The sequence below is a fragment of the Ascaphus truei genome, chromosome 1 (assembly GCF_040206685.1).
Source record: "Ascaphus truei isolate aAscTru1 chromosome 1, aAscTru1.hap1, whole genome shotgun sequence".
In the NCBI taxonomy this organism is placed as follows: Eukaryota; Metazoa; Chordata; class Amphibia; order Anura; family Ascaphidae; genus Ascaphus; species Ascaphus truei.
This window is the reverse complement of record NC_134483.1, coordinates 104,227,296-104,299,384: the sequence shown is the minus strand read 5'-3', so window position 1 is coordinate 104,299,384 and position 72,089 is coordinate 104,227,296. Positions and strand designations below refer to the sequence as shown.

General features: G+C 43.1%; 1 protein-coding gene across 1 annotated transcript; it reads right to left on the bottom strand.

The window, feature by feature from the left end:
• Positions 1-49,357: 49,357 nt before the first annotated feature.
• On the bottom strand, positions 49,358-67,924 carry LOC142482220 (uncharacterized). Its single transcript, XM_075583052.1, has 5 exons — positions 67,722-67,924; positions 66,100-66,160; positions 62,778-62,796; positions 51,042-51,119; positions 49,358-50,676 (listed from the first exon to the last, which is right to left on the bottom strand). Exons 1-5 carry the CDS (start codon positions 67,922-67,924, stop codon positions 49,577-49,579), a joined length of 1,461 nt encoding a protein of 486 aa, XP_075439167.1. The 3' UTR covers positions 49,358-49,576.
• Positions 67,925-72,089: the final 4,165 nt, after the last annotated feature.

The window sequence follows — 72,089 nt, the reverse complement described above, 5'->3', positions numbered from 1 at the left end:
GCGGTAGTCCACACAAAACCGGGTGGCCTTGTCCTTCTTAGGAACTAGAACTACCGGGCTTGCCCAAGGACTTTGGGATGGAGTAATTACCCCTAGGGTCAGCATCTCATCTATCTCCCATTCCATACTGGTCTTGACCTCTGCTGACACTCTATAAGCGTGCTTATGCAGAAGCTGCAGATCCCCTGTGTGCACTGGGTGTTTTGTGAGATGTGTGGTCCCTGGCATGTCAGTGAAGAGGGCCCTATACTTAGCTAGCATGTCCCTGGCTTCTACCTGCTGACTAGCACTCAACTGTGCCCCTATCTCTACCTGCTCCACAGTGTTTCCCTGCCTAGCCTCCCCTAGGATATCAGGCAGAGCATTGCTCGCCGGATCCTCCAGCAGTGGGCTACAAATGGCCATTACTGCTCCCATACTCGGTGCTCTGTATTCTTTCAGCATATTGACGTGATATGTCTTATGCCTCTCAGGCTCTACCAGTACAACGTAGTTGTACTCATTCACCTTTCGGATAACCGGGTACGGTCCCGACCAGGCAGCCACCAACTTGTTCCTCCGAGTGGGTTTGAGAACAAGCACCTGCTGTCCTGGGATGAATTCCCTGCTACGGGCATTCCGGTCATACCATTGCTTTTGCTTGGTCTGAGCGGTCCTGAGGTGGTCCTGGGCCACCCCCATGAGCATCTCTAACCGGTCTCGGAGATCTACTACATACTGGATCACTGAAGCATCAGTAGCAGTAGCATCCCCTTCCCATCCCTCACGGAATAGGTCCAGAGGTCCACGTACCCTGCGGCCATATAGTAGCTCGAAGGGGGAGAAGCCTGTAGATTCCTGCAGTACCTCTCGGTAGGCAACCAGCAAGTGCTGTAAACGAATCTCCCAGTCTCTCCCCTCCGCCTCCATAAAGGTCCGAAGCATCTGCTTCAGGGTACCGTTAAACCTCTCACATAATCCGTTTGTCTGGGGATGGTAAGGGGTAGTGTGCCGATGCTGTACACCGCATGCATCCCAGAGACAATGTAACAGTTCACTCATGAACTGCGACCCCTGATCGATTAGGACCTCACTAGGGAAACCTATGCTAGAAAAAATGTTCAGCAAAGCTGCTGCCACTGTCTTGGCATCTATGGTGTCAAGCGCTACTGCCTCAGGGTACCGGGTGGCACAATCCACCACCGTGAGGATGTAGCGCTTCCCTGACCTGCTAGGAATCCTAAGGGGTCCTACAAGATCCATCGCTACTTTCTGGAAGGGTTCCCCTATTATCGGTAGGGGTTTCAGGGGTGCATTCACACGGTCTCTCGCCTTACCCACTCGCTGGCAGGCATCACAAGAGCGGCAGAAAGTGTCCACATCTCGAGATGCCCCCGGCCAGTAGTAACGCTGTAATAACCGGGCTCGCGTTCTGTTGACCCCCTGATGTCCCGCTAACGGAATAGAGTGAGCTACCCGTAACAGTTGCTGTCGGTACCCCTGGGGCACTACTAGCTGTCGCTTACCGGTCAATCCCTCCTCTATCCCTGGGTTCCCTTCTTCTCTATACAGGAGTCCCTTATCCCATAGGCAGTGCTCAGTGCCTTCCCCTGCCTGACATTCGGACGCCCGAAGTCTCACGCCGGCCAGGGTAGGGTCTGTCTTCATTGCCTCCCTAAACTGGGCTCCTAATTCTGGCCACCCCCCAGTCATGTCATTGTCTGGAGAATGGGGAAGGGTGAGGGGGAACAGTAAGTCAGTCTGTAGTTGCAACTGATCCTGGCTTACCTCCCCGGGCTCCTCTGCGCCCTCCGCTAACATTGGTCCCAAAGGCTGGGGGACTGGCGCCGTCGCCATTGCCGCTGTCTGGCTCTGGGTAACCGCCGCCATGGCAGCGGGCTTGGGCACTCTGTCATAGGTGCAGGTCATCGGTCCCAGATCATTGCCAAGAAGAACATCGGCATCCAAACCGGTTGAAACCCCCACCTCCCGCACACCCTGGCCCTCCACCAATCCAAAAAGATTCCGGCCACTTGCAAGAAACGTGGCTCTCCGTTGGCCACAGTGATCTGTATCCCAGGGCCTGGGATCAATTCCTCTGGCCGGACCATATCAGGTCGGACCAGGGTCACTGCAGCTCCTGAATCCAGCAAGCCGACTACTTGCTGGTCAGCGACTGTGACCGGGGTGAGATGTCTGCTCCGGCCGTCCGTCTGCTGCAGGTCCGTGCTGAGATGTCCTCCGCTCCTGGCTGTAGGTACCGATGAAACCGGGACAGGCGTTGCATAGGACTTCTCGCTGGGAGTTGGTTCCATGACCGGTCCGGAGTCTGTGGTGGAAGCCACCCGCACGCGGTCTACCAATTCGCAGCTGGGGTGCGTTGCCCCTGATGGGGTCCGCTGGAACGCAGGGTTTCCGGGCAATCTGGTTTGATGTGACATGGGCGGTTGCAGTTGTAGCACCGGCGCTCGTGCCGGAGCTTCCCGTCTTCGGTGGACTGCTGCCCGCAGGCGGCCTCTGAGTCCATTGGGGGGTATTGGCTGTTTTTCTGGCCGGTGCCGCCGCCACCGACGCCTTGGCTACTGCTTTGGCGGTCATCAGGGCTCGGCTGGCCACATAGTCGTCTGCAAGCCTCGCGCCTCCTGGTAAGTCTTGGGCTTCTTGTCGTACACCCAAGCCCTCACCGCCGGCGGGCACTGCTGCATGAGCTGCTCCTGAAAGATGAGGTCCAGCAGGCGTTGGTAAGTCCACGCCTCATAGCCCTCCACCCAGCGTATCCCGTACAAAGCCATGCGGGTCACGTAGGTAACATAGGACTCCTGGGGCTGCCTCTCTTCCTGCCTGAATTTACCCCGGTAGGCTTCAGGGGTAAAACCGTACTGAAACAAAAACAGTTCTTTCAGGTGGTCATAGTCATCAGCATACTCATCTGGAAGCTCCAACATCGTCTGCTTAGCCAAGCCGAACAGTAAGGGGTCCAAACGTGCAACCCTATGCTGGGGAAGCACTTTGTACCGCCGGCATGTGTCTCAAAGTTCTTTAGAAAACTGTCTATCTGATCAGTAAAAATAGGTGATAGTGCGCAGCTAATATCTAGTAAACAACAAATAGTGAACAGTACACCGTGATGATAGAAACAATATTGTAAACCTTATATGTGATTCTGACAATAAACGTGGGTCTGCAGCCTTTCTTGGGGGTGGCTCGACACCCCAGGAACTATACAAAAAACAAAAGAACAGGGCGCACAACGCACATAGTGTAGTATAGTTAAAAATGTGACTTTATGATTAAAAGTAAATAGTTCTGCGTACATCAAGATAAATTTCACAAGCAGTTGGTATATAGGTTTACCACACCAGGAGATGACAATGAGCGACACCCTCGGATGGATCTCAGCATGGGATGGATCTGCAGTCGTCTCGTCTGCTCTTTACAGCATTCTCCGTCTTGGGGTGGTGGATGGGTAAGTCCCTGGTAGAGAAACCCCAAAGCACACAGCTCACAGGCGGGTAGGGAAGCCGCAAGAGCCAACGTCCATAGGGTTAGCACGCTGTTTGCCGCCACTCCTCGTCGGGCGCTCGGCGGTGATGTCACGAGTCGCTCCTCGACTTCCGCAGTGCTTCTCCTGGAACGCACAGCGTGCGTGTCATTCAGGTTGTTCTCAGCAGCGGGGAGGGATGTAACGCTATGAAGGCAGCTTACTAAAAGTGCTCTAAACCACACATGAAAGGGGGGAAACGAGCATAGACACCTCTCTCTTCCAACGCATTTCGTAACACTAGGTTACTTCTTCAGGGAATGTATGCACGTTGAAGGGGCATGTACATATATATATACTCAACTTCACCCAATCACAAATGCGGTGTCTAATTGCTACATCATTAGTTACAGGTGTAGCAAAATGCTCATGATTTGTAATGCATATTACCTTGTCTAACAGAACTTGTTGACAATCAGTAATATAAAAAGCATAAAAAACATTAAATCTAAGACAAATATTTATCAAAAATAGTTATTAATAATCGGCGCATGAAGAATAGAACTTCTGGAAAAGAAAAGCCAATATTAGATGCAAAGCAATGAGAATACATAGATCTGAGAATGAGTGTCAATATAAACACACATATTTTACAGAGACTGAGAACTAGTATAATGACCAAATATCAATGTCTTCATTTAACCCCTTAGGGCTCAATGAATTCATTTGATAGATCCAAAAGGTTTCTTGCTGTGAAAGACTTTTAATCCTGTCACCTCCCCTTCTTTCTTTAGGGACCACTTTTATACCCTTAAATTGTAAATTAGAGGGATCTTTATTGTGATAAAGTGCGAAGTGACGGGAGAGACTATGTTTCTCATAACCTATTTTAATATTTCTAATGTGTTCCTGGATCCTAGTTTTCAGGCATCATTTTGTGCGGCCAATTATTAGAAATATTTCTAATATATAATATCTAATATAGGGTTGCTCCTAATGTGGGGGATGGCAGTGGGGGGCTCCGTGGGACCCGGCGGACCCGGAGAGGGGAGGGGGAAGCCCCGATCGGAGGACCGATCCTCCGAGGCTCCGGCGCGGGCGCGGGAGAATGCGGCGCGCGCCCGGTTTCTGTCGCGGCCGAGACCGGGTAAATGTTAGAATAAACTCGGCCGCGACAGTAGGCTTTTATAGGCCTATTATGTCACATTGTCGTCATATGGTTCCCATGGCCCTGATTGGGCCGTGAAAACCATGTGATTTGGGGTCAAAAAATTAATTTTAATGACGTCATTTAATAGCAATGATGCCAGCCAATCAGAATGGCTGTGCTTCAATTGCCTTTAAGATGACATCATGAAAAGAAAGATGGCCGGCCTCACATGGTACGGTAGCCAATCAGAGCGTGGGAACTACATCCCTACTCTGATTGGCTCTAGTAGACCATGTGACAGACGCTTTGGGGAGAACAGATGTGACGTAATTTAAAGGCTGTCACATGGTACTAGAGCCAATCAGAGTTGGGATGTATTTCCCACGCTCTGATTGGCTACCGTACCATGTGAGGCCGGCCATCTTTCTTTTCATGACGTCATCATAAAGGCAATTGAAGCACAGCCATTCTGATTGGCTGGCATCATTGCCTTTAAATGACGTCATCAAAATTAATTTTTTGCTCCCAAATCACATGGTTTTCACAGCCCAATCAGGGCCGTGGGAACCATATGATGACAATGTGACGTCATAGGCCTATAAAAGCCTATGTCGTCTCATTTTGAAGGCAGACGCCGAGGAGAAAGGACCTCCTACAGAAGAAAGAATGCCAGGGCTTGACCGAAGAAGACAAGAAGACCCAGGAAGAGAGCGGAAGATACAAGAAAGAAGAATACAGATGAAGATGGATTACAAATAGAAGACCCCTGGATTGTTATGGTTTATTTTTTTATGCTTTATTATTTTATGGTTTATTATTTTATGGGTTCCTGTGCGTGGATTGGTTCGAGAGTAAGCTGTTCAATGGGAGTCGGTGAGTGGGTCAAGTAATGGTAAGTGAACAAAAGAAATGTATTTTTTTTAACTTGTACATGTTTTTTTTTTGTTTTACTTGTGATTTTTTTTTTTTTTAAGATCATTTCTTGCCACTGTATGTATGTATATATGTCTAGATCGATATATACATACAGGGTAAGAAATGATGTTGTTGGAGAAGCTTGTTTTGCTGTCTTTAAAATGATTTTGGCTATGCTGCTATGCATAAATGTGTGTGTAATGTATTGTGGAATTAGATAGATGTAATTTTTGGTGTTGTATGCTGTACTTTAGGTCAGGGGTGAGGCTTTCTTTTGTATATTGTATTATTTTTTGTACTTATATTTTGTATGATGGTAACTTGTTCTGTTTAACAATTGAAATAGTTAATTGTGTAATTGGTATGGATGGTATTTTAATTGTTTTGGGATGTGATTAATCAATGCTAATTGATTTATGGTGACTTGCTTGGTTTAAATAGTATACTTGTTTGGATTTAATGGTATTTTGTTTGGAATATTTTATTGTTAACATTGATTTGCAGAGTGTACATGGTGCATAGATTGTATGCATCATGTATACAATGAAAATTCAATGTTTTGATTGGCATTTGATGCTTTAGATTGGAAGATGACATTTGATTTGTTTCGGAAATAGGATTTTATTTGACTGTGGATGATATGGAGAAGTGGTATTTTTAATAGAGCATGTTTTTGTTAACCCTTAAACATTTCTTTGTATATTGGTTCATCATGTGTATATATATATATTTTTTTTTTGCATGATGAAGCCACTGTACAAATGAATGGCTGAAGGGTGGGAATCGGGCTAGGGTGGCTTAACCCCTTAATTACCTTTGCGGTTATTATTCGATAAGGTGATTAAGGGGTTAATTTATCTGCGAATGTAATTACAATGTATTTGCTATGTATTTTGTTGGCAACGCACGACACGGATTTTGCTGGCGAGGGGGCTTCTTATTGATGAGGTCATATTTTATTATGCTAGTTAATGTGTTTAATAATGGGCAGATAATCTATTATCCCTATCTGGATAATAGTTATTTGGCACATTATTGTACTTACACTGGCGACACACTTTATTCGAGCTCGGCTAGTCCCACGAATTCGGGTATACCCGGGTGTATTGAGGTTTGTGACTGTTTTCTGCCCGAGTGCATTGAGTTATTTTCCAGGCAGGGATTGTAGCATTTTATTCCCGCTGGCTGCAATGCTGCACAGTATATATATATATATATATATACTGCATTACAATTCATGAATTTATGCCATCTGGTAGACACGCGAAGCATTGCAGCCTATTAAATCCTAATCATTATCATTTAACAGATCAGCCGTCCATCAGCCAGGCATGAACCCAGGCTGGGAAGGCAAATGCAACGGGGCTTGTCAGAGGTGAGGAGCGGCGCATTCCAGGTATCTGCCAGGTACATACTGGGTATTTGCTCGAATAAAGTGTGTCGCAGCAGTATGTGTTGTGGGGGGGGAATTGATGTATTTAATGTCTAGGGCATGTTTTTTTTTTAACATGCAGGGTTGGTTCCTTTTGGTTTGCGGGAGACCTCTGGAGACCACCTGCGGTATTCTCGGGCTTCTCACGGGTACCAGGCTGCCGGGTCCATGGGGGACACCTGCAGGGAAGAACCGGTGGCCCCACATCTGTGGGGGCACCGCGGACCCGTAGTAACCACCCGTGGGTCCCCAGACCCCCGTGAGAACCAAGGCCCCTCAGACACCTGTGGGTCTGACCCGGGGCCCCCCAGACATCCATGTGCCTACCGTGAGACCCCATTGTGGCCCACGGTGACCCACCGAGACCACCTGGTGAACATGTTGCCTGGCGGGAACCACCAATAGGCCTTCAGTCCCTGTGTGAAACATGATGCTGGACTGTGTGGTCCAGATGTAGGTCTGTGAGGTGACCCATCAGGCCCTCTGGGGACTCCCGTGGGCCTGGGGTATTAACCCTGTATGTCAAATAATAAATCATGTATTTATGGGGGGGCACAGGGGTGGGTTATGTATTTAATAAATATAATGATGTTTATTGTGGGGCTGTGTATTGTTTTTATTGTGGGTACTGTGGGTGGGGGAAGGGGATATTGGCCCCAAGGGTATGTGGGTAGGCCTCCCGGCTGGATATTGGGTGAGAGAGAGTGGTTAGGCCTCACGGGGTGGGGGGTTAGTGGGGGAGGGCATGTAGGCCTCCCGAGTGGTGGGTGAGGGTGGGTTAACCCCTTAATGACTGTAGCAGTTAATAACCGCTATGGTGATTAAGGGGTTAGGGGAGATTACATTGGCTGTTTTTATTCTTGTTTATGTTTTGCAGCATCTGAGGGGGCATGGACGGTGATGAAGATGAGGATGGCCTTCATCGTGGCAGCCGGACATGGGTGAGTGCTATATGTATTTATTGTATTTATTGTTCTTTATGTATTTTAAATGGGCAAATTAACTATTATCCATATGTGGATAATAGTAAATTTGCAAATTACTATACTGTATGTCTTAAGGGTGGTGTATTATGTGTTGTAATTTTTTTGGGGTGCACTGAATTGGTACTTCAGGTCTGCGGGGAACACCCGAGGGCCCCCGCCGTCTAGTATAATTGCTGTGCATCCCAAAAATGTGATATATATAATGAGGGAATAGGGGTTGTTGGGGTCACAGGGGGTGTATGTTGTTTATTGCAATGTTTATTGGGGGCAATTGTCCCCAATAAACATGCTATTATGCCTTAACCCCTTCATTGCCTTAGCGGCTATCCGATATGGTAATGAAGCAGCAATAATGTATTTTAATAATATTGTACAGGAGCATGGGGTCCCTTGAGCTGAACCACATTGATTTCTGACTCAGGGACCCCCTGCTTCCCGAGTTACAGGCCCCGGTTTGGGGCATCGGCTCCAGTGTCGCCGCCATATTTATAGCGGGCACGTCGCGTATGGGACGCTATAAAGATGGCGGTGACACTTGCACCCGATGACACATACCGGCGCTTGTAACTTGGGAAGCAGGGGGTCCCTTGTCCACAAATCAATGCGGTTCAGCTCAGGGGACCCCCTGCTCACGTACACTATTATTAAAAATATATTCATGCTGCTTCGTTACCATAGCAGATTGCCGCTAAGGTAAGGAATGAGTGTTTCTTGATATATGTGTTTTATTCATACTGTACATGTGCAGAGGGTCTCCGGAGCTGAACCGCTTTGGTTTTAGGTCCAGGGACCCCCTGCTTCCCGAGATACAGGCCCCTTTATGGGATGCTGGTATCCCTCTGCTTTGTTTACATTCCGCGGTCATGTGATCAGGACATTTAAATGCTGAGGGATACCAGCACCTCATAAAGGGGCCTGTAACTAGGGATACAGGGGGTCTCCGGACCTGAAACCAATACGGCTCAGCTCCGGAGACCCCCTGCACATGTACACTATGAATAAAATTGTTTTTAAAAGACTTTTTACTGTGCCGATGTTTGCGCAGAGAGAGCGGAGGATCTCTCTTTGCTGCAGACACATCTCGGCAGGGGACGGCATCTCGGCAGCTTGTCGTCAGGCAGCCTGTCTTGCCACCGGTTACTCGCCATTATTTCAAATGGTGGTGCCGCATTCATTCGCCAGGGATTCGGCCCTTCCTGCATACAGCGAGGGCAACACGCCAAAAATATGGCGAATTCGAACCCCTGGCGAATGCAATTTTCCGCTGCTTAGTGCATAGACCCCTTTATCATTAAACATGCATGACATCCATGTATATGTCCACATTCTCCAAAGACAACTCGTCACTGGCATCCTGCCTCCATGAAGCCTCGACTTCTGCAGACCAACTGGCAACTATTTTCCCAGAAGTGGAAGTGACGTCCATGGACTTGGTGGAGTATTCTCGTGGGAGGGATGAAATCTCTCATCGATGTCTCTCATGCTCTGAACCACAGCTTGGCACAATCCACACTGTACAGCAAAAAGTCCTACGCGTTTTGTGATGCTTTCCACTTTGTCATCCTCTCACGTCTGTATTATTGTAACATACTGCTAAACAGGCCTCCCTGCCACACAACATTCTCCTTTGCAATCTATTCAAACTTCTGCTGCTAGAATAATTTCACTTTCTCCCAAAACACTCTTCTTATTTCCTCCTGAAATCCCTCTCCTGGTTTTCCATCAAATAACGGATCACCTACAAAGTTTTCTTCTTTACCTTCAAGCTCTACACTCATTTGCTGGTACCTACATAAGAGCTTTGATCTCTCAGTATGCCCCTGCTCATCTCCTACACGCTATCCATAACTGTCTCCTTTCCACGCCTTTCACCTCGACGGCTCTCTCTAGCCTTACACCATTTTCCCTCACTGCTCCTTACCTGGGTAACACCGCCACACTCAGTATATGCCAAGCACCTTCTCGCCCCACCTTTAATTCAAACCTTAAATTAAATGAAGCACTGCAATAACCTAGACTCATGGTTAATGCCCCACACCGACTGTCACCCCTGCCAACATTGTGACCAAGCACTGCCTTCAAGTGCACTTTCTCCTCACCTGCTGTCTGTAAATATACCAATCTACAATTTATATTGTAAACTCTCCGGGACAGGGGTTGCTTTTCCCATTGTCTGATTTTATTTTTTGCTCTTATTGTATCATAATTCCCTGTACTGTATTTTCTCATTTGTAAAGCACTCTGGGCGTTATATAAATAAGGATATATATATATATATATATATATCAAAAAAGGAAAGTATATAAAAAGATGAAAATCAGTTTGGTAATTTTCATCCATGAATATTTATTTCCATTTCACTTTTAGCACTGTATTACAATGATAGGATATTTGAAATGAGCACCATGCTGTTCATACATTTTTTCCCGAAAGTTAAATTCAACATCTGAACTTAGTATAATGTTATTCTTTTATCAACAATTTTATGGTATTCTTTTTAATTTTTTTTGTTAAATTTGAAGCACGTACGAAGTATTATCTCATAAAAAAGCAAAAACTTTCAGACATTTGAAATAAACTTTGAATCAAAGTAAACATTTTGCATCAAACTTAAGTAGGCTTACTTGAAAAATATAAAATTTATATTTTTTTAAAATATTTTTTACCTACCTCATTACACTTGTCTTATTCAGTACAACTTGTCTTTTAGAATTCAATTTTTCTTTCTTGCAGTTTGATTTTGCTCCTACAGTACATTCATCATTTCACATGTCACATAACAATTATCTTCTTTAGATTAAGTTTTTTTTCTCTTTCATGTCTCAGATGCTTCATGTTTTCTTTTGTTCCATAACCCAGTCCTAAGTCACAGCCCCTGCTTCTTTGTCATTACAGAACATCGCAAATTACATGAGGAAATATAACTTTTTTTTTCATCCGCACAGCAATGCTCCGTTGTGTGTTGTTAAAAGGTTATTAAAAGGGAAACTTCCTCAATGGTTCTTTTTTTCTCTCAATCTATTTGTATGAGCCTCTTTGAACCCATTTTTTTTTTAGTATATCTACCAATTCTGTGGTCAAAGGCAGTCCTCCAACAATGTTTTTTTGGTAATATCTTCAATAAAAAACTGTTTATGCAAGCATGGCAGCTATGTGTTTATATTTATTTTTAATGCCAATCATCAAATAGCACACTGTTATTTTTAACATCATTACAATGTTTTCATGTACAATAAGGAAATATTTGTGTAAGAATAATATGTAATGAAATGCCTAAATATCAAGAACATAAGGCTGCGCTTATAGTGCCGGCAACAAATGCATTGGCACCATCACGTGCGCATATAGTAAGCGTGATGCGACAGCGCGATGGAGCGATGGATTGGTCGTGACTGCTGGAAGTCATCTCTATTTGATTTTCCAGCGAACGTCGCCTGACCGCCGCGTCGCCGGCACTATAAGCGTAGCCTAATCAATCAAATTAAACCAAGTAATTGATTTCATGGTCATTTCTGTGTATTTATTTGATACTGGAAAATGTGACACTACAACATACACAGTCTTAGAAAGCTCAAAACCCAAACCCACTACTATATATATTTAAAAATACAATCATAGAAACCAGTCCCAAAACACAGTCCTCAGAGTCTTTGCAGCCCGAATTCAGGGATCACCAATCCCTCATAGATATAATCGCAGTGATTGTTCATATGAACATAGTATACAGGTACTCAACCTGATGATTTAGAGGTAAGTCAGTGTAGGTCTTGTCTGCAGGGTGAGTGTTCCCCTTCCACAGGGGGTGTTCTCGGTGTGTCAGTGTCGCCGAATGTCAGTCCTCTGGTATCCGAGTCGGTGGATGATGACATCGCCTCCTCAGCCCTGCTATCGGCCGTGTCTTCACTATGCAGGTCTGCACAGAACAGCTCGGCGAAGTCTCTGCTGAGTCTGCCTGCTTTCTCCTGCTCACGCTCAATGTGTTTCGTGGGTGCTCCTCCCATTTCATCAGGAGTCATGGATGTGGATCTATTCCACCCTCTCATGGGGGGTAATAGGTTCAAAAGGATGTGCAACAGGAAGACCTATTGGATGTATGTCCTGGGGACATTACATCCAAGTGGTCTCAATGATTGCATTAATCTAAGTACTGTAGTGTAAGTCATCTATCCTGGTTCTTCTATTAATATCTGGAGCTCTGGTTCGAACACGGTTTACCGTGTTTCCTTTAGAGTTAGTGCTAAATATCTTTATGACAACTTTTGTTGTCATGATATTCTCAATGTTATGAGTAAAGTGGGGTTCCCCAGGTACAATATATAAAATAATATATATGTAAAACCTCCGGAAGAAGAGATCAGTGAATCTCGAAAGCTCGCACAAATAAAAGCATTTCGTTAGCCACAGAACGGTATCGTCTATTCGTTTTTGATTATTGAAGCTCGGCTAACACGGTACTGATACCTCTATAAATATATATATATATGAAGGGTCTAATTAGCAATAAGGAAAAGAAACTGCTCATACTGAGGCTAAGAATGAGATACTCTGCAGCAGCCAGCACAACAACTAATAATACAAACATTGACAGTCACCAAGAGCAGGACTGCACTGTTAACCTTTTGATTATTGAAGCTCGGCTAACACAGTACTGATACCTCTACATGTATATATATATACAAAACATTTAAAACATCTATAATCAATAACATTATTGTAATTGTATGGTGCAACTGATAAAATGAATTTGTTGAACAACAGTAAGGGACTTAATATAATACCTTGTCCTTCATAGTCTATGCAAAATGTGTGTTACAAATTACTTAAAAATAGATTTTAGTTTAATTTTCATTTATTATTTTTAATATATATATTTTTTATTTTACTGTTTATAAATAAGATACCATTTTCCTTGTACTAAGTTCATATCATGGTCACTGTCACTCCACTGTCATGGTCACTGTTCATTGTCTTTCTCTATCTTTGATACTTGCTAAGTAATCTGGCACTGTTGGTTTAGTTACAAACATCATATATGCAATTATAAAGTATAATTAAAGTACTTATCAATGGTACAATTAGGTAATTCAATCATCAGTAACTGTTGGTAGTGTAAATAGGTGAGGTTTCTGTCCCTCAAACTATCTCTCTCCATTTCACAACCATCCCTCTATATGTCATAGGTCTCTTTGTCGCTAGGGAATTAGAATATACCTATTATAAAATAATTTGATAACTATGGATTTGTCTATTGATCCATATAGTTGTATAATGTCAATTAGGGAATTAACATACTTAAACTCATGTTTTCCTCTCATAACTGTTCTCAATAATGGGAAGATTATTATTCCTCTGTGTAATAGCAAAATAAAAAGAAAATTATTCCGTTAAGTTCTATGTCATTCTCCAATAGTGAATGGGGTTAGTATTCTGCTATACCCATAATGATAACATTAAATATCAAATAAATTGAATTATTAGGTGCAACTAGTTGGTAACCTATAAGGGCTGTGCAGTTACTAGTGATGTTAACCCCAGACGAAGTCATCACTAACGAAACGTGTAGGATGGTAGTGGAGCAAGTGCCCTGCAGATTTTATAGAGCAGACGCTTTTGTTCATACATTTTGAACCTCAAAAGCATAGTAGCAGTTAAAGGATCCATGTCACAGGACTCAACAGCCATTAAGCAAGAGCCGGAGGGTACAGTGGAGCAGTGCATGTACCAGGGAGAGCTGATTTCTGAGGTATACGACGCGTGGACTTCACATCCGGTTGCGGAGAGAGTGTGCAGCTGATTACAGCAGAAGCCTTTTGGATCCTACTGAAGTGCTGGGGTTTGGGAATTTTTTCTCATAAATGCTCAAATTCAAGATGCGTTTGTGAGTGTGCATTTTACAATTATCCAGTCCCATAAAATTGTGAAAACTTTAATACACTAGGAGTGCGCCTGTTTTTTTATTTTTTGGTCTACAGATATATATATGTATATATATATACAGTGCTTGACAAACCCGGTCGCCCACTCGCCAGGCGAGAACGGAAATTGGCAGTTGGCCAGCTACTTTTTTCCCCTGCTCTGCGCAAATTTAAAAAATAAAATAAAATAAATAAATAACAACAAAAAAAGATCCTCCTGGCTGATTGGCCAATTGGTCGTGACGCGGAATGGAGCCCTTCCCTGCAGGGGTAAGTAATGGCTGCTCCTGCTCCTCACACGCTAGGTCCCTGTCTCCTGCCCGCACTTCCCCACTCATCCCTTCCAGTCTCCGCTTCTGTCCCGTGGCTGCTCGCGTGGGGTAGGAGATACCAGTGGGCGATCCCCCCCCCCCGTTTCCTCCCCCCCGTCCTGGTTGCCCTCCGGTTCTGCTCTTGTCCCCGTGGTTTCTCTCGCGGGGCAGGAGATGACAGCAGGGGATTTCCCCCTCCCCTGTCCCGCTTGCCCTCCGGTTCCGTTCTTGTCCCTGTGGCTGCACGCTCGGGGCAGGAGGTAACAGCGGGGGATGTCCCCCCCCCCCTGACCAACTTCCCCTCAGTCTCCGCTCCTATCCCCGTGGCTGCAAGCGCGGGGCAGGAGATGTCCCCCCCGGTCTCGCTTGCCCCCGGTGCCCGTGGCTGCTCACGCGTGGCGGGAGATGCCAGCAGGTGTGTTCCCCTCAGTCACCGTGGCTGTCTCCGCTCCCCCCCCTCTCCGCTCCCCCCCACAGAGTGTGTGTGTATGCGAGAGTGTGTTTGTGTGTGTGTGTGTGTGTGTGTGTGTACAGTATGTGTGTGTGTATGTGTGAGAGAGTGTGTGTGTATGTGTGAGAGAGAGAGTGTGTGTGTGTGTGTGTGTGTGTGTGTGTGTGTGTGTGTGTGTGTGTGTGTGTGTGTGTGTGTGTGTGTGTGTGTGTGTGTGTGTGTGTGTGTGTGTGTGTGTGTGTATGAGAGAGTGAGAGAGTGAGAGAGAGAGAGAGAGAGAGAGAGAACATGTAGGACACCATAGTCAGTCATACCAACCCCCGCCCCCTGCCCAGTTGCCCAGTCACCCCACCCAGTCAGACAGTCAGTAATCCCCACCCAGTCAGACACCCCATCACCCCACCCCCAATCACCCAGTCAGTCACCCCACCCCCCAATCACCCAGTCAGTCACCCCACCCCCCAATCACCCCACCCCCCAATCACCCCACCCAGTCACCCCATCCCCCCACAGTCACCCTCTCTCTGTCTCCCACCCTCTCTCTGTCTCTCACCCTCTCTCTGTCTCTCACCCTCTCTATCACCCTCTCTCTCTCCGTCTCTCACCCTCTCTCCGTCTCTCACCCTCTCTCCATCTCTCACCCTCTCTCCGTCTCTCACCCTCTCACCGTCTCTCTCACCGTCTCTCTCACCCTCTCTCACCCTCTCTCTCACCCTCTCTCTCACCCTCTCTCTCACCCTCTCTCTCACCCTGTCTCTCACCCTATCTCTCACCCTGTCTCTCACCCTGTCTCACCCTCTCTCTGTCTCACACCCTCTCTCTCACCCTCTCTCTCACCCTCTCTCTCACCCTGTCTCTCACCCTGTCTCACCCTCTCTCTGTCTCACCCTCTCTCTGTCTCACCCTCTCTCTGTCTCACCCTCTCTCTGTCTCACCCTCTCTCTGTCTCACCCTCTCTCTGTCTCACCCTCTCTCTGTCTCACCCTCTCTCTGTCTCACACTCTCTCTGTCTCACACTCTCTCTGTCTCACAATCTGGATATTTTATTTACCCTGTATATCTTAACTGCCCTTTACTACACCGAAAAAACCTATACTACTTTCTTCCAGATCTAACTATCGAGCTTCACACGGAAGACATCGGAATCCCCCGTAACCCAGAAGACAGGCAGGGAACACATCCCCTCCAATGTATAACATTGCAGGAATGAGATACCTGGACATTGAGGGTCTGCGGATCAGGTAAGATCCCAGACTGGATTGCTGCTTTAAATATTGTGAAGCGGGGGCATCCAGGCACTAGTTAAGGGGTACAGGAAACTAGTCATTCACATCTGGCTTTTTTTTCTAGATTCGACATTTATACACACATACACACACACACACACCTCATAGGACATTAGTCCTATACTACAAGGACTAATTGTAGTATAATGTAATACAATAAATAAATTTATGTCAAAAACGAATGTTCTTACTAGGAATTTATTCAATTTTTTTTTAAATGCGGGGCTGGGGGCGGGATTAGAGGCGGGGTTGGGGCGGGACTAGGTGGCGAGTAGATTTTTTGGTTCGGCGAGTAGATTTTTGGGTGATTTGTCAAGCACTGTATATATATATATATATATATATATATATATATATATATATATATATATATATATTTATACTGTATATAAATTAGTTATTCAGGTGATACCTTTTTTATTTGGACTAACAATTTATATCATAGGACAAGCTTTCGAGAGTTTTCCTCTCTTCCTCAGGTCAGAAATACTGATGTACAATGGTTTCTATGACTTAGATGGGGATTGGAAAAGGAAGAAAAAAAAAAGGAAAAATGTAGAACAGAGAGATGTATATGTGGTGGGGGAGGCACTGGAAGGGTGTATATATATATATAAAATGTTGGCAGATGTCACTCACATATGTTGCATTGCAATAGTAGGTGCTTGTCCCATAGATTAGCTATACTGTAAGTAAAATATCCTTACCAGGCAGACCCTGTTTCCTAGGACACTTGATGTTGGGTCCTAGGAAACAGGGTCTGCCTGGTAAGGATAACACACACACACACCTCAAATGCAAATATTACTGTGTGCTCATTTGCATGTCTTAGACAGGTCTGCAACCCTGCCTTTCACATTATCACCCAGCATACAGTGCTTCCACTGCAGCAAGAGTTTCTGGGAAATTACATGCAAATGAGCACACAGTGCCACCTTTTGCTTCAAAACCATATGCCATGGTCCCCTATGAGCTCATGCTTGCTGCATAGCACAGCTTTTGAGCACAGCCTGGGTTAAGATGCATAGCCAGTAAACCTACCTACAGACAACTGTTTCGACCTTAATGGGTCGCATCACTGTGAGGTTGGTTATACTGGCTTTGCAAAATGAAACTTGGGATAGGTTTCACCACACACACACACACATACACACACACACACACACACACACACACACACACACACACACACACACACACACACACACACACACACACACACATATATATGTAACCCTTTTATCCCATTCCCCCCTAAAGGTGATGGGGGGGTGCTCTCCTTCTGGGTTACCTCAAGCGGTCTGGGTGCTGCAACCTGCTGGCAACAGGAGGGCCGAGGACTCTGCTGTGGTGTGGGGAGAGCCAGGACAGTGACAGGGGACAGATTACCTTTGTTTCTCCAGATGGTTCAGTGCCTCCAGCCAGTAAGGATCCTCTGGGGTCTTCAGGGGATAGACCCTCACTGACACTCCTCATACCCAGAGACATGAATCCACACAGCAATGTCTTTTCATGGTGGCTTTATTGCAGATAGCTCCAGCACAGAGAACCAGTCTTTCATGATCAGTCCTTTCTCAATCTATCTCAGAGCCCTGACTAGTAGCATGGAATTCTTTGCCCCCCCCTCCCTCCAACCCAGGCATGGGTGAAGGGAGAGAAATCCTGGAACCACTCACTCTGTAACTCAGCTCACTCTCAACACTAACTAACTGATCAACTGACACACTAATTTAGGAGGTATGTCCCAATTTGAACATCTCAGGGGAGTGTCTCTAACTCTGACTCATTACAAGCCAAAGCCGGATACAGATTGGCCCACACACAGCAGGGGGCATTCCAACCAATATCCACCCCTTTGATTGACAACCTCAGAGTTGCAAGGCCCGCCCTCGAATATTGCTACAACATTCAAGGCTGAAATACACATACAGGCCTAAAACTGGATTTAACCTTTCCACTGCCTGCACTAACATGACTGACAGAGGAAAGGTCCAGAAGCAGAAGTAACTGCCGGGAGGCCATGTTACATATATAAAAAAAGGTCCTGCCTTTAGGACCGAAACGTCGGTGATTGTGCCTGCTATTGAATACAATTCTTTTTGACATTACCAAGTGTGCTGCCTCTTCCCTACTTCGTGGTCCTGGATCTCCTGGTCTGCCTGGTAAGGAGCCTTGTATTATATATATATATATATATATATATATATATATATATATATATATATATATATATATATATATACAGTACAACAGACGACAGAGAAGCCCAATGCTACATCCAACATGGCAGAAATACACAGTAAATACTTATATATTCTCTTGAAATAGGGTCATTTAGTTTAACCCTTTGGCCAAAGCATTGTAAGCTTGCGAGCCACGTCAAGGCAGACACCTGTTCGCAAGTCCTAACACTACCAGATAAAATACTAATATACCTCTATTAGGATTAAAATTCTCATTTACCTCTATTAGGAGGGAGAAAGACCACAGTGGGTCTATATCCAGCAGAATGAGACACTTGCAAACTAGGGAAGTGGGGAGGGGCGGGCTTAAAACCTGGGAAGGAGGAGCCACTAACCTCCACCAGCTGGAACAGCTGAGAATGGGTTAACAAAACACAGAACCCCAGTAAGCTCTTTTTGGGAACCCCTGAGCCCCCACAAAATATATATATATATGTGTCAAAATGGAGTGCTATTGAGCGTGGCATATGTATACAACAGACGACAGAGAAGCCCAATGCTACATCCAACATGACAGAAATACACAGTAAAATACTTATATATTCTCTTGAAATAGGGTCATTTAGTTTAACCCTTTGGCCAAAGCATTGTAAGCTTGCGAGCCACGTCAAGGCAGACACCTGTTCGCAAGTCCTAACACTACCAGATAAAATACTAATATACCTCTATTAGGATTAAAATTCTCATTTACCTCTATTAGGAGGGACAAAGACCACAGTGGGTCTATATCCAGCAGAATGAGACACTTGCAAACTAGGGAAGTGGGGAGGGGCGGGCTTAAAACCTGGGAAGGAGGAGCCACTAACCTCCACCAATTTATTTATTTTATTTATAAAATATTTTACCAGGAAGTAATACATTGAGAGTTACCTCTCGTTTTCAAGTATGTCCTGGGCACAGAGTAAAACAAAATAATACATGGTTACAAATACAGTTACATAAATGAACAAGGTATACATTATATACAAGACATTGCATGCACAGTTAAAGAAAATATATATTATGAGCGTATGAAACAGTTACAGACCAGATTAAAGTGTGAGATAGCCTTAGATTTGAAAGAACTTAAGCTGGTGGTGGATATGAGAGTCTCTGGTAGGTTGTTCCAGTTTTGGGATGCACGGAAGGAGAAGGAGGAACGTCCGGATACTTTGTTGAGTCTTGGGACCATGAATAGTCTTTTGGAGTCTGATCTCAGGTGATAGGTACTGCATGTGGTAGGGGTGAGGAGCTTGTTCAGGTAGCTGGGTAGCTTGCCCAGAAAGTATTTGAGGGTGAGACAGGAAAGGTGAACTTTGTGCCTAGACTCTAGTGATGACCAATCTAGTTCTTTGAGCATTTCGCAGTGATGTGTGTTGTAGTTGCATTGGAGAACAAAACGACAAATTGAATTGTAGAGGGTGTCAAGTTTGTTAAGGTGGGTTTGAGAAGCCGAGCCATATACTATGTCTCCATAGTCAATAATTGGCATTAGCATCTGCTGTGCGATACGCTTTCTGACCAGGAGACTTAGGGAGGATTTGTTCCTGTAAAGTACCCCTAGTTTGGCATAGGTCTTGGTTGTCAGGGTATCAATGTGCATCCCGAATGTTAAGTGGGAGTCAAACCATAAGCCCAGGTATTTAAAACTAGTGACAGGTGTTAGGGTGGTTTTAGCGTTGGTTCTAATCAGGAGCTCAGTCACTGGAAGCTTTACAAATTTAGTCTTGGTCCCAAATACCATTGTTACCGTCTTGTCAGTGTTTAAAAACAGTTTGTTTTGGGAAATCCAGTTTTCGAGTCTCAAAAAGTCAGACTGAAGTATGTGTTGAAGGTCAGAGAGGCTATGGCTGTGTGCATACAGGATTGTGTCATCTGCATACATGTGTATTGAGGCTTCCTTACAAGCTGTGGGAAGATCATTAATGAACACTGAGAAGAGTAGGGGCCCCAGAACAGAGCCTTGCGGGACACCACAGGTTGATATCCAGGGGGTTGGAGTTAGAGCCTGAGATGGACACATGTTGGGATATATATATATATATATATATATATATATATATATATAACATAGCCTCCCAGCAGTTACTTCCTTTCCTGGGCCTTTCTTCTGTCAGTTATGTTAGTGCAGGCAGTGGAAAGGTTAATTCCTTTATTAGGCCTGTGTGTGTGTATTCCAGCCTTGAATAATGTATCAATATTCAAGGGCAGGCTCAGCAACTCTGAAGATATCAATCTGAGGGGAGGATATTGGTTGGAACGTCCCATGATGTGTGTGGGCCAATCTGTATCTGGCTCTGACTTGCTATGAGTCAGAGACAGTCCCCTAGGATGTTCAAATTATAGACATCTTACCAAATTGGCAGTTAGTTAGTTAGTTAGTTAGTTAGTTAGTTAATTAGTTAGTTAGTTCTGAGGCTGAGAGAAGTCAGTGATATGAAGAACTGTCTCTCCCTCCCAGTCAAGCCAGGACTGGGACGGGAGGGAACCATGCGGCCTATATCAGGGATCTGATGTAGAGGGATTAGAGAGAGAGAGAGAGAGAGAAGCAAATGATGATAAGAACCATGTGAACTGTCTATTCTCTGTCCTAGAGCTGACTGTTGAATAAATAATGAAAAGACATGCTGAGTGTGAATTACTGGCTCTGGCATGAAGGAGTGTCAGTGGGGGTCCATCCCCTAAAGATCCACAGGGGATCCTCGCTGGCTGGAGGCACTGAACCATCAAAATATAGATCAAGGAAATCTGCCCCCCCCCCCTGTTCCCTGTCCTGGCTCTCCCCACACCACCACGGAGCCCTCAGCCCTCCTGTTGCCAGCAGGTCACAGCACCAAGACCACATGAAAGTAGCCAAGAAGGAGTGTACCCCCCATCACACTTAGGGGGGGGATATGATAAAAGGGTTACATATATATATATATATATATATATATATATATATATATATATATATATATATATATATATATATATATATATTTGTGCAACAGAGAAAGCAACCTATAAAGAGCACACGGACATACCAAGCAAGTGTCAACAATAATTTTATTAAAGTGAGTAAAAACAAGGGATAAAGTTAAAAAGGTGAGGGGGACTCAACTCTACCAAGTCTGTGTACCTAGAGGCAAGGGTCTAAACATAGAGCCAAATCTGACACCCGAGAGAACACACAGGGAGCTCTGTAAAAGCACACATGTGAAAAAACCTGTGCACACACTTGGATTGAGTATATCCACAGATAAAAATGCACCACACAATCTAGGTGAAAAGTAGCATTGAGTGGAGGCAAAAATAGTACAAAAAGCAGTTGGTTGTATACATCACCACTCAGAATGCGGGTGTCACGGGCAAAAGGTAAGCCAAGGCCTCATATCAGGGAAGAAGAGGTAGGGGCCCCCCTCAACACACTACCACTCCAACACGTTTCGACTTGAAACTGTCTTCTTCTGGGAGTGGTGAGGGGAGAAATGAGCTAGCATTTATAGGTACAAACGGTGAGGAAAATTGGCGCCAAATTAGCATATAATATACAGCAGCTGTGTTCTATAGAGATACTTCCCTTGGGGCATAGCGTCTTTATTACCAGAAGTGTCATGGCTGTAGAGCTCATTGGTTAAGGTAAATCAGATGGTGCAATCTGAATAGTGCCGTGTGGATACCGGAATATGACGTAATGACGTCATTACGCATCGCACGTCATCGCGTAGGGCGCGTCATAATGTAGGGTTGCCATAGCAACCATTGAAGCGTATTTGTAAAAACGGGCGCCAGCCCAGATTACGGAGATCTGGGCTGCCGGGGCTGCACTACTATACAACAAATGGCCCTGCTTATCCTACATGGGTATACAACTCTGCTACAGCCTACAAAGAAGTATAATGCACGATCGAAATGATGACGCCACTGACGTCATCACGCATAATTAGTCGTTGCTGAATATTGTATGGGGGATCATAGAACCATGGTTAGGGTGACTATAGCAACATCATAACTCACAAAATAGAAGTATTACACAATGATGAATTAGGGGGGGGACAATGTATACAATAAAGTAACTGTGATAGAAAAATAATTGCTATTCAGCAGCTGGTTAGAGAGAACCACCCCCTCATGTACTGTACACTGTAGTTCCGAAAGTTAATACAATAAAGGTAAATATTAACAATAATTGTCTATGAAAACACAAAAATAATTAACAAAATATGTGTGAGGTATATCACATGGTTATCAAAGAAAGTAATCCATGTCACAGCAGACCTTGAAAATGTCCAGCACTTTATCCTAAATGTTCAAGACTCTATTACATAAGTTTGAAAAACATCAGGAGAAGTAGTAACTCAGTAGCACTGGAGTAATTCAAATACAAAACAAGGGGTCCCCAGTAAAGCTGGCCTCTAGGGAAATGATATTGCGTAGGCTTAGAAGTCATCCAAATGTGATAGTTCCAGATAAATATAAAACACGTTAGTCATCAGGTTGCAGAGTGAGGAATCCAGATAAGGATGATAAATCCTCCTGATGAGATGGCATCCAAAGAGTTGAAGATGCAAAAGCATCAGAGTCATCAAATATACAGCTCAACCCCATTATAGCGCGATCCGCTATAACGCGGATCCGCTTATAATGCAATTAGAGCGTGGACCCCGAATAAAAAAAAAAACACACACAAAATTTTTTTGCACACACACTGCACATACTCACTGCACACTGCATACATTCACAGTACACTGCATACACTCACAGCACACTGCACACACTCACAGCACACTGCATACATTCACAGCACACTGCACACTCACAGCACACTGCACACACTCACAGAACACTGCACACACTCACAGCACACTGCACATACTCAGAGCACACTCACAGCACACTGCATACAGCACACTGCACACACTCACAGCACACTGCACATACTCAGAGCACACTCACAGCACACTGCATACAGCACACTGCATACACTCACAGCACACTGCATACACTCACAGCACACTCATTTCGCTTCTCTCTTTCTGGCAGTTGCATAGGAAGTTACCATACTGGGAGGAGTATATGTGATGCTGAATATGGACAAGGAACCTTTCATTAAACTCAAACGCACAAGGGAACTGTTCCATGAGCTGCCAAACACACTCGATAAACTGATCCATCACTGGTGAGACTGCACACACACACACTCACAGCACATATCACACACACACACTGACACACACACAGTACACTGCACAGCACACTGCATACACTCATAGCACACACTCACAGCAAACTGCATACATTCACAGCACACTGCATACACTCACAGCACACTGCACACACTCACAGCACACTGCATACAGCACACTGCACACACTCACAGCACACTGCACATACTCAGAGCACACTCACAGCACACTGCATACAGCACACTGCATACACTCACAGCACACTGCCTACACTCACAGCACACTCATTTCGCTTCTCTCTTTCTGGCAGTTGCATAGGAAGTTACCATACTGGGAGGAGTATATGTGATGCTGAATATGGACAAGGAACCTTTCATTAAACTCAAACGCACAAGGGAACTGTTCCATGAGCTGCCAAACACACTCGATAAACTGATCCATCACTGGTGAGACTGCACACACACACACTCACAGCACATATCACACACACACACTGACACACACACAGTACACTGCACAGCACACTGCATACACTCATAGCACACACTCACAGCAAACTGCATACATTCACAGCACACTGCATACACTCACAGCACACTGCACACACTCACAGCACACTGCACACACACACACTCACAGCACATATCACACACACACACTGACACACACAGTACACTGCACAGCACACTGCATACACTCACAGCACACTGCACACACTCACAGCACACTGCACACACTCAGCACACACTCACAGCACACTGCATACACTCACAGCACACTGCACACACACACTGACACACTGACACACACACACACACACATAAAAAATTTGCACACACACTGCACACACTCACTGCGCACTGCATACATTCACAGTACACTGCATACACTCACAGCACACTGCACACACTCACAGCACACTGTATACATTCACAGCACACTGCACACACTCACAGAACACTGCACACACTCATAGTACACTGCAGACACTCACAGCACACTGCACACACACACTGCATACACTCACAGCACACTGCATACACTCATAGCACACTGCAGACACTCACAGCACACTGCACACACACACACTCACAGCACACATCACACACACACACTGACACACACACAGTAAACTGCACAGCACACTGCATACATTCACAGCACACTGCATACACTCACAGCACACTGCACACACTCACAGCACATAGCACACACTCACAGCAAACTGCATACATTCACAGCACACTGCATACACTCACAGCACATTGCACACACTCACAGCACACTGCACACACTCAGCACACACTCACAGCACACTGCATACACTCACAGCACACTGCACACACACACACACTGACACACTGACACACACTGTCTCTTTAAGGGAGCTTGCTCTCGCAAGAGGAAGAAGAAGCAGGAAGCAGAGACAGGGAGAAGAGCTGCCAGATGCCGGGTAAGTGCTGTGTGCTGTTGTCGCTGCCCCGCCGGGTCTGGGAATTCTGGGAGAGTTCTCAGCTTTCCCCCTCCTGCGGACACGGTACCACCACAAAAAAAAAAAAACTTTAAAAAAAAAATAAAAACATTTCGGCGCCCATTTTTTTCCGTGACCCCGTTTATAACGCGGTGGTCGCAAGTGGCTCCCGAGGACCGCTATAATGGGGTTAATCTTGTATATAGTTGTGTGAAAAAGGTGAGTTATGTGGGAGCTGGGAAAGGTCAGGGGGAGGGTTGGAATGGAGAGGATAGGCGGGAAGAGGAGCGGGAGAGGAAAGGAGCGATGAAGGGGAAGGGGAAAAAGGGGGAGGAGGAAGGGAGGTTATCGGGTGGTCATTTATAGACTGTAATATGCCCTTTGCATAATCTCAGTTATTTAGGAGTGGTGGTATTACCTCCTCATAAAATTTGACACTTTCTTATAATATTTTATATTTTCTTGAATAATAATAATAATAATAATAGCATGTTTTTGTATAGCGCTGCTAGTTATACGTAGCGCTTTACAGAGACATTTTGCAGGCACAGGTCCCTGCCCCGTGGAGCTTACAATCTATGTTTTTGGTGCCTGAGGCACAGGGAGATAAAGTGACTTGCCCAAGGTCACAAGGAGCTGACACCGGGAATTGGACCAGGCTCCCCTGCTTCAAACTCTCAGTACCAGTCAGTGTCTTTTACTCATTGAGCAACTCCCTCTCCCTGACATTGCAATACAGTATATCCTAGAGCTCTAAGCACTCTTTCACAGTCTAATACTACAGAGATGTGGGGATAGGATCGCGGCCATGTATTTTTCATCCTACTTTATTTTGTGCATATTACCCACCAGACTTTGAGTTGCAATATCCTTCATGTAATTTCTGAACTATGAAACTTGACTATTGTACAGTATATAACACAAACTCTTAAACGTCTGAACTTATAAATGAATAAACTACTGTACCAAGGTATACTTTTACATTATAAACCGTGTTGTCATATTATGTTCCCTCAACTCATTTCGTGGTGTGCGGGATTGTGCTGTGCCATTTTGCACCTTGTTGTGAAACATTTACAGCTTTAGCTAATAGACTATGCACCAATGGGGTGAGCTTTATGTTTTGATCTATATCTTATATCTCATGGTTTTTGAAGTGCAGAGAAAATCTTAATAGGTTATGTTATGTGATGAAATTTAGTTTAAACTTTTAGCTACCCTCGGCTTCAGGGTGCATATGGCCTATCGAGCCTTGTCCTTGTAACATGGTACTTGAATTAGGGCTTAATCAGTGTCCATATTCATTACAGTCTCTTCTCAATCTCACTGGCTCGTCCTTTCCAGACTTCTCACTTGATACGGGGTAGACTGTCACAAATATACATTAGTAAAAACGTGGTATTAATCATTCTTGTCTCTCGGTACAATGCATCATCTAAAGTGTTAGAGACATCAGCCCAGCCCATCTCACACCAGGCCCATGCCTTCATTTGGGCCTCCGCTCATCTGCCACGTCTCTTCCTGAGGCTGTGATGTGATCTGTCTCCTATCATCTTCTTCTCCTGTTGACCAGGTTCCACTTCTGTCTGCTCGATGAACCATCTCACCGTCTGTCGCTCTTCGAGCCTCTTGCTGCAGTTAGGACTGGTTCTAGTAAGTCTAGTTTCTCCCAGATCAGAGATGCTTCCTTGGGCTCCCATGTGGTGGCTGTTTTTCCTTAATACATAACTAATAGTTTAAAGGAAAACCCCAATTTGTAATTTAAACAGTTTTTCTGTAAGTGATCGGTGATTTCTCTTATTTTAATACTGCGTTGTAAGGTAAGAAAGGTCAGATTCTGAAAGATTTTTATCTCTGACCCTTCAAACCGAATTTGTCCGATCTCTCTGGCCGTCTCCATCACCTCCATTTTATCCATGAAATAATGCAATTTCCTTATGATGTCGTGGTGTGGGTCTGCCTCACTGGTTTTCCGTCTGAGTTCTCTGTGTGCTTTTTCAATTATCAACAAATTGTCTGGCGTGCTTTTTAAAATGCGGGTGAAGAGATTCTGTATACCGTATATTTCATTATTTCAGGGGATGACTCAGGAACCCCTCTATATTTGTTGTTATATCTCCCACTACGATTATCCAGTTCCTCCATTTGATATTGAAGTTCCTAGATTTGCTTATGCTGGTTGAAGATTTGTCTGCTCAGGGTGTCATGCGTGTTCAGTCAGACCTCCTTCTCCTTCTCAAGTTCGATGACTAGGCCCACTAATTGTGCAACATCATTTTTTATTTCTTATATATCTTCCTTAATAATGATTTTTATTTGTACTAGCAGATCGCTAATATCTTTGTTTTCTTGATAGGTTCTTTATGTCCTCTTTTGTGGCGTGCTCGTTCTCAGCCCTAGCAATTTTGTCCTCTTCTTCCCTGTCTGATTCTACATGTAGCGATATGGGTGCTGATTCTGCAGGAAAGGTAGGCACAATTTTTCTTTCAGGCAACTTTGCTTGAAAAAGTGTGTAAGCTCTTGGTTTTTCTTCTGGGATGCATCAACTCTATAAGTAGTTCACTTTGCTTCTTTTATTCAACAGTTTGAGTTCATGTTTAGGTATATTGTTCCTTTGGTATGTGTTCCTTTGTGGATCTGGAACTCTCTCCTATTACTTGTTAGCTAGGATAAAGATTCTTCTTGAAGAATGAATTCATGATGTAGAAATCTACCAATCTCTCTCCACGTAACCATAATTACCAACTCATGCTTAGTCTTTGTGCTGGAAACCAATCTTTGCATTGAAATCTCCCATAAAGATATTGAGGTGACAATTACATTTGTTGTATAAGTTAGTTGATTTCATGGTACAAGTTTTCCACTTCATTGTCTGTGTGATTTGATGTTGGAGCATGCACTGTTTCTCTTTGTCAACTGAAGGAAGATTGCAGCTGCTCTTTCCAATGAGCTTTCATATGTCACTATGTTGTACCTCCATCTCTTGGTAACAATGAAGCCTACTCCACTGATTCTTCCATTTTCTGTACTTCTTTAATAGAATAGGTGACTGCTTTTGTGCTCAATGAGGTCTTCATCTTGTCTTCTAACTTCACTAAGGTCAACAAAATCCCATTTAATCTTTTCAAGTATGTCTTCCAGTTCTTGCAGTGCTGCTTTACTGGAGAGAGTCTGGCAGTTGTAGGTAGCCAAATTTAGGTATGAATGACAGTTTGTTTAATCTCTGGGGATTATTAGCACCATTTGCCTTTACACCTTCTTCCTGGATTCTGTCGAGCCCAGGGACATTCTAGCCTCTGAGAATGTCTGTTTAATAATGCAATACAAAAAGGGGAAGGCTGCCCATCTCCAAAGAACAAAAAACGGGGATACTTGTACCGGTGCTCCTTGGTCCAGGGATGCCTGTGTGGTATTCCAAGCAAGAAAGAAGGAGGGACAGGGCACTACGGATTTAACTAAAGAAATGTATTAGCCAATAGATCGACGTTTCGGTCTCAGTCGGCCTTTCTTAAAATAAATGCCATTTATTCTTTAGAAAGGCCGACTGAGGCCGAAACGTCGATCTATTGGCTAATAAATTTATTTAGTTAAATCTGTAGTACCCTGTCCCTCCTTCTTTTTTCATATTTGTTTAATAATGCTTCAATCTTTCTTCTTCACTCCATGTTCCTCAAACAATATCTATGCTTTTTTCTATACACACTGTTTTCTAATATCTCTTGTATATTTGTTGCCTACTGTACATACTTTTGAATGTTATTTATATTTTTTGGATAATGGGATTATCGCACCATTTCACCCATTGGAGGGTGCTGTGGGTTGCGCTAATGTTGGCTACATTTGTACTACACTATAAAGTTTTCTTTTTTTCCCTGGGCGACCTTATATGGAGGGAATTTCTCTGACCTGATGAGAAATATTATGTGTTCTTACAATACAAATAAAATGTAAGTGCACTATAAATAATTGTTTTCACCACCAAAAGGGTACTTGAAATATTGCACTGTAATATTTTTCCTGTTTTTCCTCTATGACCTGTGCTTTTGAATAAGAAGAGCATATTCCTCTTTGTGCTGCAATGTTCAGTATCTGCTGTACAATTGTCATTTTTGTTTCTGTCATTTATATATTTATACAGCAGGAGGGTGGTGTCTAAAGGTTGTAATTTTAATTAAATAAGTTTTTATTTTAGACTGAATTTCATCAACAGTAATGTATCACAATGTTATAAGTACCTATGCTGCTAGATAATTTAGTAACACTGCATTTTACTTTCTGTGGAGATCTGAAAGTAATGTAAAATTACATTTCTATACGTGGTACAGAAGCTGGATTTTCTGGTACCATTAACAATATTACTGAAAGGCAGCCCCCCATTCTATTTTTTTTTTTTTTTAAATGCTTCAATGCAATTTATAAAAAGAAAAAAATAAACAATGTTTTGTTTTCTTACAGTACGAGAAGAGAACATACAAGGGTTGGGTGTAGCCTGCCTTTAAATGACTGCAATCGACTGTGATTGAATAGTATGCAAACACTATCTGACATATTCATACGGTTCTCAGGATGATTTTTGATATTTTTAATGGATGCATATCCCAGGAGTAGTTGGGAATTCATGGGAGGTTTATGTACTAATGTCTCCATGCTGTCAAACTTGTGAAAAACCCGTGCAGAACATTTATACAAGATTAAACAAATGAAAAATTTACAGTACAACTTTTCTAACTACTGTAACATTACATAGTTACATAGTTACATAGTAGATGAGGTTGAAAAAAGACTTCCGTCCATCAAGTTCAACCTATGCTAAATTTAGACAACAGATACTTTATCCTATATCTATACTTATTGATCCAGAGGAAGGCAAACAAAAAACCCCATTAAGGGAAAAATGTAATTCCTTCCTGACTCTAAGAAATGGCAATCGGATTAAGCCCTGGATCAACATCCTTCCCATGTATACTTATTTGTTAAGACTGTGTATGTCTAAATTTAAATTGATAACAATTTTGGGAGGTCTTGTGACTCCTCCTCCTCCTTAGTTTAAGCTTACCCATCGGTGGGTCTTGGAACACACGTGAATGAATAACCAATTAAGAGATCTCTTCCCCACAGGGGATGGGTGGAGATGTGCTGCTGCTACTGCTGCTATATATGAAGTAAACAAGAAAGAAGCCTAACAGACTAGGCAAGGAAACTCCTACTAAAGACATCCCCTACGAAGCCCTCTGGCAAAACACCTGTTGGGTGACGTCATCAGCAGGTGTTTCATCTATGGAGACCATTGCAATCTGACAACTACACAGACAGCTACAACACTACTGAGAGAGTCACATCTCTATTTCAGCACCACACTTTGGAAAGAACTTCTGCCCTACCATACCTTAATCACAGTTTTACTGGCTTTGCAGATATCGGCTTGCTGCCATCTTAAAGCGAACAGGACAGGGTTTTTTTCCACCATGCTCCTCTCATGTCTATTTAACCTTGAGCAATGCTAACCTGAGTCATTTAGACTTTATAGTTGTCCCTTCCTACTTTTTTTGTGTCTACACTCTGTTGCAATTGCCGTGCATTAGGCTTCATTTGCTGTTGTTTCAGTAGGTTTTTGTATTACTTCTAGTGCTACTGACTTTGTTAGTCCACTGATGTCTTGCTCTTCCCCAGTGTGGGTACACTTTGTTTTCCACACTATTTGCACCTTTGCGCACATTTATATTTATCGTGAGGGCATCTCTGTGATTACCCCTTGTGATGAATGGTCTTTACATTTTCCTCATTCATTCAGATGAGATTATGTCTCGCTATGCACATTATCTTGTGGTCTTTTCTCTATTTTTAATTGTTTTTATATTCTTTGTGTCCATAGTTGTGTTCCATAAATATGTATTGATATTTTTGCTTTGCCCCTGAGTGCCAGTGTCTTTAGTGGGAGTTTCCTTACCTAGGGCCTCATGCAGTAAGCCCCGATAAGGCTTTTTCGGCATTTTATAGCCGTTTTTTGCCCTCCTGATTCAGTAAGCCCCGATAAGTGGGAATTATCGGCAACTTTTCTTCCGAAAAAAAAATTTTCGCCACCCGGCTGCCGATAAGCCACTTATCGGGACTTTTTTTTCCCGCCTGAATTCAGTAAGCCCCGATCAGCTTTTCGGTGCTGATCGGCAGGCCAGATTGGAGATTTTATGGCCAATCCAGCCCGCCAACTAAAGTTGGCAACTTGCTGAAGGAGAAGCATCGGCAAGGGCGACACTTAGGAAAAATCAGCCCTTTTCCTGCCTGTGATTGATGCCGGGGGTCTCCGGAGCTGATACCCGCACCGGAGCCCCCCGGCATGCATCCGAGGCAGGAAAAAGGCATTTAAAAGCCACTTCATTACCTTAGCGGCTAACCGCTAAGGCAATGAAGGGGTTAACCCACCGTGCCAGCGTTATTGTGGGTAGCGGGGATGGGTGAGGGGGGTATTTGGCCCTGGGTGTGAGTTTAGGACTTGCGGGGGGGATGCGGGGGCACTTAACCCCTTCACCACCGTAGCGGTTAATACCGCTACGGTCCTGAAGGGGTTAAGGCCTCCCGCTACCCACCCGCAAGCCCTAAACAACCACCGTTGGGGCTAATGCCCCCTTCACACACCCCCACTACCCACAATAATAAAAAAACACACCCCAGCCCCACAATAACGAAATAAATAAATAATTAAATAATTATATATATATATATATATATATATATATATATATATATATATATATATATATATATACCCAACAACACCTATACCCCCCTAACATACAGTATAGTAATGGGCAGAATGACTATTATCCACAAATGGATAATAGTGCAGTTGTCCATTTACAATACATACACAACAATAAAGACTTTAAATACATATAGCACTCACCCATGTCCCACTGCCACGATGAAGGCTATCCTCATCTTCATCCTGCCCATGCCCCATCCGCTTCTGCAAAACAAACACAAGAATGACAACATCCAAATTAATGTCCCCTAACCCCTTAATCACCATAGCGGTTATTAACCGCTACAGTTATTAAGGGGTTAAGCCACCATCACCCACATACCCTCCCCCACAAAGCCCCCCAACCACCCTCACCCAATACCCACAGGGGAGTCCTACCAAATACCCTTGGGCCTAATACCCCCTCCCCCAGCAAATACAGTACAATAATGTGCCAAATAACTATTACCCACATAGGGATAATACATTATTTGGCCATTATTAAACACATTCAATATCGTTAAAATGTAAAGAAAATTGTACTAACCTCATCAATAAGAAGTCTCCGTCGCCAGCATCATCCTTGGGGTCCGTTGCCAACATTATAAATAGCCACAACATTTCAATATCATTAACATAACACTGAACCCCTTAATCACCTTATCGGGTACTAACCTGAAAGGTAATTAAGGGGTGAAGCCATCCTGCAATGCCTACAACAGTTATGCATAACATCCTCTGTGAAATAAAAACCAATTGCCTAACCAAATTCCATTTAATCATTCAATCTGTAGGCTCACATGCCTCATAAAACATTGCATTTACAGTGTATACATGTAGCATAACATGTAAACTGCATGTACACGCTGCAAATCAATGTTAACAATACAATAATCCCACTAAAATCGCCATACATCACAAGAAGTATATTATTTAATCCAATAAACTCACCATCAATGAATTACCACACATCACTTACATCCCTAAACAATTAAAATACCATCCATACCAATTACACAATGAACTAAAGCTATCCTAACAGAGAACAACTTCAAAACATAGTCAAAAGTACACCAACAATTACAATATACTAAAGCAAGGCTTTCCATATCCTACTGTACGGCCTGGAAGCCCAAAACTTACATCTGTCTAAAAATAAAATACATTTAGCACACATCAATGCATAGCCACAATGATTAACAATACAGAATTAGAAGCTTTAACAACACTATCATTTCTTACCCTGTATATATATCTGTACACATACACACAGACATACATACAGTGGGAAGAAATGATATGCATTATAAAAAATGAAAACATGAAAAAGCAACAAAAAAAACAGTTACATTAAGAACATTTCTTTATTTAACTTACCATTACTTGCCCCCACCGACTCCCGTTGATCAGCTTACTCACGTACCAATCCACGACACCATCCACGACACCATCCACGACACAATCCAGGAACAAATCCACGAACCAAACCAGGAACCAATCCAAGAACAAGTGCAGGAACCAATCCAAGAACAAGTGCAGGAACCAATCCAGGAAGCAAGCCACGAAGAAATCAACGAAACAATCCACGACACGATCCAGGAACAGGAACCCATAAAAGAAAAAAACATAACAAATTAAACATTAAAATAATAAAACATGACAATCAAGGGTTGTACTAGTTTTATTCTTAGTGAATCTGTATTAAAATACCTTGTTCCGGGGTCTTCTTGACGTCCGGTGCCACGCCCTGGTCTTCAATCTTCAGGAGGAGGTCCGTCCTCCTCGGCATCTGCCTTCAAAATGAGACGACATAGGCTTTTAAAGGCCTATGACGTCACATTTGTCGTCATATGGTTCCCACGGCCCTGATTGGGCCGTGAAAACCATGTGTTTTTGCCGATGTAAAAAAATTGATGACGTCACTTAAAGGCAATGCCAGCACAGCCAATCAGAATGGCTTTGCTGCTATTGCCTTTAAGAAAACGTCATGAAATGACACATGGCCGGACTCACATGGTAAGCCAGCCAATCAGAGTAGGGATGGAGTTCCCACGCTCTGATTGGCTGGCTTACCATGTGAGTCCGGCCATGTGTCATTTCATGACGTTTTCTTAAAGGCAATAGCAGCAAAGCCATTCTGATTGGCTGTGCTGGCATTGCCTTTAAGTGACGTCATCAATTTTTTTACATCGGCAAAAACACATGGTTTTCACGGCCCAATCAGGGCCGTGGGAACCATATGACGACAAATGTGACGTCATAGGCCTTTAAAAGCCTATGTCGTCTCATTTTGAAGGCAGATGCCGAGGAGGACGGACCTCCTCCTGAAGATTGAAGACCAGGGCGTGGCACCGGACGTCAAGAAGACCCCGGAACAAGGTATTTTAATACAGATTCACTAAGAATAAAACTAGTACAACCCTTGATTGTCATGTTTTATTATTTTAATGTTTAATTTGTTATGTTTTTTTCTTTTATGGGTTCCTGTTCCTGGATCGTGTCGTGGATTGTTTCGTGGATTTCTTCGTGGCTTGCTTCCTGGATTGGTTCCTGCACTTGTTCTTGGATTGGTTCCTGCACTTGTTCTTGGATTGGTTCCTGGTTTGGTTCGTGGATTTGTTCCTGGATTGTGTCGTGGATGGTGTCGTGGATGGTGTCGTGGATTGGTACGTGAGTAAGCTGATCAACGGGAGTCGGTGGGGGCAAGTAATGGTAAGTTAAATAAAGAAATGTTCTTAATGTAACTGTTTTTTTTGTTGCTTTTTCATGTTTTCATTTTTTATAATGCATATCATTTCTTCCCACTGTATGTTGTCTGTATGTATGTGTACAGATATATATACAGGGTAAGAAATGATAGTGTTGTTAAAGCTTCTAATTCTGTATTGTTAATCATTGTGGCTATGCATTGATGTGTGCTAAATGTATTTTATTTTTAGACAGATGTAAGTTTTGGGCTTCCAGGCCGTACAGTAGGATATGGAAAGCCTTGCTTTAGTATATTGTAATTGTTGGTGTACTTTTGACTATGTTTTGAAGTTGTTCTCTGTTAGGATAGCTTTAGTTCATTGTGTAATTGGTATGGATGGTATTTTAATTGTTTAGGGATGTAAGTGATGTGTGGTTGTTCATTGATGGTGAGTTTATTGGATTAAATAATATACTTCTTGTGATGTATGGCGATTTGAGTGGGATTATTGTATTGTTAACATTGATTTGCAGCGTGTACATGCAGTTTACATGTTATGCTACATGTATACACTGTAAATACAATGTTTTATGAGGCATGTGAGCCTACAGATTGAATGATTAAATGGAATTTGGTTAGGCAATTGGTTTTTATTTCACTGAGGATGTTATGCATAACTGTTGTAGGCATTGCAGGATGGCTTCACCCCTTAATTACCTTTCAGGTTAGTACCCGATAAGGTGATTAAGGGGTTCAGTGTTATGTTAATGATATTCAAATGTTGTGGCTATTTATAATGTTGGCAACGGACCCCAAGGATGATGCTGGCGACGGAGACTTCTTATTGATGAGGTTAGTACAAGTTTCTTTACATTTTAACGGTATTGAATGTGTTTAATAATGGCCAAATAATGTATTATCCCTATGTGGATAATAGTTATTTGGCACATTATTGTACTGTATGTGCTGGGGGAGGGGGTATTAGGCCCAAGGGTATTTGGTAGGACTCCCCTGTGGGTATTGGGTGAGGGTGGTTGGGGGGCTTTGTGGGGGAGGGTATGTGGGTGATGGTGGCTTGACCCCTTAATAACTGTAGCTGTTAATAACCGCTATGGTGATTAAAGGGTTAGGGGACATTAATTTGGATGTTGTAATTCTTGTGTTTGTTTTGCAGAAGCGGATGGGGCATGGGCAGGATGAAGATGAGGATGGCCTTCATCGTGGCAGTGGGACATGGGTGAGTGCTATATGTATTTAAAGTCTTTATTGTTGTGTATGTATTGTAAATGGACAACTGCACTATTATCCATTTGTGGATAATAGTCATTCTGCCCATTACTATACTGTATGTTGTGTATTGCTGCTATGTTTATTGGGGGCATTTGTCCCCAATAAACATGCTACTATGCGTTAACCCCTTCATTGCCTTAGCGGCTATCCGCTATGGTAATGAAGCAGCATTAATGTATTTTAATAATATTGTGCGGAAGCAGGAGGCCCCCTGAGCTGAAGCGCATTTATTTGTGGCTCAGAGACCCCCTGCCTCCCAAGTTACAGGCCCCGGTTTGGGCCATCGGTTACAGTGTGGACGCCATGTTTATTGCGGGGACGCTATAAACATGGCGGCGACACTGCCACCCGATGACACATACCGGGGCCTGTAACTCGGGAAGCAGGGGGTCCCTGCTCCACAAAGCAATGCGGTTCAGCTCAGGGGACCCCCTGCTCACTGTACAGTATAATTAAAAAGACATTCATGCTGCTTCATTACCGTTGCACATAGCCGCCAAGGTAAGGAACGAGTCTTTATTGATGTGTGTGTGTTTTATTTATACTGTACATGTGCAGAGGGTCTCCGGAGCAGAACCGCATTGGTTTGAGGTCCGGGGACCCCCTGCCCCCCGAGATACAGGCCCCTTTATGGGGTGCCGGTATCCCACTGGTTTGTTTACAGGTCGCGGTCACGTGATCGGGACCTTGAAACGCCGAGGGATACCGGCACCTCATAAAGGGGCCTGTATCTCGGGGGGCAGGGGTCCCCGGACCTCAAACCAACGTGGTTCAGCTCCGAAGACCCCCTGCACATGTACACTATGAGTAAAAGTTGTTTTTAAATACTTTTTTTGGTGCCGATGTTTGCGCTGAGAGAGCGGCTTGTCTCTCTCAGCTGCAAACATCTATCGGCACCAAAGGCTTATCGGGAGCCTTATCGGGAGCCAGGCTGTATCGCCACAGGTCATCGGCAGCTTTGCTTTCGCAGTGCTTCGGCAGGGATCGGAAGGATTCGGCCCTTACTGAATACTGCGAGGGCAAATCGCCCAAAAAAAGCCTTTTCGCAATTCGTGCCGAAAATTTTGTATCGGGGCTTACTGCATGAGGCCCCTAGTCTGTTAGGCTTCTTTCTTGTTTTCTTCAGTGCCTCTGCTCCCATAGGGGCACCCAGACTTATTTACTATGGTTGGGGCCATTTTACACTCTGTTCAGGTTTGTGCAGCCCCTTTGTGTCTTATATATGTGTGTGTGTGTGTGTGGTTTTCTTTGACTATAATTATTGAGGCAATTCTGTTTTTTAACCAGTTGAACTGCACTGTAGATTAGATATAGCACATATGGTAATTCTTAAAGTTTAACCCTTTCCATACAGTCACACATCCCATGCTGTTGGCTGCAGTATTTTATGTTCCTCTTCTCTCTATGCAGTGGAAGAAATACATAAGACAGTATTAAATTGGTAGTGGTATTTATGAAAAAAGAATATAGGTTAAAAAAATAGTAATGCACTAAATGATTTGTCAAGTTGGATGTAGCATTGGCACTTTTTTGTGTCTTGTTATATATTTGTCTTAGACTGAGACTATTCTTGACAAAACATCTCAAAATATAAAGACAATTTAAAATAAGATGCAATAGTTTTTCTCTAAGTAGATGTAGCCAATATTATTACAACTTGTGGCGTGCTACAGCCAGACATACACAGTACACCAGCGGGAAAAGTGGCAAATGTCTTAAAGCAGCTGCGCATGAAGGTGGTCGAGGTTATTGTGCTATTTCACCTTTGGGAGAGCACCATTGGTAATCATAACATTAGTAACATCTGTATCTACACTTACTGTATGTGTAAGATGTGTACACACACACACATGGGCGTCCGCAGGGGGTGGCAAGGGGGGCGCTTGCCCCCCCCTGGATCCTGGGCTGCCAACAGCGGGGGACAGAGGGCACTGGCGTGACAGGATTTAGCGCGCTCACGATGTGCAAGGAAGCGCGCGCGTATCTTCCCTGCTTCCCCCCCCCCACCTGGGACCCCCCCTTCCTCCCCCCGAGCCCGCTCACAGCCGCTCGCAGCACTTCCTGTGCCTGCTGCTAGTGAGCGCGTGACTGTCCGTGACGCAGAATCTTCCCGCTCCTCTACTGGTGGCTGCGCAGTGTCCCCCCTTCTTCCCCGGGTCTCCGTGGCTGCCCACCCGCCCAGGGTGATAGTAGGTAGGTGCAGGGGTGCGGCCGCCAGGGGGGGGATGGGTTGCCTCCTGTCCTGGTGCTCCCTCCTGTCCTGGTGCTCCCTCCTGTCCTGGTGCTTTGCTCCCTCCTGTCCTGGTGCTCCCATCCCCCGTCCCCTTGGTGTGGAAGATGAGCGCGGGGGCGGGTAGTGGTGATGAACTTCTGGCTGGTCGGATCGCCGGCCTTCCCCCCCCTCCCATCCCCAGGCACTTACATCCGGCGCTGCATCTCTTGCTCCACTTTGTGTGTGTGTGTGTGTGTGTCTGTCTGAGGCATGTATGTGTGTGTGTGTGTCTGAGGCTGTGTGTGTGTGTGAGTCTGAGGCTGTGTGTGTGTGTCTGTCTGAGGCGTGTGTGTGTGTGTGTCTGAGGCTGTGTGTGTGTGTGTGTGTCTAAGGCTGTGTGTGTGTGTGAGTCTGAGGCTGTGTGTGTGTGTCTGTCTGAGGCGTGTGTGTGTGTGTGTCTGAGGCTGTGTGTGTGTGTGTGTGTGTGTCTAAGGCTGTGTGTGTGTGTGTGTCTGAGGCTGTGTGTGTGTGTGTATGAGGCTGTGTGTGTGTGTGTGTGTCTGAGGCTGTGTGCGTGTGTGTGTGTGTGTGTGTGTGTGCGTGCGTGCGTGCGTGCGTGTGTGTGTGTGTGTGTGTGTCTGAGGCTGTGTGTGTGTGTGTGTGTGTGTGTGTGCGTGCGTGCGTGCGTGTGTGTGTGTGTGTGTGTGTCTGAGGCTGTGTGTGTGTGTGTCTGAGGGTGTGTGTGGGTGTGTCTGAGGCTGTGTGTGTATGTGTGTGTGTGTATCTGAGGCTGTGTGTGGGTGTGTGTGTGTGTCTGAGGCTGTGTGTGTGTTTCTGTCTGGTATCTGTGGCTATCTGGTGTGTGTGTGTGGCTGTCTGGTGTGTGTGTGGATGTGTGTGTGGTGTGTGGCTGTGTGTGGCTGTGTGGCTGTCTGGTGTGTGTGTGTGTGGCTGTCTGGTGTGTGTGTGGCTGTCTGGTGTGTGTGTGTGTGTGTGGCTGTCTGGTGTGTGTGGCTGTCTGGTGTGTGTGTGTGTGTGTTTGTGGCTGTCTGGTGTGTGTGGCTGTCTGGTGTGTCGTGTATGTGTGTGTGTGGCTGTATGGTGTGTGTGTGTGTGGCTGTCTGGTGTGTGTGTGTGTGTGTGGCTGTCTTGTGTGTGTGTGGTGCTGTGGCGCTGTCTGGCACTGTCTGGCGCTCTGTGGATGAGTGTGTTTGTGTCGTCAGTGTGCGTATTGGTCTGTCTGAGTGTCTGTAGATCAGTGGCTGTGTGCAGGTAAGAGAGAGAATGGGGGGGAGAGAGGGAGAGAATGGGGATGGGGAGGGAGAGAGAATGGGGGGTGTGAAGGGAGAGAGAGAATGGGGGGTTGAAGTAGAGAGAGAATGGGGGACAGGGCTGGCAACGGGGGTCTGTCGGGGTTGGCGTCCCAGGCCCGGTGAGTTGGGGCCCACCCACGTGTCAGTCAACCACCCTCTCACCCACTCTCCCTCCCTGTCTCCCTCTCCCTCCCTGTCTCCCTCTCCCTCCCTGTCTCCTTCTCTGTCTCCCTGTCTCCCTCTCTGTCTCCCTCTCCTTCTCCCTCTCCCTCTCTGTCTCCCTCTCGTTCTCTGTCTCCCTCTCCGTCTCCCTCTCCGTCTCCCTCTCAGTCTCCCTCTCCATCTCCTTCTCCGTCTCCCTCTCCGTCTCCCTCTCCGTCTCCCTCTCCGTCTCCCTCTCCGTCTCCCTCTCCGTCTCCCTCTCCCTCTCCATCTCCCTCTCCATCTCCCTCTCCCTCTCCCTCTCCGTCTCCCTCTCCATCTCCCTCTCCGTCTCCCTCTCCGTCTCCGTCTCCCTCTCTGTCTCTGTCTCCCTCTCCCTCTCTGTCTCCCTCTCTGTCTCCCTCTCTGTCTCCCTCTCCCTCTCTGTCTCCCTCTCCCTCTCTGTCTCCCTCTCCCTCTCTGTCTCCCTCTCCCTCCTTGTCTGTCTGTCTGTGTCTCTCTCTCTCTCTGTCTGTCTGTCTCTCTCTCTCTCTCTCTCTCTCTCTCTCTCTCTCTCTGTCTCTCTCTCTTTGTGTGTGTCTCTCTCTCTGTCTCTCTCTCTCTCTCTGTCTCTCTCTCTCTCTCTCTCTCTCTGTCTCTCTCTCTGTCTCTCTATCTCTCTCTCTCTGTGTCTCTCTCTCTCTGTGTCTCTCTCTCTCTGTGTCTCTCTCTTTCTCTCTGTGTGTGTCTCTGTGTGTGTGTGTGTATCTCTCTCTCTCTGTGTGTCTCTCTCTCTCTCTCTGTGTCTCTCTCTCTCTCTCTCTCTCTCTCTCTCTGTGTCTCTCTCTCTGTGTCTCTTAACTGCCGTATACCTACACCGAAGTAACCTACCCTGCTTTCTTCCAGATCTAACTCAAGTTTCAAGCGGGAGACATTGGAAGACAGGTAGGGAACACCTCCCCTCCAGTATAGTACCTTGAGGGACTGCGGATCAGGTAAGATCCCAGGCGGGATTGGTGCTTTAGAAATTGTGAAGAGGGGGCGTCCTGACAATGGTTAAGGCGTACAGAAGTCATTCACATCTGGCTTTTTGTTGTTGTTCGATTAGTGAGGCCATCCCACACACACACGCGCACGCGTGTAACTAGGACTACTGGTAGTAAAGTATAAGTGTAATACAATAAATAAACTGTTAATGTAAAAAAAAAATTGTGTCCCGGTTTTTCATTTTCAAAATCTGGTCACCCTAGAGAGAGGGAGAGTCTGAGAGAGTGAGAGGGAGAGTCTGAGAGAGTGAGAGGGAGAGTCTGAGAGAGTGAGAGGGAGAGTCTGAGAGAGGGAGAGTCTGAGAGAGGGAGAGGGAGAGTCTGAGAGAGTGAGAGGGAGAGTCTGAGAGAGGGAGAGTCTGAGAGAGATAGAGTCTGAGAGAGGGAGAGTCTGAGAGAGGGAGAGTCTGAGAGAGGAAGAGTCTGAGAGAGGGAGAGTCTGAGAGAGGGAGAGTCTGAGAGAGTCTGAGAGAGCGAGAGTCTGAGAGAGTGAGAGGGAGAGTCTGAGAGAGTGAGCGGGAGAGTCTGAGAGAGTGAGAGGGAGAGTCTGAGAGAGTGAGAGGGAGAGTCTGAGAGACTGAGAGGGAGAGTCTGAGAGACTGAGAGGGAGAGACTGAGAGGGAGAGACTGAGAGGGAGAGACTGAGAAGGAGAGTCTGAGAGGGAGAGTCTGAGAGGGAGAGTCTGAGAGGGAGAGTCTGAGAGGGAGAGTCTGAGAGGGAGAGTCTGAGAGGGAGAGACTGAGAGGGAGAGACTGAGAGGGAGAGACTGAGAGGGAGAGACTGAGAGGGAGAGACTGAGAGGGAGAGACTGAGAGGGAGAGTGTGTATGTGTGTTTGTGTCTGTCTGTCTGTGAATGAATACAGACACCAACCCACAGTCAGTCAGTCACCCACCAAGTGTCAGTCACACACGAGTCTGTCAGTCACCCACCCACCCAAGTGTCAGTCACCCACCCCGTCACCCACACACCCCCACACCCACTCTCTCTCTGTCTAGTTAAAATTATGCCCCCCCCCTGAAAACATTTCTGTGGACGCCCATGCACACACACATCTGTCACATATCTAGACTTCCCGACTCCATTTCCGGATCAGATTTGGAGTTTGAACAGATATAGGGCCTCATGCAGTAAGCGTTGATAAGGGATTTATCGCCATTTTATAGGCAAAATTGGGTTTGAGATTCAGTAAGCGCCGATAAGTGCTTGATTTCGCCAGGTTTCGGAGCCGATTATTTTGTTATGGCCAGTCGGCTGCCGATAAGTCTGTTTTCGCCACTGATCGCCACTTTTTTAAATCGGCTGGATTCAACAAAAAAAAACAGCTTATCGGGCCTGATCGGCACTACGAAATTGAGATGTTATGGCCAATTTCTCCCGCCAACTAAAGTTGGCAGTTTGGAGGGGAGAACGATCGCTAAGGCTGCCGGAACGGCACTTAGAAAAAAAATATCTTCTGTACATCAATGGAGTCAATGGAGCGGGGACGTATAACAGTATAGTACTGTTTACGTTCTATTACTCACAATACAAATGTCATTTGCATTACAGTGTGGGGGCATTCCCTGCATTGTGTCACAGCTGACGTGTATTATTTGCATAACATTATACTTTTACATGTTTGCAGCATTTGCGGGTCACATTACTCATCATGTGATGATGTGCCAAGGGAAAATACTATACTCAACTCTTAAAGGAGAACCTCACATCATATCACACATTTTACTGAACTGAGCGACAATTATTTACATGATGTTACACATGACACACATGTCACACATACACCGTATATTCATGTTCCTTTACATTACACAATGCTTGTAATGTGACACGCATCTTTAAACGTTCATGTACATCTAAATTCTCATGTTTACATCTAGGTTTGGGTCGTCCCTATTTTCATGACGTCACTTATTGGACGCTCAATCACATTGCATGTTTACATTGTAACCGTAGCATTACAAGCACTTCAACCTAACTTATACACACATGTACAGTAATTCAGCATTGGGACACCTTGTAAACTCATTCTATACCAACTATCCTCATTACACAAATGCATGCATATGCACACGACTATTCATTGTTGTCAACATGTCACAATAACATGCCTAATTACACATGTTACACAAAACTTTTCCCACGTCAATCTCAGCCTTTTTGCCTAATTACATGACTGACTGTTGCGTTCACAAGTGTTACATGCATTGCACATGCAACTATTTATTTGCAACCAATGTTTCTACAAAGGTTCACGTCACATCATTGCCAAATATCATCATTCCCTGCAGAATACACACAACAAATACTTATAACAAGAACTGCACACAGCTTGCCACAGAAGTACTTTATTATGTTAATGTAACACCTTGCATTTTACTATGTCACCTGACATCATCACATACCTATTTAAAGGACGCCCATTACCTGATCATTCACAGCTACTCATTTCAAAATGTTGAGATTGTTTAGGAGACGGAGGAACATTCTTTTCTATGACATGCTTGATGATGAAGAGAATCATATAGGGCAAGGGAGGGACACACCGAGGGACAGTGACAGTGACAGGGACAGTCACGCGGATATGACAGAGACAGGGAGAGGGACAGGAGATCAGAGGAGAAGACAGAGGAGACAAGTTGTGCCTCGTCCGCGTCTGTACAGGGAGAGAACCCTGTTAGATGGGATGAGTGAGGAGGAGATTGTAAGTCGCTATCGTTTGAGTTCAGCAGCAATCTTAGCTCTTTATCAGGAGATAAGGGAAGATTTAGATCCAGATTTTCACAGCCAGAGGTCGTGCAGTCCCTGGGCTTGTTAAAATGCTGTGCTCATTACATTATCTTGCTTCCGCGTCATACCAGACAACTGTGGGCATAGTGGGCGGGGTCTCGCAATCTACATTCTCGCGGGCCTTGACCCAGTTTCTCTATGCACTCAATAGACGCGCTAGGAATTATATTCATTTTCCTACAGAGGCGACAGAGTGGCTGGAAGTCAGGACTGGCTTTTATAATATAGCAGGGATACCATGTGTGCTGGGTGCAATCGATTGCACACATGTTGCTTTGATTGCACCTAGTCAGAGTGAGCATGTGTACCGCAATCGTAAGCACTACCATTCACTCAATGTACAGGTGGTATGTGATGCGACGATGAGGATAATGCATGTGGTACCCAAATTCCCTGGTTCCAGTCACGATTCCTCTATCCTGAGGAACTCTTCAGTCTTCCATGCGTTCGAAGAGGGACATTTTGAACATGGTTGGCTGCTGGGTGAGTACACATTTACATGTTATAACACAAAACACTTTTTTATTTAGGAATGTTGGCATTGTACAATTTGATCACTAATGTCAGCTTATGTGTGCTACATTCATTATAAGTGACTCAGGATATGGAATTAGGCCGTGGCTCTTGACTCCGGTGCTAAACCCTCAAACTGAAGCAGAGGACAGGTACAATGCAGCCCATATATCTACAAGATCTGTTATAGAGAGGACATTTGGCCTACTCAAGACCAGATTTAGGTGTCTGGACAGAACTGGTGGGGCTCTTCTATACAAGCCTCAAAAAGTGTCTGATATTATCCTTGCCTGTTGCATTTTGCACAATGTTGCACTCAGGCACAATGTACAGTCAGACCTAGCTGAGCCTGTGGTAGACGAGCATCCCACCCATGTAGCTGCTGAAAATGAACAAACAGCCAGTGGTGGCCAGACACGCCAGAATCTCATCAATTCATTTTTTTCTTGTAAGTAAAAACATATATGTTCCAAGTTCTACTTTTATACTTACATTATGTTATCTTAACAATAATGTTTTTTTATATACCCTTCTGGTAGGACACAGATGAATATGGGTTGCACACCTTTCTTCTCTCTGCTGTGTGCACAAAGGGATGTGGCACCGGTATGTTATTGTTGCACAGATTATATAATCCCTCTTCAATTTTACTTTAGTTGTGTGTATGTGAATACAACTGGGGTAACAAAGCACTAATATTTTAGCATTCTGTAGTTCCTTATGCTAACACAATACACATATTATGCCCATACTCATTCATGCTTCTAGTATGCTTACATACAATGTTATTGGTGCAGTGTAACATGTACATCCATATGATGTGTACACCAGCCTGATTTACATTTTGAATGTCATGAAATATACATGGTGTTGCACATTTAACACCAAATACACACTTTGCTGTGTTGTTTACGGTACTGAAGATGGCATGTCAATGTTTGCAATTTATATATTATCCTTTGCATTATAGGTATATCTCCAGTATGACTGATCATGGTATGTATATTTGCTGACATCTCTCATAAGATGTGCCTACATCAATCTTCCTATAATTATTTGTAGTAAAAACCCAACATATTGGTTTAAACACAAATGTTACATATATGTACTTTCTGTATCATGTATATGCATTTAGCTACTCTTGAGCTTTCATGTACATTGTATTAGAAAATGATTACTCACATTTCATCACATTTTATGTATGTTTCCTTATAAATTCCATTAATGTAATATAGAGGTGTTTGGAGACAAGGGGATAACTGTAGTTATTTCTTTACTTACGGGAGATCATTCATCACGGATGAAATTGACTGATCATAAAACTCCATGCATGAATGCCTGCAATCACAACAATGCGTACTACATCTTATATTTAGCAATGTTGGTGTTTTGTAATGCTAGGAATTAATAGTCAACATTAATTTAAATTTGTGACATGTGTATGTATAAGTCACACGTGTGTGGATGTGTCCTACATGTACCAAGTGTTAAACTGTTAACAGAGAAGACAAATTTGTCGCTAATGTTACTGTCATTTAGCATTTATAATTTACCAATATGACAATGTTGGTAATATTTTTGGAATATAAATCACGTCACTTCATCATTATCATGATGATAATTATCAAGTATTCTCACAATTGTAACGTCAATCACGTGCACATTAGCATACTAGTAGACACACTTTTTAAGACAACTGTTTGTGTCTGTATCAATTTGTGTAGGATCCATGTATAACACCGACAAATGATAACACCAGCTTTATTATGGTAGCTTATATCATCATATTGACTATACTATGTATTTTTAGAACGTTTAATAAACACAGTAAACTATAGTTAGTTAGGTTAATGAAATATACACAGAAACGTACTTCATTACATGATGTTGATGTCATATTCAGAACTTCATGCATTGTAGGGGACCACAACATCTGGCCAATAACATTATTTGCTACAGTCCCAAACCATTTTATCAACATACCCATGTAACAAGAGATTTTTAACAATAAATGGCTAGTTGGTTGTAAGTGTCCTTTACATTGGGAGAAGGAGTGGCTCAGTGAGTAAAGACACACACTGGCACTGAGAGTTTGAAGCAGGGGAGTCTGGTTCAATTCCCGGTGTCGGCTCCTTGTGACCTTGGGCAAGTCACTTTATCTCCCTGTGCCTCAGGCGCCAAAAAATAAATTGTAAGTTCCACGGGCCAGGGACCTCAGCCTGAAAAATGTGTCTGTAAAGCGCTGTGTACAACTAGCAGCGCTATACATGAACATGCTCATACTGCTGCGGCACAGTTTATTCGAGCATTTGCCCGTTCTGTGCCGCAGCAGTAGCCTGGCGCGCGCCCGAGAGTGACGGGCGCGCGCCGAAGCAGCGGAAGAGCGTCCCCCGGAACCCCCTGCCGCTGTCCCGCGATCGCGGGACACCAGGGCTCCCTCGGGGAGCCCCTGGACGCGCGTGCAGGGGGCGCACGCTCCCGAAGACGCGTGACCGCGCGTCTATGACGCGCGGCACGCCGAGGGGCGGCCACTAGCAAGCCGGGAAATCTCCCGGCTTGCGGATCTGGCCGCAGTGTGATAAACTGTGTCGCCAGTGTATAATAATTATTATTATTATTATTATTATTGTTACATAGTTTCGACAGTCATACGTTCCATTACACAATAGAATACACAAATGTGTTAGCAGAGTGGGAATGGTTGTTATATATAAAACACACCATGCCATAAAATGATAGTAGTCATTAAAGAACACTCAATAAAAATTCATGAGGCACTATTTTGCAACATCATTATGTTAATTAAGTGCTTATGCAATATAGGCATAAGGGTATCACATTTTTAATTGTTTGTTAATAAGCGATGCAAGCAATATAAAATTAGTTCCATATGTAGTATAGTAGTCGGTGACTCCTCCTCACAATCATCTCATATAAAGGTAGACTCTTCTGAAATCATACATTGATCCGATTGTATCTTCCCTGACATCTCTGAAATACAGCAAACACATGATGGTCAAATATGGCACCTTACTATATATGTATCCGTGACAACGCGTTACACAGCTCTATATGATTGTGTACATACACACGTCACTCACTTATATGTTAGAAGTACAAGTGTACATCAGTATGTAATGTTTCTTTAAATTTGTAGCAGGCATAACTATGTATATGAAGTGAACGTTGCCTGTATACTGAAAAATGTGCGCGCACATCTTAGTGTGCGCACGCACTTCACGCTTGGCTGCACTAACTGTTAGCGCATGCGCAAAACAAAGCGTACGTTGTGCGTTCAATACATCTTGGAAATACCATTAAACATAAAATCTTTATTTCAAATACAATGAATACGAAACTACATTCGTTCTAAACGAGTACATCTGTATTCTTTTGAAACAGACGTGTTTGGACAGAAAGGACGGCCGATAACACAATGCGCAAATGCAATACGTGTGACGTCATGTTAGACCAGCGTGAAACGCACGCTAACACTCCTCCCACTCAATTAACATTCGGCTAACGCCCAGTTGACGCCTACAAACACTGAGCCGCACACATGACACACTGCAGTTACCGTTACTATAACAAAACATGACAGCCAATAGGCTTTGAGGCGCGCACGTCGCTTGGGGGCGGGACTTACATCCGTAATCCTTTTTAAGGACACCTTGGGCCATGACAAGGGTCCCACGTCATACGTGGGGGACCCGCTTTTAAATGTTGCATGATAACAAAACAGGTATGTGTTATAGTTATGTTTAAATGTTGCTAATATGGTTAAAGGGATAGGAAAGTACGTATATTTATTCCGTCAGCAATGTGTACTACTCTTTCAGGTTATACTATATTGTATTCGGCAACAATTTCTTTGTGATCGCTACATGTTATGCAGTCTGCAATGTTACGCTGTATCCACGCATTGAAAGGGAAAATGGTGGTTAAAAAAAAAAAAAAAAAAAACATTTAAACGCACAGTCAACGCATAACGGTTGTTATATTTACCATTCTTCTAGAATTAACTCTTCGTCTGGCTGCAACTGCTCGCTCCAGAAATGCAAGGCATTTTCATCCACGCTTGACCCACCCGCTGAATCCAGTATGACACACATCTCCTCCATGAAGCGCTCATAGGAATCGCCACTGCTTTCTTCAAACAATTGGTCGGGAGGTAGGTTCATTTCTTCGGGTTCCCATTCCAATGCAATTTCAGCTGAAAGGCTTGGTACATAATCATAGTACTTTTGTTGTTGTACAATGTGGGTTTCAGGAATGGAGGGTGCAGATATTGCAGCAGGTATCGATTCACACGGAACAGTAGTAGCAGATCCATTGCTCTTGGCATTAGGAATAAATATGCCTTTCACAACAATATATGTGCCCTCTTTCAGGGTAAAATGCTTTTCCTTTGCAATCTTCCAGAAACCATAGGTGTGTTCTAGCTTATCCTGCACACGTTCAAAAAAGTCATTAGTTGATAAAGTGAATCTTATTGAGGAATTAAAATTCCGCGCATGCCTACGGTCTTGGTAATAAGGATATTTAGCTCGAATCAAATCATAGATTTGGCGTGTGCTTGCTTTGTGTCCGCGACTGTTCAAAATTGCTTCTGAAACCATGTACTTATAACCTAAGAGGGGATTCATATGGTTAACGAATTCATCAGCCATGTCAGAGTAGCACAAAAGATGTGTGCAGTTCTGTCTTCTTTGCTCATCAAAATGATTCTGCTCAATGGCTAACAAATTCCTGTATTTCGTTTTCAAGGTCAACAAAAGTAACTACTTTTACTCCTTATTTCAAACGCCAATTGGATGTGTCCTTTTAATTGGTTTAACTTTAGTGGTTAGTGATAGGCGAATGTGGGAAAAACATGTATCATTTTTTTATCTCGTTTGTGAAAACATTCCTACACTTTTATTTCAGTAACATTGAGTTTTCTAGAAAAATAACAAAGAGCACTGTGTGAAAATAGTGCTTAGACAGCCATATCAGTAAATACACACACCTGCAAAATGAAATGTTTTTTTCCCACATAAATTTCTGTGTGTATTTGAACTTCTGGTTAACTACCTGTCTGCATGAGTTTAAATACGTGTGTATCTATATATATATAAATATATCTCTCTCATAAAAATATATATATATATATAAAGTGTATATTGTACTATATGTATAGTGTGTGTGTGTGTGTGTGTGTGTGTGTGTGTATATATATATATATGTATATATGTATATATATATATATATATATATATATATAAATATTGTTTTTTTTTTTTTTTTTATTGCAGGAGTACACACAACATATTGATGGCAGTAAGTAGGCCTTGTATGAAACCTATTTAAATGGTGATAAACATGAGTGAATTAAGTAATAAACATTTGTTTGCACCCAATAATGTTAGAGGCTCACACTTAGTATATTTGTCAAACATTAGGCCTGTATTATTAAAATAGTGTGTTTTCACAAGGAAGCATGAAGTGTATGTTTTTTGTAAATACATCTATACCAGTTTAGATAGTACTATATATACACACACACACACACACAGTGTGTGTCTGTGTGTGTGTGTGCATATATCAATACATACTACATATATTTTAGTATAAATTCAGAGATGTTCTTGAAACAAGAACACATAAATGATTAAAGGACAACATTACAATGGCCACCAAAGGTAAGTAATATTTAACACAAAATCCTGCTGTACACGTACAAGAAAGATGTTTGCAGTTAAATAGGTGCTTTTATAATTGCATGAAAATAATATGCACATGCAATGATTACATCAATTAACACACCCAAATGCAATGTTTTGCTGCAAAGTCAATGGCAGCTTCTCTAAACTTAGCAACTGGCTCCTGGTGGACCATTACTGAACAGACGATTAAAACATAAATATTTATAACACTATTCATTAATTAGGAGTGTTAACATTTCCAAATCTTCACGTGTACAAGAACATACTTGAAAGTTTGGAAACAACACAGTCTTCAGCATACATACAATAGTAATTAGATAATCTGAAGTCAACAAAACAAGGCCAAAGACATATTTTCTGAATTATAACATTTATTTTTTTTGTTCCTTTTGCGAGCGAGTAACAGGCCTGCTTGTTGTCTCTTGAATTTTCCTTTTTCTTTTGCCACCAACTTTAGGCACAACAGAGCCACTTTGAGTGGCCTCTGGCACTTCACGGGCAGGGCTTGTGGCCAGTGACTCACCTACAGGGCTTTTGGGCAGTGATTCACCTACAGGGCTTTTGGGCAGTGACTCACCTACAGGGCTTTTGGGTAGTGACTGTTCACCTACAGGGCTTGTGGCCAGTGACTCACCTACAGGGCTTGTGGCCAGTGACTCACCTACAGGGCTTTTGGGCAGTGATTCACCTACAGGGCTTTTGGGCAGCGATTCACCTACAGGGCTTTTGGGCAGCGATTCACCTACAGGGCTTTTGGCCAGTGACTCACCTACAGGGCTTTTGGGTAGTGACTGTTCACGGACAGGGCTTGTGCCCACTGACACATGTGAGCAAGTTGGTAGACACTGCACAAGTGATGGTTGGTCTGTTTCATGTGTGTCTTGTTTTGTTTTTGTCGCCTCCTTTGTAGGTGTCTGCTGCTGAATTTGTACAGATGGCAGCGGTAGGATGTCATCAGGAACCTGCACAGCAATGTCTGCTACTTGACCGGTAACATTTGGGCCTGGTGAATGAATATCAGATGAATGTGGTGAAAACTGACCTGCATGAACAGATCCTGCCTGTGAGGTGTTGAATTGTGGTACATTAGTCATTCTCCAGTAATTAGCTTGTGTTTGCTGAACAACTAATGCTTCGAATGAGGTGTTGATTTTTTGCAACTGTTTAGGCACTTCAATGAAGACTCTGTGGAGATGTGCCAATTGTGAAACTGTTTCTTCCTGCAGTGCAATCATCCTTTCCAGCACTGTCATCAGGTCAGAATGGCGACGATTTTCTGCTTCCACAATTTTTCCCTCAGAAGCTACAATTGCATCATATGTGGTATTTGCTGGACGTTTTGGCGATAAAACAGTTTCAATTGGAACCTCTTCATGGTCACTTGCTTGTATTTGTGTGTCTATGGCGGTGGCGGCGGCATCATCATCATCATCATCATCATCATCATCATCATAATCCTCTTCATCATGTTCTACAAATAAATGTACACATTATTAAATGGCATGTTAATCTCTGCTGTGTTACTATGTAATTCTACTGTGTCAAAAGAAACAACTAACATGTTTCCATACGTTTTATAACCTTACATTAAAAACTACCTTGACTTAAGAATAATGTTTGGACTCAGTATGAAATATGAGTGAATGAAAACTTGCTGTAAACTCACAACTCCTACATGATAGTTACCATCACTAACACAATACATGTTGGCTTATACTTCATTTTCACATACACTAAGTAATCGTATTTAAAGAACATGTGCAAAACAATTAATGAACATGACAACATAACATATAGAAGAGCACATATTATATGGCCACCAACTGATACACTCACCTTCTAGGTGTGTTGAGCTGGCTGACCCAGGTGAAGACACTTGTTCCCTCTCAGGTGACACATGTCCTTCAGGGGCAACTATATATAACAATAACATAAGTTTTACATTTACATGTGTAAATATTGAACAAACAGTTATTGTATGTTCTGTATTTATGAGTACCTAACAGCATCATTTCCTTAACCCAAAATGTGTGTGTGAAAGTGAACATAAATAGTTGTAATAACAATGTACATGCCTGTGTACTTAGAACTTTTGAGTTCCCTAACATAAAACATACTATGTTTCTGCAGTAATGCGTGAGGATAAATAGATAAAATGTGTACATAAAAATCATATGTTGTGTAGTGATATCAGTATCATAATGTACATAACTATCATGAGATGACCATTCACAATGGTTATCATGAAGGTGGTCATATTGCAAAAAGTGTTGTTTTTGGTAGAGGATATGTGTGGTACATTAATATAAGATGTGGCACACCTGAATCTGGCTGTGACTCCACAAGGCAACACATGCTGTGTGTGCTAATGTGTCGTTGATAGTAGTTCAACTATAGATATGAGTGAACTAATGTGTGACGTACGCTTTGATAAGTAATGAGTTGTTGGGGCATTTAGTAGCTAAAGTGAAGCTTTCAAATGAGTGTGATTAACTTCAGTTGTGCTAGTCAGGTTGTAAGAACGGTATTCACTTCCCCAAAAAGCCTAATCAGCCACACCTTTCAATTACTTGAAACAGGTGAAAATGGTGTGAACTAAGTTGACCCTAAAATGAGGCTGTAATTAGTGTGTGTGCTGAACCCCACCCCCTCTGTTGAAGTGTATGCTGTGATGAGATATTAATTGCAGCTGCTTTAACACAATGGTAGATGAGCTAAATAGTCGTGTGCAGTTTTTAAGTTATGAAAACAATGACATAAAATATGATACGTGTGCCTCATTATGCTGTCTGTATATGACTTAAAGCAAAAATTGACCTTTTCATAAACAACTATAGATGTGTTAGTGCAAGTGATGTTTGTAGGCCGTTGCATGCAATATATTTGATGCATGCTTAAAATAGGCAGTAATGTCATGTTTGTCGGAGTACATTAAATAAAATACACAATAATATTATACATATTTATGTTCTGTACCTGTAGCTAGTAATAATTTCTGATTAACATGTGTTACACATGTGTACTACCCTGTTGTTCCCCATCTTCGCCCACCATCAATTGCTTCCACTGCAGCAATGCATTTTGGTAATTCACATGTAAATGAGCACACAATGGCACGTGCTATATTAGTTACTGCTTTTAGTAGGACTACAACATATATGTCTATTTTGAGATATATATATATACAGAATCAGACATATACATATATAGATGCAGGTATGCTTATATTGTGAAGACAGTATAAAAAGCAGTGTAAATATGCAAAATAACTGTAAGCAACGACACGCCTAGTACATTCATATTTCTCACCTGGTGGAAATTGTGAGGGATAAATTCCTATATCACGGTCACCAGGTAAGCCTTCCACGACGACGGGAAGTAATTTTGCCCGAAGCAGCTCCTCCAATGGACTTAATATGAGACGTTGTGGTGTCGGCCCACCTCCAGTGCCAGTAGCATGCACGCGTTGGTGTTGTATTTTCTTTTTCAATTTGGACCTAATATCATCAAATCTCTTGTGACAATTCCGCTTGTCCCTCACATGATTCCCACACGCATTGACACCAATGACTATTGTGTCCCACATTTCTTTTCTGCTTGCTGAACTTGTCCGCCCTTGAAAAACATATAAAATATATGAGGTAAATGAATAATAATAGAAGCACCAGTTTCCTACACTGCTAGCTGTTCCAAGAGATAGCAAACATGCTGTTTTATGTGTAATATGTGAAGCACATGAGCATTCACTACTAAACCTATACATGTAAGCAAGGTTGCATTCATATTGTATGCAGTTATGGCAAATTGACCGCCTGTGTTTAGTTGTCCTTGTAAGGCATGATAAAAAGCTGTGTTTCCAGACTAATTAACATAGAAAGATATTCTGAACCCATATTTGCATATGAACAAAACTCAGATGACCTAGGATCACATGTATTTGAATAATAAATGTAAAGGTACACTTACCTAGTAAATGTCCATATATACTGTCATAGTGCTCCAGAATGCCAGTGACAAGAGCTGTATTTTCCTGGTCATTGAAGCGAGGATTACGTGGCTTCTCCACACGTTTCTTCCGAGCAGGTTTAGGGTCAGAGCTTGGCTGGTGCTGACTGGACTCTCCTTCTTCCAATGGAAGAGCCTCCAAAAGCTGCCCACCAGCAAGCACGCCACCACCGTCCACCCCATCAGCAACTGCGCCACCAGCAGCACTCACAGCACCAGCACTCCCACGCCTAGCACCAGCACTCCCACTCCTAGCACCAGCACTCCCACTCCTAGCACCAGCACTCCCACTCCTAGCACCAGCACTCCCACTCCCAGCAACAACACTCCCACTCCCAGCAACAACACTCCCACTCACAGCAACAGCACTCCCACTCCCAGCAACAGCACTCCCACTCCCAGCAACAGCACTCCCACTCCCAGCAACAACACTCCCACTCCCAGCAACACCACTCGGTGCACCAGCAACATCACTCCCCTGAACAGTACGTTCACTCCGACGCGTACTCGCACGAGTAGCACTCCCACTCCCACCAGCATCACTCTTCCCACGCTTTGCGGGCATACTTCCAGCACTCACAAAAAACAGACAATAAATGTACAGCCAATCACACGAAACACTTCCACATATAAAACAAGACAAAGATGTAAACAAAACAACAATGGACAAAGCTCACCCAATACACAACAAGTCTCTCCGTCAATATGCAAATGTTCAATCAGCCAGCTCTGTGCGTCTCTCTCTCTCTCTCTCTCACTCCCAACAACACAGAGAATGATTAGCAGTACACGTTGCCTTTAAATATGGCGCGCAATCCAAAACATGCTTGTTTCGCCTGATTCAGCAAGATTTGTGATTGGGCAACCTATCAGCACCCCGCCACGCACGCCGATACACCTGTGTGTGATCGGCTAATCATCGTGAGAGTGGGCGGATTTGTTTTCGGGTTGATTTTGAATGTATTCGGCACTTACTGCATACGGAGAGGAAAAATCGCCATTAACATGACTAATCGGTAAGCTTGCCGATTTCACTTAATCGACGCTTACTGCATGAGGCCCATAGTTAGGGTTTTGATCTTTCAAACACAGTTACCAAAAATTAGAAATTGGCAAATATATATTTTTATAGGGCATTTTTATCAATATACACAACTCAAGTTAGAGGGAAATCAATTGAATTAATAAATAACCATTTAACATCTGTATTTTCAAGAAAATTCAGTCCCTAAAGCTACAGTAATACACCTTTGCTTTATGCAGAAGGGCAGAGGAAGCATTACTGTACATCTTGTTTAGTAAGATACACAGAAGGATGCACCAAACTCTGTTAAAGGGTATCTTATATCACACCTGGGACAAATCAAAAAGAACTTGTGTTTTGTATACTAGTTTACCAGGTGTAATATTAAATAGTTTTGAATAAGCGGTAAATAACACTATCATGCCATTAAAATAAGTGGTATTCATCGCTAGTGATGCAATTGTTGAGGTTAAGGTCGATATCACAATGCTATACCATGATGCAATGTACAATACAGGCAGTCCTCGGTTATCCAACACAATGCGTTACTCAAAATGGCGTTGGATAGCGAAACGATGTAAAGCGAAACACGTTTTCCCATAGGAACACTGTTTAAATGAAAGGTTCCGTTCCTGAAGGCATTTTTAATGCTAAAATACACAAAATATTTTATGCAGACAATAAGATATGCAGCACATACATAAATTATATAGAGCATATACTGTATTATATATATAATATAACATAATATATAATATAATAGAAAAATATAATATATTATATAGTATAATATAGTATAATATATATATATATTATATACACATAAACAACTTTGCAAAGCGTCGTAAGAGAGTTGGATAAGCCGTTTTGGCGTTGTATAAATGAACATACTGTAGATATGCATTGCATAGCGTTGGATAAGCAATTCGTTGTAAAGCGAAGCGTTGTAAAACTAGGACTGCCTGTATCATAATAGAATTTATTACAACACCCAATGGTATCAAATGAATTTACACCTTTGGTGCCTTTTCCCCCCATTTCATCAGATCTCTCAGATAACCTGTGGATTACGACTGTATATTGTTTCCTGTTAGTACATATTATTTCTCGTATTGGACTCTTTTAAAGATTTTTTTCATTTCCACACATATCATTTTAAATGTTTGCACAAGTAGATTAAATAGGCCGTTCCACGTTTGCTAAATTAAAATGAGAATTAAACTGGAAGAATTAAAAGTTTGCACATCATGTTGTGTTAAATTGACATCATTTGCATTGTGTAGTTATATGTGAAAATTAAAATAAATGTTCAATAAAAATACCTTAAACTCAGGAGATGTTTATATTTTTTCAGATGTTCTTGCACTAGTCACAAGTCCGTAACCTCGCGCTTTGTTTGCGAAATTGCGCAATGTTGTTACCGGTGGCTCTACTTGTTTAGAAGGAGTTGCCGTAAATTGAGTATTTAACATTGCAGCAACAGTAAGGTGATATCATGCAACAACATCTACTATATCTATAACTTATTCTTTTAAAATATAAATGAAATATACTATAATTTGCTAATGCTACCATTATCAGTTGCTATTTGCTAAAATTGATTGTTTTACTTTTTATTGTTTATAATAAAGATTAAGAAATATTGCAACATCAGTTGGATAGATGTTTAAATTCATGATTGATTTCTTATTGGCTAGGAGGCATATAAACTCTAACGCACAAAGCAGAGAAATAGCGCCCATTGGGAAAATCATCTATTATTTCTTAGCTGTGGCTAAACACTTTTTAGTATTTTCAAAAGCTTGCAGAAAATTCTGTTTGTATTGAACTGAGGTTAAGAAAGGAGCAATGCCCTCACTAGTTTATCCTCAAATAGGTGCCAAAGGCATCATAACAAACCCAGCATTCAACTAATAAACAAACTATTTGGTTTACGTGTTTTCCAGTGGTTTGGCTCTAGGTAGTAAGGTATTTTTTTTTTTTCATTTGAAACTATACATTAAAATGAAACTGAACAAAAAATCTATGTGCAATCAGCCCTGCATTGAAGAATTAAATTCTCTGAACTTTTAACACTATTTTCTATTATCACTTCTACCTTTATCTTTTCCTTCCAAGCCTTTAATCTTCCCTTTAAACCATGGTTTTATTGGGCTGTAAGTGCCTTACTGTTTATCACCACTTAGTAAATATTACCCATAGTTGTTTAATTGCATTTATGTCAAACTATGCAACTTTATTTCTTTAGACTTTTTCTAATACACTGGCGACACACTTTATTGAAGTGTGGCCAGTTCCGCAAGCCGGGAGATTTCCCGTCTTGCAAGTGGCAGCCCCTCGGCGTGCCGCGCGTCTCCGATGCGCGGTCACGCGTCATCGGGTGCCTGCGCCCCCTGAACGCGCGTCCAGGGCTCCCCAAGGGAGCCCTGGTGTCCCGCGATGTGGGGGACGGCGGCAGGGGGTTCCGGGGGACCCGGCGGACCCAGCAGCGGTAGGGAGAGCGCCCCGATCGGAGGGCGCTCTTCCGCTGCTTTGGCGCGCGCCCGGCACCCTCCGGCGCGCGCCAGGATACTGCTGCGGCCGAGAACGGGCAAATGCTCGAATAAACTCGGCCGCAGCAGTACGATGCTCACCAAGAAACTCAGTATTAGAGCACATGTAGGAACTTATGGAAGACACCCAGCCCATACCTACAACCTGGACCTACCGAAATAAAATACATAGGTGAACGGCAAGGAAGGCCAACAAAGGGCAGGAAACACGAATGGGAGCAGGGAAGCTGATTGCCAGTGTATAAGGGCCTGTTTGCCATGTTTTATTTAAAAATGAAGGTTTTTTATTCCGTTCTGAATGGAAGCAAAGCATCCTGATTTCATAAAGCAGCAAGGAGCTTGTGCCATAGTCCTGGGGGGGTTCTTGAATGAGCTCTCCCTCTAGCTCGTACTTAAGGTAAACAGAATTTAATATATGCTGAGCATTTCTGATCTGATGGAAACTTCTTCTTTTAATGTTTCACATGCCGGATACTGTATATTGAGGCATTTTGATATATATTTTAATTGACTAAAATCTACGAGCTATAACAAATTCTAATGAACAATGTAATGTGAAGTCTGTCATTTATATTACTGTACTGTATCAAGTGAAACAGGTGTATTACAGGCGCCAAAATGATAAAGAATATATCACACCAAATGCAGGGCCAAGGTGAGGCTCAGGATAGATGAGTTGTACTTGAAAAAGAAGAAGACAAAAATATAAAACATAGCGTAATACTGTGGATATATAGGACGAACAACATACAAGACTAAAAACTAACAGCTGAGATCAAGGTGAAAATTATTAAAAAATATTTAATGAAACATGTAATCAATTACTATGACAGTGGACATAAGAAAAATAAAAAAATGCACAGAATAATAAAATGACCAATTGGTTAATGGTTAGGACCACCTCACTGCGACACCGGGTGAAATGCCCACTCACCGGACGGAAGATGGTAACAAGCGGTGGCGCAGTGAGGTGGTATCTCATGAGGTATCTCATTCTGACCAGGGAGTCAGTTTTAGTATTTAGGCAGCCCCTGCAAAGAGTCCAATCTACTTTGCAAGGTTTTTACTCTGTATTTACATAGAGTGTACCTATTATCTAGTTAGCGCTCACCTGCTCTGTGTTTCCAACTGTACTGTATCAAGTTTTAGTTTTATAGTGGGGGATAAAGGAAGGGGACAAACGCTCTTACAACAGTCTAACATGGGGTGATACGGTGCTAGGAGAAAATAGCATAGAGATCAATAACTTAATAGAACAAGAAAAGAAGAGCCCTTATGAACAGCACTCAATATCGATGTATATGATTAATTTAAAATCTAACCTTTATTAGGTATTAAAATAAAATAATGAGTGACACAAAACACAACATACTGTAGAAAAATTACATGTGTAGGTAGCTGATATGTGCATAATAGAGCTAAACTCATAGGAGCAAGCACTCATAAAGGTAATACATATATTTCTATTTTTTTATAGAGCAGTAACAAACTCAGCTGATAGTTATATGAGTGCAATAACTCATTAGTTGATTATATAGACACAGAGTATTGTCTTTGTCAAATCCTCAAGTACCCTCCCAGATCATAAACTGCTCTGCCAAAAAGGCTAATATCAGCTAACACTAACGCTCCTTCACCAATTCATCGATGTACTCAACGCAAATGCCCACAATCTCAAATTGGCTTACTAATATTATAGAGGAGAGATTAATATCCTGGATCTTACCATCAAGAAAAACAGTAAAGGCTATATAGAGACCACTATATTTAGAAAGCCATCTTCAACAAATACTCTGTTGAGGGCTGAAAGCCAACATCCATCCCACATGGTTAGAAACATCCCGACAGGACACTTCCTACGACTGAAGTGAAATAGTTCCACACATAATGAGTTCCAAGAAAAAGCTAGGGATATGAAAACTCGTTTTCAAACACGTGGATATAGCAACGTCAATAAAAAGGCATACCACCAAGACCGCTCTGCACCAAGATCTCAGCTACTCATAAATAACACGTACAAAAAGATGGAGAATAATAACATATACTTTGTTGGTACTTACAATAATCAGTGGACATCAATTCGCAATATTTTTAATAAATTGTGGTATCTTCTGTTAGAGGACAGGGACTTGAGTAACATTCTGAAGAAAACTCCAAACATGGTGCGCCGGAGATCGAAACATCTTCGCGACCGTTTGGTACACAGCCATTTCCAAATTACACCGGTTAGGACGTGGCTGGGTGAGAAACCAAACTGTTATTTTACATGTGCCGATGCAAGGCCTGTTCCTCGAGCAGAACCACAAAAAACTTTGTCAACTCAAGTCAAACACATGTTTTTGCCATACGAGATTTTATAAATTGCCTTACAAAAGGATTCATCTATCTAGTAGATTGTAAGTGCAGAAAACTGTACGTCGGAAAGACCCATTGCCAATTCAAAGTAAGAGTACTTGAGCACATCGGCTCAATAAGGAACTCACTAGATACACCAGTGGCATGCCACGTGATAACAGCACATAAAGGTGACTGCGATGTGTTACACTTCACAGGAATCGAACATGTACCCTTAGGGCCTAGGAAAGGAAACTGGGATCAATTGTTACTGCATGAGACCAGATGGATCCACAAGTTACAAACTTTGAGCCCTTTGGGTCACAATGAAGGTTTTATTTTTTCAACTTTTTGTTATATAATATACAATTTACCATTCATACCTGTTGCATCTGTCATTTTGCATTATTCTTATGTATGACTTATTGGTCAAGCATTATTTGTGGATCCAGGTGTATAGCCATAAAACTATTATTGTCCGTATTGTCTACTAGAGGCAGGCACATTTAGGGGCATTCATTCCTACATAATAATAAACTATGGTTCCTATGAATATCACATTGTGGTTTTTCTGACTTCTACTGTATCTCTCAATGAGGTTATCAGTCTCATTCAAAATGTTCACTAATTATCTCATATATCACCTTTGCCACCAACCTACACCTCAGTAGTATCACTAAGTTTATTTGTATAACAATATTGACTCGACATAGAGCGAGCATTACCCAATGGAAAATATACTCCAGCTATATTGACCTTTATACACAAATTAGACTACTGCCCCTTGAAGGTATATAAGGCTATGAGAAGAATCAGTGAGAGACTCCTCCCTCCCCTGATGAAGCGTGACAAGTTCACGGGAAATGTGCGCTAGGTTACAGTGACGTCATGACGCTGACGTTCATGCAATAAGAAAACATATGAGCTGGAGGTCTGTGGAGTTACGGGTTGTATGGCAGTGGCTTTTTAGACTTTTTACCTTATAGTATTTGCCTGTTATGGCTCCATTATACCTGGTGTATGGCATATACAGCTCAACCCCATTATAACACGGTCCTCGGGGGTCGCGCTAATTCTTTTTTAAATTGCTGCCACGCGCCCGATTGGAATGAGGGAGGAGGCAGGAGTTATGCACCAGCAACCCCAGCACGTTCCCCCAGAAGCCCCAGCACTTCCCCTAGCCAGCACTTCCCCCAGCAGCCCCACCACGATCCCCCAGCACTTCTCCCACCATGATCCTCCAGCACTTCTCCCACCACGATCCCCCAGCACCTCTCCAATCACGATTCCCCAGCACCTCTCCCACCACGATCCCCCAGCACCTCTCCCACCACGATCCCCCAGCACATCTTCCAGCATGATCCCCCAGCACTTATCCCACCACGATCCCCCAGCACTTCTCCAACCACGATCCCCCAGCACTTCTCTCACCACGATCCCCCAGCACCTTTCCCACCACAATCTCCCAGCACCTCTCCCACCACGATCCCCCAGCAGCCCCAGCCCTTACCTCAACAGCCCCACCACGATCCCCAGGCATAAAGGGAGGAGGCAGAAGTGAGGCGCCTGCAGCCCCAGCACGTTCCCCAGCAGCCCAACACCACCAGGGGTTGGGAGGGGGTGTGTGTATGTGTGTGCGTGTAAAGTTTGTTAAAAAAAATTAATAATAATAATATTTGGGATACACTTCGGGGTCCACGCACACACCGCGTTATTAGCGGATCCGCGTTATAGTGGATCGCGCTATAACAGGGTTGAGCTGTATGTTGTAAATGGTAGACATGGTTTATCACGCTACGGCAGGCAGACATAACAGCCGAGACATATACTGTTACTAATTTCTAACTTAAGCAATCGCTGAGATACGACCAGTTCTGCAGAGTAGAGAAAAGCTGTTTTGTTTGGTGAGGTTATTTCCTGACTGCATCTGTACTTTACACGGATACTCTGTTGCAGCATTGTTCTCTACCTCTAAACCACATATCGCAAATATTGTATCTTATGTGGTATACCAATTAGAGAAGTACTGACAAATAATGTTACTCATAACTGTGTTAATCAGTATCATGACGTGATAGTATCAATCCAGAATAACATACAGTAGAGTCTGATTTAAAGTTACACTGGCTATATGAATGTACAGTGTTTGGTCTTTGATAAGCCACAGCAGTGATCGTGTTTTGTATATCACCTAATACTTGATTATGTACAGTATATATATACTGGGCATCTTGCTTTTTAATATTATTATCTAATCAAGATATGACACCAATATAGAGCTACCATATGCTATACTTACTACTATTTACAGCTCATTTGAGATATGGATATTGATATAGCTGCTGTTAATGGTAAGATCTAGGAAGCTTGCTACTGATATTTATCTACCAGCTGCTAGCTGCTATCCTTCACACAGGCAAGGGCTACTGCATTTTACAGTACACGCTGACAAGGGACGGTTGAGTGACATGTTATATGCTGACAAGGGCTATGCTGAATGTGTACTGCATATTACATGCTGACAAGGGCTAGGCTGAATGTGTACTGCATGTTACATGCTGACAAGGGCTAGGTTGAGTGACACTCACTGTACTTGCATGTTACATGAGGACAATTGCTAGACTGTATGTGTAATGAATGTTACATGCTGACAAGGGCTAGAAAAACTTAGTATTTTATGTACAGTACTACTGTGTGTATTAAATTTACTGCAAAAGAGTATAAACGTCTTAAAACCATGAAACCAGTGAACAATGTGTGGCCCAGGTCTCCTTTGGGCTCCCCTTTAGTTCCCCTCACCTCCGCTCATCTCCGCTGTGAATGGGAGCGCTGCGGGTGCCAACGGGAGCATGCACGTGCCTCCGGTGAGTGTGGGGAGGAAATAGGTGGTGTCTGTGTTCCGGGGAGGCGAGCAGATTGCTAGTGGCTCCCGTTGCAGGGTGCCGCCATTTTCTATGTGGCCGTGCATGCACAGGACAGTTTGCGCATGCGCAGTAAGTTCCGACAGCAGTGGCCATTGCAAGAAGATCGCGCATGCGCAGTATTTGCACGCGAGCGCGGCCATTACGTGCCAGGGCTCCGTGGGGACTACAAGCCCCACAATGCACAGGGGCAGTTAGTCAGGTGCCAGGAACCAGCCAATAGGGCTGCAGCAATCCCCTGCTCCTTGAGATGGGTTCATTTGGTGCACTGTGAGCCACGCCAGTCAGAAGCGGGACCTCTGAGGAGCAGGTAGTGTCCAGGGAGCAGTGCTCCCCTGGACTAGGCCAGATCTTCCCCCTAAGGCCCCAGTTAGGCCCCGACTCACTGTAGCTTTTGGCTGCTATAGGGAAAGCCCATAGTCAGCGACTGCGATGACTGCGACCTGTAGTCAGGAACCAGACCAGTGACGCGTTAAAGACGGTAGGGTGATATTATCCCTGTCGGAATTCACCCCTATGCGGAGGCGGACACCATTGCAGATGACAATGTTGGATCAGAAGGATCCTTCTTGTTATTCTGCAACATCTGTGTGCTGGAGCCCCGTACAGGTACCTAACCAAGTGCACTAACACTCCACGGATAGTGCTACTGTATCTCCAACACTTTGGGAGGCCTTGAGAAAAGGGACCTCAGAGAATTGGTGCCTGGCACCCAATGTACTCTGGGGACACTCACTGTTGGTATCAACCTGTACCTGTGGGGTACAGGATACCAAGATTATTGTGTTCAGTAAAGGTTGTTAGCATATATATATTTGTGCATGTATTATTATTGTTCCTGTGAGGGTTCATCCCGCCAAGGCGGGATCCCTTGCAGGTGGACGCGCTGTCACCATAAGAACCAGATACACCCCAGGCTCCCAGCGGCAGAGGTTCAGGCCTTCTGTGAGCCACAGGTAATGCACCACACACACCGTAGTCGCCATATCTTCCATAGGGTGGGGGGAAGTGAGCTACGACTTTCTTAAACAAAATGTATTTTATATTATATATAAAACAATCCCAGTAGATTTTTAATTGATTATTGAAACAAGTGTTCGTCCCCATAGCCACGGGTGTTCCAGGGAAGACACCTTTTATGCCTTAAAAAAGCATGTATGTTGTTTTTCACAGCTCGGAAAAGAATCGGGGTCATAATGTAATGCCTTTTTTATTTTGTCCATAATATTTCTGCGCAAATTCGAAGGCAGTGCTTTCTTGCCCCTATTGCCATCATAATTAACCACTGTGAAGAAACACTTGTGGGATCTATATTTGTATTCATGCAGTAATAATATCTATGATATTTATGGTCACTGTCACTTTGAATGTAGTTTACCAATTAATTTTTTTTTTTTTTATATGACACTAAGATTATATATTTCAGTCTCATAGGTGCTTTTGGTTTTCTTTCTTTGTCTTTGATACTTGCCTTTACTTTGTGCTGCATCATTGCTGTGTGGGAGAAATGCCAGGTTTGAAAGAAGAACAGTTTCTATGATTGACATTCATAGTTATTAACAATCAGGCCTATTTGAACAGTTGATGTGAACAGCTGTAGTTCTGGAGGAGGGTAATAATCATAATACCGCTCCATCAAATAAATTGTATAGAAGAGATTGGTAACCACAATTATGTGACTTCAATGCCAAAGAGATCGAGAAAACCTGCTGAAGAAGGAACTATTTGATATATTAAATCCAGTTGATGCTAATTTGTCCGCTATTATTTTGATAACAATTGTTCTCTTGATGTATTGGTCGATAAGATTCCGGTTTAAATGGATACTTCCGTAGGGTATGTAATATTCTAATATCACAGCATTCTCTGAAATACTATTTATAGGGGATGAACTATTTTTGATTTGAGTATTTTGAAATATTATTCCGGGAGGACACCTGGTCTCAGGTCCTTACAGCTTTTCAAATTTCATATTGTTTCCATAATTTCCTTTGTTGTTATCTTAGAGTGTATAAATTCCAAATCATCTTGTTTAATCTTTGCTATGTGAAGATTTTTTGAAAACATTTTGTTTATTGTTCTTATCTGTTGTACTTTTGCCGCAGATGAACAAGTAAATGATTCTCGCGCAAATACAGTAGAATTGCTAACTTACTTTCAGCAATTAACACACACTGTACAACTGTAGCAGATGTTATTGCCCATGCTGGTACAGGCCAGGAGGTGAAATAATGTGTTAGCCATGCCCCTTTTACATGCACACTTAATTAAAGTACAATGGTGTCTGCTCTATCTAGTGCATTGTATGTACCATGATAACATGCCAGCGGGAGCAATAACATCTACCACATCTGCAGTTATGTGGAAAATAACAACTGAAAATCACCCATAGTCTTAAAGAACAATTACTACAGATACAGATGAAACTGCCGATTTTGCACCAGATTCTGATAAATTCAAGGAACATGTCGGGGGAAATCCTCAGTATAGTCCATAGATGCTGTAATGGTCATAGGATTAACACAGCGAGGGGGAGGTGAGGATTGGACCTCGTTCCCGCCCCTGTGACACGTCCCGTGACACATTGGGAGACGCCCCTCATGCGTGCACTGCACGCGACCGCCGCAGTACTCCTGACGGCATTGGATCTAGGCTCCGCCCCCCATGCCACGTCCCATGACGCAATTGAAAACGTCACTGTTCCCACTTCACGACTGTGCCGCAATTCAAGGGGCACTCGAGGGGTTAATGCTAACTCCCTTCATTAATCCACAGTTGGGATACACTTCACCCCTGCCTATCAGTACACAGTCTATGTGTCATGGCTCACTGCCTGCAGCCTTCCCATTGGCTCCCTGTGCTTTATTTGCTCAGCAGCCCCTAGGCAAATTGGCTGAGTATAAACCTTGTTTATGTTTCTAGTGCTTGCCACTAGCATCCTGCTGCCCTGCTATTGCCTTTGCAGTCTGCTTTGTTTATCTGTTACCTTTGACTTCAGCTTCTACCCGGACTTCTATCTTCTCTCACCCCTGGACCTCAGCTACGCACAACGATCATTCTGATCTCTCTACTCCTGGACCCCGGCTATTCACAACGACTATCCGACTTCTCCAATTCTAGGCTACGGCGAGAATCACAACTAATCTGACCTCTCCTACCCTGACTCAGCTACACGACTACGACTCTGCAATCCAGATGCTGTTGCGCGGTTGTTGGTCGGTGTACTCTAACATCCCCACCTTAGCCCTGCGGTCCTGTCCTGTATGTGGTGAGCACTCGTTACAAGAGGTCCCTGCATTTGAATAGGACTAACGCTGTGTGAATCCTACTGGACTGTGAGTGCCATTCAAATTCAGGGATCCTCGCTGTGTTAATCCAATGGGCCATTACAGCGTCTATGGTATGCAATGTCACATGTAGTGTAATTCACTTTTGCCTGGGTCTCGCAAATTACATCTAATCTCCTGATGTTTTTTTGACTGCTCACATGTTACTCGCGAGTGCGCTGCCCCCGGGAAAATGGCTTTTAACCATTGGTTTCAATATTCCGCAGAAATGATAGGAGGCACTAGTGTGCTAGCGTGTCTTCGAATCTAAATGCAATGTAAGCCATCCCTTATTCCCATTCATTTCATGCGATACAATATGATATCCCATATATTTAAATGTAACCCACCACTTATTCCACTAAAACTTCAGATAATTACAAAGTATTTGAATTGTTTTTATTAGATTACAGTAAATGACTATGTGAAAATACACATTTTTTCGATCTTCTATCAAATGTATAATCTTCTTCGATCGCATCTTCTTCTGGGTGGCTCTTGGTCACTTTCACCTCTAAAATGAGAATGCTATATATTAATAATCGAGAAGAAATACAGTACTGCAGTGCATGAATTACATTCTGTTTAAATAGAATCTGGTTGAAACGCATATGCGTGTCATTGAATTTCTGCACATGCGCGGCGTACAGTATGTACCGTAAGAATTGTATTAAACGCAGTATGGGTATTGACCAACAAAATAAATGCATGAATTACATAACATTATCTGACAGTATCGCTGGATGTGTTTCTTGCATAAACATGGTGTTTATTCTCATCAGCCTGCCAAAACCTGCAAAACACGAATGAAAACAAGAATTAAACAATGACTACAATAAACAACAAAATAACCTGGCGCCAAATAATGTCCAAAGGTGATAAGTCCTGAGATCTTCAGTGGATAAGCACAAGTGCTTGCAGATCATGGAACGAGAAAAACAGAAAAGGGTCAAAACATAGCGTAAAACTGCTGGGTAACGTCAGCCTACACTAGAGACAAAACAAACACACTCTTAGTGACAGACTATAAAAATAAATTTGATAAAATAATGAACTATGTCAATAAAACAAAGACCACATAACTGACAATGGAGGATAGCTGGTCATCCGGAGTTGAAAAAATCAGAACCCTGCTTCTCCTCTCTGCCCGGCTGCTAGTGCACGCCCACGCACGTGTGCCCGTGGATTAAAAGGTACACGAACCTCACCGCTCGATACCGGGTGATCCTGCAAGTCCTGCAAAGTACTGTAGGCAGTCCAGAGGATGACAAAGTACTGTAGGCAGTCCAGTGGCACCCGCACTACGTGTTTAGTAGAACTAATTCTACTTCCTCAGGGGCTGATAACAGGATACATATGGCTACTCCTATATACTCTTTCCAATTGAAATACAATTAGTGGTTAAAGGAATACATACTACACATAGGGGCCTGTGTATCTACCTGTCACTAAACAAAATACATAGAACATACAATACATAACCCAGCATTACTAAAATTCAGACAATACATATATAGATGAGTGGCATAAGGATACTTAAGCGCCTCATGGGTGTACAGCAAGACAACCCATAAGCAATTAACCCTTGTTCTTCCATTAGAAGATTCATAGAAAGCTGCGGTCAGCAGCCAACCACTAGTGAAATAGATCTAGACATTTGCGTTCATAAATCAGCCCTTAAAAGCCCTTAAGCTGATACCCCTGCTTAATACAAAACCTTATGCTAAAGTTTTTTCCAATACCTGATTGATTAAGCCTTAACTGACCAAAAAGGCCCCCAGTTCAAAATCAATATTCAACCCACTTGGAGAGAGGGTTTTCAATTCATAAATCCAGAAAGCCTCCCGTCTTTTTACATGTTTGAATTTGTCACCCCCTCTCCAATTGGGTGTACATAGTTCAATGGGCTGACATATCAGACCCCTAGGATTCTTATCACGATGCAGCAAGAAATGGTGTGATACACTATGCGTAGTCAGGCCTTTCTTAATGTTATAGGCCACACGGGCATTGAAGTAGATAAATGATAAATTCTGACTTGCATGTAATCACAGAATTCATTTTATAAACTTTTGCTGTCACATTGGATTTAAATTCAGCATTACGTTTACCATACTTGCATGCTATACAGTTCACACAAGGTCTAAAACCATTTTTAGCCACGACATCAGTCTCTTTTCTACCTCCATTACCAAGCGGGCAACTGGGGGCTAGTTTACCCTTCAAGTTATTAGCCCTTTTGAAGATAATTGATTGGTCGTGGTGTCAAGATCTGTGATCATGTTGTGTCCTGCAGTAATATCGGCCAATGCTTGGAAAATATATTTCTAATCCTGGGAGCCATAGCATTTTACTGCGTGACGAAGGAAACCTTCCTCCGAGCTCCTTGCTCATTTTTCCTCTCCCTATACTCCAAGAGTTCATTCCTGTCCATTTTTTGGACTAGGGATAAAGTATCTTCAAGTTCATCTATAGGATATTTCCGTTTTATAAATTTATTTTTGAGTTTGTCCGCCTGTTTGGAATAAGTCTCCAAATTAGAGCAATTCTGCATCATAATATCCTATAGATGAAATATCCTGCCTTGATAAAGTGCTCTGTGTAGCACGAAACATGTTGGTAGGGTAATGCCTTGCCCCCCCCCTTTTTCCATGACTATTAAACCCTTTTATGAATAACGCACTTTCTTCTTTTTAATTCCTCTTTTGGATAAATTCCGGTTGTGCTCTACCATTTCTCTCTTCTATTGTATTCTGGCGACAGCACCATCGTCACAGAGTAGAGCTCTGCTGGAACCTTCCCTGAAGTCGGTGGACACATACATTTGGACATTATTTGGCGCCAGGTTATTTTGTTGTTTGTTCTGATTCTGTCTTCACAGGGCAGTAGTTACTAGGCAGCCTATTCTTATGTAAGAGTTTATCACTGTTTAAACACTTAATTATTTTATTATAGACACTTTAGCGCTTTTTCACAGTATTTTTTCGAATGACAACAATAAAGTAATTAATTAAAAAAAAAATCTGTAAAACTGTATTTATTAGATTAACATTTTTATTCTGTAAAACTCTATTTATTCAATTCATAAATTCACATTCTTTACTCGGAAGACTCCAGTTCAGAGTCCTCTAATTGTGCCAAATTAGATGGTGTATTTGATGGTGCATTGATGGTGTATTTGACAGTCTTGAATTGTGTAGTGCTGATTTTAAACTATTCCATCAGTTTGTCTACAATGGCTTTCCTCAAATTGAAGGGAATTGCTCACTTCCCACTTGAGCGTCAAAGTTCACTTATTTGCACCACTGGGAATATTGTTAAAAACTGACATGGTGTTTGAAAATTAGCGGGGCAAATCGGTTCGGTTGTCCTCTGCAGATTGTTACAAATCTTAAGAGAGTTTCCATTGGTATAAAATCTAAAAGCCCCAAATAATTCCGGGTCCGGAATGGCACCAGATTCTTTCCAGAATGCGTCAGGAGGGATGCAAGAAACCTGGGACATGTGGAGGAGGTCCAATGAGTACAATGATCCATTCATGGTGGTATCCGATAATAGGTTGACTCACCTCAGAGACGAAGTTTGGGACATGGGAGGTATTGGTTTGAGACCTGCCACAACTTGCATAGAAGTGTCCCACCATGAAGAAAGTCTCTTATCTGTGTGGTGATCTGGTCCCAGACTACCGGTTTGCCAGTTCGCTGTCGTGTCCTGGCTGTGTCCCTCACACTTGGCACTACAGGGGCAGTGTCCCTATCTAATAGGCCTGTCCATGCAGCAACCACAAGCTTAGTGTAGTCGGAGCCTAGCTGGGGCCTATGGGGTTCTCTGGCCAAGTGCAGGGGCCACAGACACCTGAACACACACCCTACCGTTTTCATGTCCATGCTCCGAATGGGGTGCTCCTAGCGCACCAAATGTATCCATCTAGTGCAGGGGGAAGGCTGCTGCCCTATTCGCAGTGCTGGCTCAGGTGACTAGCAGCCCTAGGGCTGCAGAGGATTGTAGTTCCCCTGCAGAGCAATAACTAATATGGCCACCGTTGTTGTATAGTCACTGCATGTGTGCGACTTTCCCCCGTAATGGCCACCGAGATCTTCTCTGGGGCTGCGCATGCGCACATTCACACTGCGCATGCGCACACAACAAACATGGCAGTCCCTGCTTGTCGGGTGCACCGGTGGAGTTCGCGGCGACCCGATAGCCGCTCCAGCCCCCACCGCAACTCTCCCCTAGTCCGGCGGGTCTGTCCTCCATCCCGGCATTCACTGCGTGCACCTGTACACCTCTGCCGCACATTAGAAGTTAAGGGGGGGGGGCAAACGAGGAACCAGTGGGACCCAGGCCACATGTAAATCAGTGAGAGAAAATCATATAAAATCCTGTACTGGTGGTATATTCAAGGATGTTCCCCAGTTCGTCCTGATTGTCTCCATAAGGGTGTGGCCAGCAAGCAGATATTTTTCACATGTGGTGGGCCTGTCCATGAGTACAGTAGTTCAGGTTTGGTCCAAGGTCCACAGGTTTGTTTAAGGTGTACTCGGAATACCATATCAGCTAGACCCTTGAGCCTGAATACTGAACAGGCCTTTCTAGAACATGGATAGGGACTTCAATAAGCTAATAATACATATGAAGACAGCAACCAGATGTGCTATTGCATCATATTGTAAGAATGGTGATTGCCAAATATAGCACTCATTAAGAACAATAGCTGGTTTAATTACCAGATGGAAAAATGACCTAGTCTGCTGAGAAACATGTTTGGTAAAACACACAGTGTGGAGCTCTTGGCTAATTTATAATAGCTTGAACAACCATGGAGATTCAGGTTAGTGGGGTCATGGGCCCCTGAGTTGAGCTTCTAGGGTTCACTTTCTTCTGATCTGTCACGCTTCCCACAGAGACAAAATAATTTGTCACCTACTGACGTTCGGTGTCAGACCAGGTTTCACACTGAGCTAATTATGAGAAAAAAACTATCTACTGCATGCCTTGTGTTTTCTGTCTGACTGCTCACTGGGCTCCTCTCCACAAAATACTTTCTGCCTTTGGCATGGTAGGCTGCTAACAACAGCATTGTGAGGTCACGGGAAGTAATTGGTGACATTATAATGCTGTGTATTTATTAGCTATAAATGCTCCAACCTGACAGGAGGAGGTATCAGTCATTGGTTAGCATAGAGCAGAGGAGGTGAATGGTTTTGTTTGTACCAGGTTGCTCACCTCAATAACATCCTGAAAACAAATGAAGACCAATGGAGGTAGAGATGAGATGTGAGTGCAGCTTATTTTAACAATGGACTGGGTTGAATTTTGGATAATTTTTTTATTGGGTTAATATTCCCTTTTCAATATTCTATGTCTCAAGTTTTCTGGCTGGCTACTGGCTAGACTCCTCTCCACCCCAACAATAACTCAGAAGACTGGCACTAGGTGGCAGTGTCGAGTATAGACAACTGACTTGATTAATTTAAAATTGCCCTAACCTTTCAATTTCTGGAATCATTAATGTCATTATTTTGCCAGAATATTCTTTAAATCCTAAAGAATATAGAAATAAATCACAATAAATATTATCTTGCAATTTTAATTACATCAAAAAGGAAATTAGTTTTAGTGTTCTAAGTACAGGATTGTGAGAAGAGTATGAAAATAACAGCTGTCTCTTATTTTCCATTGCAGAGCAACAAGTTCACTACATGTATATATATATATATATAATATATACATCAAACATAATATGATGGCAGGAGGTAAATTGTTTCCCACCTCAATTACCTGAGTTGGTTGATTTGCTTCCCTTCCTGACAGTCAAACACCTGGTAGGCATGAGGCACCATTTGTATGCATTCTGTGATACTTTTATATATATATCTATTTTTTTTATCGCCTATCCTTTTGGACATATGTTAAATAGACGCAGTCTTGGAGAAGGGATATACAGTAACAACGCACACTTTTTAAATATTTCTCCTGGATCCTGGTATCTTTGATCTGACTCCTTTGCTTCTGACATCTGAACCAAATATCTTCCTGGTTAAATCTGGACGAATAACATGCCCTTTCATATTTTCCCTTGTATGTAACCTTATGGGTTATAACTTTTGGACTCTCTTATTTTGTCTTTTTAAATATTCTAATGTTTGAGACCTATTTTTGTCTGACCCATTGCATAGAATGTAATGCCTTTAATATTTTTCCTCACCTCATATATGCTCAAACTGATTATTTTTTACTGCCGAGTATTAAATCAATCATTTTGATTTAAACGTGTTTCACTTTACACACAGAAGAATTAAGCAGTTGTAGGAAGGTATATGGGACCTCTTTAATAGAGATGGTTAATTTATTATGAATTAAAAATTGTAGTAGTGTAAAATAACATCTTAGACTGAATAAAGCTGCTTTTTAACCAATCAAATTACCCCCCAATATATATATATATATATATATGTATATATACACACACACATATATATATATATATATATATATATGAAAACGAAAAGAAAGAAAGCATCCGATCCTAGTGTAATATGAAAAGAAACACAATTTAATGTTCCCAGTAAAAGTCCAACAAATTTAAACTCACAAACAAAAATAGTAAATCAAGCATGTAATGAGTAATACTCATTCACCAGACACCGGACATCACCGCTCTGCTCACACGCCTTTCTCCCACGTGTAGTCTTGGCACCTCTGAGCCACCGTCCAGCAGG

Bases quoted from the DNA above. Each gene is read 5' to 3' on its own strand.
- LOC142482220 (XM_075583052.1), bottom strand. From the start codon at position 67,924: ATGATGCAGAATTGCTCTAATTTGGAGACTTATTCCAAACAGGCGGAC. The intron at 66,161-67,721 runs GTAAAATGCTAT...CGTGTTTTGCAG, and splicing joins AAGGTTTCCTTCGTCACGCA to GTTTTGGCAGGCTGATGAGA. The intron at 50,677-51,041 runs GTGAGTGTATCA...ATTTATTTGTAG, and splicing joins CAGCTCAACACACCTAGAAG to AACATGATGAAGAGGATTAT.